The following is a 72,089-nucleotide window of genomic DNA, read 5'->3' as shown; positions in this document are numbered from 1 at the left end:
AATTGTGCAGGTGAGAGTATACACAGCAGATGGTATTATAGCTGAACTGGAGAAATCCAAATTAGAGTATTTACAAGCTGCAATAATGGTGACAAGTACAAAAAGAATTGCATTTCCAGAACTTTTGCTTAACAACATGTTTGATTTTGCCATAGACACAAACTCATTAGTAGAATGGGTTTGCCACCAATTGCCAACTTCTGGGTCTTTGAGGAAGTCAATAGTGGATTGTTTCAGAAGCCATAACAGCACCAGTGGTAAAATTACGGCCATTTCTGTTGAGAAGATACCTTATGACTTTGAGTTTCAGTATCTTTTGGCTATATAGACTTTTCCTGACCTAATTAATTCATTTCTAAAGTTATTTCTTTTTTCATATTGAATAAGGAGAGGGAAACGAGAAAAGAATCATATTGTTTCAACTAATAAATTTTCTCCAACATTTTAACTCTTTTTCCTGTATTCTTTTTCCAAATTTCTATGTCTATTTCAATGTAAATATATTTTGTGAGTGACTATAAAGGAATTGTTATTTTTGTTGAATCCTCTCATTAATTTGCAGCCACTCAATTATATTTCATTAAAAAAATTATTCAATTAAAAAACAACCATTGCTATTTTTTATTATTTGTCTCCAAAGACGAGCGGAAATTAATAAGGTTTGTAGACTGTTAAAATAGACACGGATCTAGATATCTCGTGCAAGTATAAAAAGAAAAACTACAATCATTAGTATTTTTTATTATTTATCTCACGATCCATGACCAAAATTGAAAATTTCTATTAAAATCAATCCAAAATTCAATTTTAGATAAATTGTATATCACCTAAAAGTTTAATGTGCAAATTTAACGTTATTCCAAATTTTCAAACTAAATATTCATTGTTAAGATTTCCTTTAAAAATTAAAATAAAAAAATTCAGAAAGTAAATAATTACCAAAGATGCAATTATGAAACCCCGAGGCTTGAGGATTATAGATTCTCTTCTCCTCGAGTTGGAGAATTGCTAGATGCTGATATGGGGAATGTTATTTGTCCTCCTGGGGGCTGAGTCTTTTAGGTTAAAGTCTCTCATTTCTAATAAAAAACGATACTAAAATTTTGATTAACCTTTTAAAAAATTAAAAAGATAAATTGCAGAAGCAGACTACATGAACTGATGACAATATCCAGTTACAAGCAATGCATGTGAAATATAATTTGATTCCACATAGTTTTGGTTTGTTCCTACATCATATTCAGCTGTCTGAAAGCAACTTGTCCGTACCAATTGAGTTATAAATTGACTGAGTTGACAGGAAATTTATTAATTTGATTGATTAATACAATTTGTCATTGTCAATTTGATTTTAGATTTGACAGATTGATGATTTGTGAATACTAAAATTGATAGCTTTGCTGTATCATGGGACTTCTATATCTTCTGTTTAGGGCCCAAAATAATTTATGTAGCTTTGTATTATTCATGCACTAGTCCGTTCCAATTACTTATCACACGTCAAATTTTAACGTTGTGTAAGAAAATAATTAAATTTATTTAAATTATAATAAATTATTAAATAAATTAATTATATTATCTTTAATTTAATATATTTAAATACTAAACTATTGACATATATAAAGGGTAAATTTAGAAAAAAATTTATTACTCATTAAAATCATAAATATAATAAATATTTTAAAACACGATCCTTTATTAAATGCGATAAATGTTTAGCAATGAAAGTAGTATAAAATTATGTCCAATCATTAAAGATGATTATTGAGTTTTAATAAATCAAAAATAAAAATAAAATAGTTTAAAATTATAATAATAACTAGCAAACTCGATATTTAATGATTGAAACATAATTTTTATGGAAATAAGAACTAATTTAGCTTTTGCACTTGTTTAACGAGATTAAAAATATCATATTTGACATTTTTAGTTAATTTAATTCCTGAAATTTTTTAAAATGATTAAAAATAAAATAATTTGTTAACGGTAAATTAAAAAATGTAAGATGGACAAAAATGAAATGAAAAATTTTTAACGCTAAATTCAAAAATGTAAGATGAACAAAAATGAAATGAAAAAGAGAATTGAAGGAAGAGGGACAAAAATGTAAAAATTCCAAATTCCAATTGCAGTTGTGAATTGTGATGCAGAGACAGAGAGAGAGAAACAGTTGTTAACGCCGTCACTGATTTGGACGGCGGCGAACAAAGACAAAACTATACAATCCAAACAAGGAAGTGATTGCCCAGTGAAAGTGATGAATCATCAGGTGCCCACAAACACACGCATCACATGTCATGCGTAACGGACCTCAAACTCCCCATTCAAATCTACCTTTCTATATTCCTTCTCACGTCCGCCCACAAAATAAGTTACCATTAATTGATTAATTAATTAATTTTTTTCCACTCTCTGTAACAGTCTCACTACTACTAGTCTTAAGCAAAACCGTTACATTAAACTCCTTTCTCTTCACTTTCCCTCTATTCTTTTCCCTCTGCTACCATTTTCCGTTGTTCATTTCAGCACTTTCAGCTCATTTTCGTCTCTTTGAATCTCTTTATAAGGTATTTCATTCTCCAATTGTGGCCTTTTTTTATATAATTTCAAGAACTCCAGAAATTTTTAATTGTTTTTTCTATATACCATATTTTTTTTTGAAGAAACGATTATTGGTTCTGTTTTTTGCCAAATAATTGATAGTTTCTTGATTTTTTTTTCTTGAGTTTTTTTTTGTAAATTTGTTTGATGACTATAAAATGTGTTTAGCTTTATCTTTGTGCATGCTATGCCCATTATTAGACGGGTTTTTGGCTGCTATGAACATGCAAAACAGTGAGAGGAATGAATACTAGTATTGCATCTTTTTCTGGAATTTTAAATGGGTTAATTGTATTTTACATTGTGTATAATGGGTTCTAAGTTAAAAATAGAAATTGAAATCTGGAAAAAAAAAAAAAAAGAAGTAATAAAATGTCAAAACAGAGTTGTTTTGTGGGAAATAAGGAATTCACCGTGTTGGGTTTTTATTAAATTATGCTCATTAGCTGAATGCATGTGAAATTTCGAATTTATTGTTTTTATATGGGTATTTCGCCTACTTGAGTAATATTTTTAGGAAAGAGAGAAATTTGTCTCTAAGTTATTAACATTTTAAAATAAATGGTTGTGTACGAAATGGTTTTGCCCTCCAAACAGAATATCTGCTGTTGTTACCTGATTATTAGCAAACAAAATTTCAAGAACTTTTAATCTGCACAGCTCTTAATTTCAATGCAGGAGATTGTAAAAGTTTCGCACTTTTTTTTTTCTTTATCATAAATAACCTTTTTAAATTCTTTTTAAGCTTTGTTTTTGGGGGCTATCTTACTTCCTTCATTATCCTTTTGTACTTTAGTCTTCTTTTCCATTGAATTTTACAGCAATAAAAAGCACGCACAAAAAAGTTAGCTAATCATAGTGCCCATTGAATTCCCTGGCAGTTTATTTTTTAGTTCTATGTTTCCCACTTACTGTTTATATAATTACTCATATCAATTGTACAATGCATCTCAAGTTGTTAGTATCTTTATGGATTTTAACTTTTATGACTATAGAGTGAAGTTGCAAATTTATGCCCCGTATTTGCATGTTTATAATATGGAAATAGGTGAGTTCAGTGCTGATTCAAATTGATGGACCCAGAAACAAAAATTGCTCCGGTGGATGAGAGTCCAAACATGTTCTTATATAGCCATTCCGAGGTACATATGCTAGAGGGAAGTAAACACTTTTGTGATATATAATATTATTATAAAGTAAATTGTATTCTCATCTTTCAGGTTTACTAATAACTTATCTGCATGTTGCTGAAAGTCTCAATCAGGCTAAAGTTTACTTAAAATGATAATTACTTAAAATTTATGCTGAATACAAGAAATTACTAGACTTAAAAAACATTCTCAATTCAAAAATTTAACACATATTATTCAACACTTAAAATTAAGCTTTTTAATTTTCAGTGTGTAAATTTTAGTTTTAACAAACAATACCTTCCTTAAAATTACGCGTCTTGTCCGTGAGATAGTGATTTAATGGCAATTTCATTGTAGCTAAAGGTATTTGCATGACTCTGTCACTCTATGCTATTTCAATGTTCATGATTGTGCTCTTTTTCTTAAGAATATTGATTTAATATGTGTTTTTAAAATATTTTTCTCTTGTGTGGTTAGTATGATTTAAGTAGTTTCTGTCTTGTAACTTTTACATTCTTATAGGCTATATTAATTATTAGAGATTCCTTGAATTTTATTGTTTTAGGCTTTTTTTTTTTTTTTTTAGTTCACTTAAATAAAATGGTGCTATGATGGGATTTATTATAAAGGCATTTTTTGACTAATATGAAATTTCAATTCATGAACTTAATTGTTATGATAGATTCAAAATGTACAATGGAATTGTAATTTTCAAAAAATACAGACCTGACCTGTAATTATGGGTGAAATTCAGGTGTGGAAATATAGTTTCTTCAATTATTATTTATGAGAAGAAAAGAAATAGTTACCCTGTCCCTGGTACATTTTCTGTGAGTGAAATTGGGAATTCATTGATGCGGGCTTAAGAGCTCTAGGTGGTTATGATTCCTTGACAAGGTGCCTTGTGCCAAGACAGGATTAATATTGTTTGGAAGGCAGTAATCCCTAAATAAAATTCTTTATATTTTGCTTCATGTTTTTATTGTGAAGCTTCTAATTCTAATTTAAAATCTATTACAATATACATTTTGGAAATAGTGTTGCCAAGTTTGTAAAAGTATTGGCATTATTTGAAAGTGCACCATTCACTGTCAATAATGATAAGGTGATTTAAATCTTGAAAATTGATCCAAGGTGCTGGACAAAGTCAGCAATGTTTTGAATACAAAAGTTTGAACCCCTAACAAGTTGATAGAACTCACTATGTCGCTTATCTTCTTCGTACAGTGCATGTCAAAAAGATCTTTTCTATTCTTTTATTATCTTCTGAAAACCAGGAAGTAATGATAGCACTAGCTTGTTTTTTTATGTAGTCTCTCATCTTTTTGTCTAGGTTGACCAAGATTTATCTTATTTGTCTGCCTTTGAAGATGAAGTTACAAGATTGCAACATTATTTACCTGAATGTAGCATGGACTGTTTGGATGGTACCGTTGATTTTGAAACATTCAATTCACTAAAAGGCTTCAATATTGGAAGTTTTTCATGTGCATTCAAGTATGATCAGATAAAGTTTGATGGCGGTAATTATCTTGTTAACTTATAGTTATATGCATGCTTATTTTCTTCTCTCTCTAAAAATTGTATATTTGTGTTTTGGCAGCTGTGTGTGCGTTGATGTTGACATAGTTCTTTTGTATTGATGAAATTGTTCATTAATCCAAATTAAGCATCTCATCCATTGATGGTGGATGCCAAAGTTCAATACCATTGTAGCTCATAGGCAAAAATCTTAACGTGCTGTTAAGATTCTTTATCTTACTAAACATACAGTTGTGGAAGACTATTAGGTGTTCAAGCCCTTGTTGCACCTTGACGAATGTGAATTTGGAGGAAAAGAACAACATTGCTCATCCTTTTTAACAGTCAAGATGCAATTCCTCTCACGACAGAGCGTTCAAATATTAAACTATACATGTTGATGCTTGTATCAATACAGTTTGACTTATATTGAAAGTCCTTGTGCTTTTAAAGGTCACCTTTGAAGAGAAGGGGTTTTAGCATAAGTAGAACACTTTTTGTGATTGTCAAAATGAATTCAATGGAACCTTTTCCTGTTGGGATTCAGGAACCTTTTCCTTTGTATTAATATTTCCAGTTCCTAAGCCAATTTCATTTTTCAAAAATCTTGTGAATACTTCTACAATTCTGCTTAACATCATTCTCTGAGCTTAGTTTGTGTTGATTGTTGTTTCTAAATACATGGATTATAGCCAAGAATACTAGTGTGCAATAAGTAATAGTAATAATGAAGAATAATGACAATGTGGCAGAACAAGGATAGTATGATATTCTTCGTGATGATATTTTGCTAAATTTTAATGGAACAACTAGTTCCACATAGGAATCTCTGCTTCCATGTGGGAGTCCATCCCTACAAATGGAAATAGTCAATTCTTAGGAGTAAATGAATTTCATTTTCGTATTGCATTTGAGTTTTTCTGTATATCTATGTTTGTATGTATTCTTCAATTTGTAAAGCAACTGCTTCTTGTGTGGCTAGGACATCAGCTGCTGGCTCATGGAATCTGAGAAAGTATATGAAGCTTGTGGATAAAATTTTGTTGCATATGTGAACATTTTTGTTTTTTCCATTGATAGTCTCAGATTTTTGCATGGCTGGTCATGTTTCTCTTACAAAGTACTTAGCCAATGTTTTTAGGAAGTCTAATTTTTGTCTTGTAATTTGCATAATCAAGGTACCAAAAACTGGATTAGAGTTGAGTTTATATATATATATAGTTTCTTAGATGTCATGTTTCCTCCATTTGTTTTGTTATCCACCTGTTTATTTTTTTTCCAAATTACTGGATACTTTTGTCTTTTCTTTACCCAGATGCGCTGGAATTGTATTTTGCACAAGAAGGAGAGGAAACAAAGGTAGAAGCATGTTTTGAGAGTATTGAATATATAATTGGTCTCATATCATAAATTGCACTTGCTGGAATGTTCATAAATGAAGGCTGATTTTGTCTGTCAATTGGGCTTTTCTTTCTTAGCCCAAGAAAAGGCATTTTGTTCTTCAGAATTCCCAAATGCTAATTTTAGGTCCAGTACAAAATATAAGAATTTTCCTTTTCTCATTTTACGTTTTGATAGATTTCAATATTGTACCAATTTCTGGTTGAATTATATTATTGTACTTGTCAATTATTATTATTATTATTTTTCTTCATTCATGTATATGCTGATTCAATCTTTAGTCTTCTTGAGGAAGAAATATCAGTTTCACAAAATCATTGTCTCAAAAAAATGAAGTGCTATCTGAAATTAGTTTCTGTATTTGTAGGGGAATAGCAAGAGAATGCTAGTCACTAATGAGAAGACCGTTATTGGAGACTTCAGCCTTCATTCCACATGCGAGGAAACTATATTGAGTAATTCCTTATAGAATTCTCTGACCTTGTTTGATGGATTATGTTAATGCTTCTCTTATTATTACCTTCTAAAACTTCTGTTCTCCCATGTCTAGATACTGAACCAGTTGATGAAGTTCCAAATTTGAATTACAGTTCATGGGAAAAATCCTGTCTAGGTGGTGTGGATTTAGAAAGCAACTCCCCGCATTTCAAAGAAAGAGATTGTCATGCTGAAATGTCTGATTTATCTTCTTCAAGGGTAATGCTACTTGAATCTACATATGACAAGGATCCTTTTTCGCTTGAAAAGATGACCACCCAAGATCTTTGTCAGGTTTTCAGCAGAATATTCGGGTGTGAAACCTTAGTTATGGACAAGCAATGGCTTAAACACTGTATTGTGTTTGGTTTACAGAACCAAGGTGAGTTAATAGATGGTTTGGACCATTTGGAATGTGGTACAACTTCCAAGGTCAATGAAGGAAAAGCTGTCCACTTAACATGTACAGCATTGTCTGGAATTGCTCCTGACTCTACAGAAATATTGGGTGCCCAACTCATGTCAGCAGAAAAGCATGTGAAAAGGGAGAAGCTTACTGGTTGCAACTCTTTGGAGAGTATGTCTTCTCCAGTTAGAGATGTTGGATTTTGTTCCTTAGGTGAAAGTAATCCTGTAGATGTGATTGTTACACGGCAGCAAACGCATAGGCCTACTAGGACATGCACCAAAAGACTGGAACAGCAAGACTCAAGATATCAGCACCTAAATATTGGGGCATTCTATAAGAATCGAAGAGATGAATTCCTTCATGTTAGATCTCACAAGCAGCATCATGAAAAGGGATCAGGAACTTCACAAATGATTTGTCAAGAAGAATGTCTGAGAGGATCTTCTGTTCAGGTTCCACTCGAACTTTCAGTCCAGATAGGACACTTGACAAAAAGCACATCTTTGGTAAGTAACACTAATAAATGGGGTAGCGTGAAATTTGCGATGTTCAGTTATTGAGGTTCTTTCTGTGAACCATGTTGTGTTTTGCTCTTTTAGTGTATGATTTTGTTGCTTTCCTAATCTGCCATTTACCTGAAGATGTCTCCCATATAGTTCTTATGCAAATCTGGAGATTGAATATACACATATTTCTTCTGTGCATTTATGCAGTAATGATTTGGTTTTCAATTGTTTATGAAAATATTATGATCAAACTGCTTCTACTGCATAAAGTTTTTGGCTTCTGTTTAGGTTGATGATTTTGACAATTGCAACGACGAGGAGGTTTCAGTTTCCAATGAAGATTTTGATAAGGAAACTTCTTCAGCTGACTCACAGGATAACATTTCAAAAAGTGAATGTGTGAAAAGGAGAAGGGGGCTTAGAAAGAAAAGACAGCGTCACCAGAGGTGGACAACTTGTGAGGTGATGAAATTAATTGAGGGTGTTTCTAAGTTCGGAGTCGGAAAATGGACTCACATAAAGAAGTCATTATTTTCATCATCTTCTCATCGCACATCTGTAAATCTCAAGGTAGTTCATGAATGGTTTATCTTGCATTTTTCACATTTTTTTTTTCTGATACTCTTTGTAATACTTGTGTTGCAGGACAAATGGCGAAATCTTTTAAAGGCTAGCAGCAACGAGACACAAAAAAGGAGAAAGGTCCGTGTCTGAGTGATTTTATCTTTATTGGCTTCATAAGCACAATTCCATCTCACTGGTTCAAACTTTTTGGTCATGTTTAACTGTTCTTGTCTTATAAACCGAATTATGGATGATAATTATTTTTGCAGGTAGAGCAAGAGCAAACACATGCATCACATCAACTGCCAGATTCGGTTTGGCGTCAGGTTAGGGAGCTGGCTGTTATCTATTCATATCCAAGGAAAAGCAAGTCCAAAGTCTCATGCACTAGTTTAGCCTCATCGACTCCCAGCTACTACTGTTAATTCCAAATTCCTTTATACTGTTAACAATTGCTGTTGTGAGTTAGTAACTATTAAAGCTAGAAACCACTGGAAATTTGGTACAAGTGGAAAGCTGGATAGTTATAGAAAGCTTTAGTTAGAAGTTGAGCCAGTAAGAAGAAAGAGTGAAAAAAAAAAAAGAGAAGAAAAGGCTATTTTAAGAATGCCTTTCATCTTCAAATAGATTGTTCTCCCTTCTATTCAAATGCATCATAGGTAATACCCCAGTAGGTTAAAAAGGAATGTCTATAGATAGTGGCTTTTCTTTTCTTGTCGTGAAATATTAGCCTCTGAATATGCTATGCCATAGTTAATGACATGTTCATATATATACCTCTTCCTTAGACAGCTAAGTGTGATTTTTAACTCCAAACCTTTTGGGTAAACAGAAAATTTTTTTAGCATGATTATTGTGTGAGTATTTTTAAGCATCATCGTTTCAATTTAATAGTAATAAATAGACATTTCACTTTATTCCATTTTAAATGTTCATTTAGAATTTTGAGGCAAGATTGATTTTTTTTTTTTTCCTTTCAATTTTAGCCGTTTTTATTAGGCGTTATTTATTTTCATATTTATGTTTAAATTTACTTAGGAGGGTAATTTAGATATTTTATTATTTTTTAGAAATCAATAAATTTTGATTTTTTTCTTAATTTTTGTGAAAAAAAGTAAACTGTTACTCTTAAAGTAAATTAGAAATTTGTTATGTACGTGCAGTTTTAATTTCGAACTTTGTTATCCTTGTGTCCCACCCTCCATCGTGTTTACTAAAATATAATGGGCCCCTGCAGTTTTCAACTGCTCTCCTGCTCCTGGGGTATTATTTTGACCTTTAAAGAGATGTCCTTCTCTTACCTTTTCGAAGTTGACTTTTGTAGGTTGCCTGCCTCGTTTGAGTTAGACTCAATTAGGGCTATAAATGAGCTGTGTTATTGGTGAGCACTTCGAAATTATTTTTTTTTATTAAGAGATGTGATGAATAGAAATAATATTATGAATTGTATAATAGTTGTAGACTCTTTTTTAAAATTGGAGAAACATTTTTGCAGTCAAAAGGATTTCACGCCAAGAGGATGTCAACTTTAAATTTTTTGATTTTTCACTTTTCATGTTAAACGAGAAGACCAATAGAATCGCACTTTTTAATAGCTATTCAAAGCTAGTCAAAATTAATTTAATGAGAATTTACCTTTAATTTAAAGAAAGGGTTTTTTTTTTTTTTGACTTGTGTGATAAATTAATTGATGAGTTAAGTAAAATTTCGTTCATTAAAAGATTAACTCGCTTATAATTTAAGTAATTTATATGAGACATGAATCTTTATTTATTATTTTTATAAATAAATGTTTCTTTTTAACAATTATTTGTTAATAAAATCTTCAATAAATAATTAAAATTCACATTTTATATATAACAAACATTATTAAATTTTTTTAATCAGAAATGATAAAGTTTCGGCCTTGTTTAATATATAGGTGGGTTATACATGTGATGATGCATCTGTAGACAACTCTGTATCTATGAAACTGACTCCAACTAAAATAATTTTAAGAGTTGGACGGTGTATCACCGTTTTCTTTTGTATTTTAATTTTTTAAATAAATTCATAATTAAATTTATAACAGAAATTCAAATTGACTACAAATAATTTGCACGTCAACCCCCAAGCCTATCCGGCACTATTATAATAAATATAAGCTTACGATGCATTTCATACCTTAAGGAATACATCCATATCCAACAACAAATATAGAATATTATACAACACTTAATCCACCCTTAATTCCATTTTTTAATCTGTACAAAGAGACGAACTATTTTTAGATTAGTCAATTTATTCCACTCCTGTCTTCTCAGTCTCCTCGTTACGTTAATCTTTTTAATTTGGGTTTAGCATCTAATCCTCATTACAATTTTAAGTTTAATATTCTTTTCTTAAGATATTCACTTGTGTCACAATCATAAACATATCTTAATTAAAATTTTTAAAAAACAAATAATAAAAAATTAAAGCCACCTAATTCATCTAGGTGCCAATGACACCGAAATCTGGTCGGATACAGTTTTTATACTTTCAGACCAAGTTTTTGAAGCCAAATACAATTTAGAAATCTTCCCTGCCACGCGTCCCATATCCGGCCGTTTAGCTGGATCCACGTGTGTACACTGTATTGCCAGGCGTGTCAGTTTCTGCGCCACGTCAACTGGAAACGAATCCTTCAGCCTCCTATCAATCCACCTCCTTATTCTCCCTTCTCTTCCTTCACCACCACCATCGCCCCCGTCGATCACCGCCACCGCTCTATCTATCAATGAAGTTCGTATAAAATCACCTCTACTCTTATCGTACTTGTATTTCAGTGGCTCCTCACCGGATAATAACTCTAATATCACTATACCGAAAGCGTACACATCGGATTCTTGCGTCGCGATTCCACTAGCTTGAAATTCCGGCGACATGTAGCCTCTCACTCCTTCGAATTGCATAACTCCACTGTTAGATCTCTTTAACTCCTTCGATCTATCTTCTTCTTCTTCAATTTCGTTTATGCTCTTCTTTTCTCGATTCTCGGTCTCATATGCTTCTCCGCACAATTGTGCAGTACCAAAATGACAGATTTTGGCATTGAAATGTGGCTCTGTAATGATAATTCCACTGCTTTTGATATGGTTATGTACTAGGGTTATGTTTAAGCCTGTCTTGTGATGGATATAATCAAGTCCGTCAGCTAGATCGGCGGCGACCTGCATTCGCGAATTCCAAGAGGAGAGGACCGTGAAATTCGGATTCCTAGCGTTTCTTAAACAATCGGCGAGATTAGCGCCGGTGATGAACTCGTAGACGAGGTAAATATGGTCTCCTGATATCGAAACGCCTAACAACTTGATTACGCTTGTATGGTTGCTCCGGCAAATAACTGCAAGGCGTTCTCTGAGTTGTGGCATTTCCATTTTCCGGCGAAACTTGCGCTGGAAGACGATTGTCTCGGTGTTCCGAAGATTGCAGCGCCAGCATGCAGTGGAGGAAGTGGAGTAGCGTTTGGCGAGGAAGTTATTGGTGGCGGCCCGAATTTCAGATATGTCATAGATGTTAGGGCTCTTAGAAATCGATTCACGGAGACTAGAGAGGGAGGTTCGACTGTACGCTGACGATGAAGTAGATGTGTAATGCGCACTGGACGTATTGGAGGTTGAGGGACCTAAAGCGGCGCTGGAGGAGGAGGAGGAGGTGGAGCTGGTGGGGAAAGTTGGTAATCTCGGCGTTGATGGAGTGCGCGGAGACTGACTGGGGCGAGTTCTGGCGGGTCGGACTGGGTCAGGGGCTGACGCGTTGACAGCCATTTTGGTTCTGCACATATACAATTTATTTATTTAAATGGGCTGAAAATTAGGAATTTGAGGGACTAGACAGAGAAGAAAGAAATCTTAAAAATGGGGGAGAAGCGAAGTATTTAAAAACGCGAGCTATTGACGCGGTGTGATCTGAGACTGAGTACGGGGACCAAGGATTGGTTTGTCGTGCTAAAGTGCGCACGTGGGGACAGTAGCGCACAGTGGCATTCTTCTAAATTATTGACAAGAGCTGACCTCAAAAGGGTAAATGGTGGCCGTTGTTGCCTTTTTCCTTCTCCTGATTCGTCCAATGAAGTCGGCCAACGAAGTCGGCGATGGTTAGTAAATTATGTCCTTTTGTCACAATCATCCAAAATATTTCAAAATTATTATCACAAAAATGAAAAATATTTTGGATACATTTTAATTATGAAATTTAAATATTTTTTAAATTTATTATATTCTTCTACTTGGTTTGATTAATAAATAATGAATTCTACTTAGTGGAATTGATAAATTTATTATGATTTTAATTTTACTATTTTTGAGACACCATAGAATGTGAAATTACAATTTATAGAGTTCAATTTCATGAATTTCATATTTTTATTAATCTAAACATGACATTGGATTAAATCAAAATCAGAATTAAATCAGAATTGAACCGGTCAAAATTGGATTCAAACCATATTCAATTGTTCAAGATTTCAAAGTGTATTCGAAATTAGATATTTAAAGTTCGGTTACTTTTCTTTATATTTAAAAATTGGAACCAATAGTTTTTATTTGAAACAGATAGTTTCGGTTTAAAATAAAAAGGAAAAAAGAAAAGAAAATATCACACATGAAAGTTAAAATTAATTTTAATATTCACCATTAAAAGTGGTAATTGTACCATATCATCTTAAAATTTATTAATATAAATATAATTTGTAAATTGCAAGTATTTTTCCATGAAAAAATAAAAAAAGCTTATCTTTTAAACATATATTTTTAATTTAGATCCTTTTCACTATATAATATATATTTTTTTACATATAAATTATATAATATTTATTTAAAATTTATTTTTAAAACTCAAATAAAATAAAAAGACATTTTTCTCCCTAGTAAAAAAACAACATGAGGACTACTTTTTGAAATTAAAAAAAAATATATATTATTGTACCCTTTTTAACTCTTAATTTTAATTTCAAACTGAAATCGATAATTTTAAAACCGTTTTATTTCAAATTTATTTTTTAAACTAAAATTCGTGATTTTAAAATTGAAATTAGCAATTTTAAATGGTGGTTATGACTATCTAAATCACCATTGTCATAATTTCAATTCTTTACCGAGACGGACAATTGTACCACGGTATTTTACAAGAATTAATTAAAAATTAGTTAGTGCATGACTCGTGAATATATAGATAGAAATATAAATATATAATTACTTTATATTTATTTGCTTTCTGTTAAAGTATCATTTGAATCGATTCAATGGTGAATATTTTGTTTAAATTATGATTCAATGAATCAATATGAAAGTTGATTTTTGGAATTCAAAGTTTCAATTCGATGTTTCATACGTTATTTTATCATAGAGAGGTTGAACTTTGAAAATAATATTTATATATTTATAAAGAATAAATTGAAAATTAATAATAACTCCATTTTGTTTAATTTAAAACCTTTTTTATAATATTTTATTTTTCTAATCAATATATATATATATATATATATATATATATATATATATTATTTTCTCAAAAGTTGACATGTGGCATTTCTTAAATGAATGCTCTTTTTTTGCTCTTGCTACGTAAGATTCTTGGTAATGACACATAGGATTATAGTGCCACATGAGACTCTTAAATTTTAATAGTGCCACATAGAATTTAATTATTAGTTATAGTGTTATATAAATATTAATATTAATTATCATTCAATTATCATAATTAATACATATTAATAAATAATTATAATTATTATAATATTGTAATCTATCTTTTCAATTAAAATTACATAATATTGGTCTTAATTGTCATTCAATTATCATATTAATTTATATTAAATAATTGAAATTATTATAATATTATAACCTATTTTTAATTAAAAATTATCATAATTTTGATGTTGATTATTATATGAATATGTATTATAATTTCTCTTTTAAATTAATATTATCATAATATTGATATTGAATATCATTATAATCAATTATAATTATCATTTATTATTATGAATAAAAATTTTATGTTTAAAAGAATGATAGAGATAGTTAACGGTGAAAATATTTATTAATAATTTTAATAACGATGAATTGCTGAACGTTTCAATGTTTATTTGTCATAAAATTGTAATATATAGTTATCCTTATTAGCTTTAATGATAATATATTGAATTGTCATTAATTACTTATTGCTAGACTACAAATAGAGAGAGCTCTTTGAAGTTTAATAAAATCATTTTTTTTGTAATTTCAATAATTCTTATACAATTTCTTTTCTGACATTAATATTTTTTTTTTCTCTTCTAATTTCTATTACTCTATCAAATTAGGAAAAGTTTGATATATCATATCAGAAACCGGTTTATATGAAATTATTATTAAGAATGATATATATATATGTCTATGATTGAATTTTCATCGTCTATTTTATTTTTATTTATTTTATTATTTTTAATATCACCTAAGAAAATTTATTAATTCAAAAATAAATTAAAATCAATGATTTTTAATATATATTTTATTTTCTTTCAATTTTATTATAGACATTATTTTTTATATAATTAGTTTAATATTTTGAATTTGAAATAGATGTTTTTTAATTTAAATAATTTTCAAAAAAATTAATAAATATGAAATTATAAATAATTTAAATTATAAATTTTTTCTTAATTAAATTATATATTTTAAAATATTATCACAATATTTTTAAAATTAAAGATAAAGTATCTATTGTGCATAGCAGTAGCACAGTGATGCTGCTAATCTAAATATACAGTGAAAAATAATTAAAGAAAATGAACAGTGGAATAACTCCGCTGTTTGCTCCCTCGTCTTCTTCTCACATCCAAACAAAGTGTAGAAATGATCTGACCTGGGGCCCATCTCAGTAATGACATGGGTTGTGCCAGACCATACAAGAACAGTTCTGTCTATAATTAAAATGACCTAAATGCCCTTCGTCAGCATCTGATCACTTTACAGTTCATAATACACGACAAGTTTTTGACACTCTCTCTGGTCTTTGTCCAGTCCAGGGATTAGAATAGAAGAAAACAACCATCATAGTCTTGTTGTACTTATCTAGTGCTACCAAATCTACTCTCTGTTTCTGCAATTGTCGTCTCATTGCTCATTGCTAGGAAGTTTCTTGTCTCCATCACTCTTTTCCTTTTTCCTTTTTCCATTTCTTTTCATAAAAAGTAGCTAAACTCAAACAAAATTAGACTAAACAAAAACGAGGATATATGTTGATCATACTCTTTTTTTTTTTTTTTTTTTAAATCACATGGTATTTCAGTAGACACAAATCTATTTCAGTTTAACTGTTCATAGATCCTTCAATCACCCAATTAGTCCATTTCGATTCGAAAACACTAGAGTTAAAAAACCGTCATCGAATCTTAATCTAATTTTCAGGTGTCTTAGTCGCTTACCATTAAATCTAACTTCATGCGTTGATCATGCTCTTATTTTAATTTCAAGACAATCAATTGCGTTGGAAGTGATAAAATTTGTTTTTAATGTGGAAAAAGTAATCTAATAAAAAAATAAAACACATAAAACAAAATACATATGAAAAAGTAGAATGCGGAATTCTAAAAATTGGAAAAGGCTTGGACGAAATCTTTAGCTTTATGATTCTCTTTGCGTGAAAGAATCGGCAAGTTCACCCTTTCTAGTATCTAATCAAAAGGTGTTATTCATATTACTACTTACCTTACCTACTAAGAAATGAAAATTGCAAGTTCCAAACAATGACGTGAACTTAAACCTTGGATAGATATGATATATAACAATTCGGAGCTCCGATTAGACATTATGGATATATGGGTATTGCAACATCCATCTTTACTACTTCTTCAGGGAATTTTTATTTTTTTCATTATAATTTTGGTTTATGGTGTTGTTTACAAAGCAAGCCAGGAAGGTTTTTTTTTTTTATTTTTTTTGGATAATTTGAGGGGTTGATTATTGAAATCTTCCATTTTTCAAATCAGAACATTTGAGTGATGGGAAGGATTAAAAGTTTGGTTTCTTATATTGTCTATGTTTATGTTTTAACCTGAAAATTATTGTCTTCGAATTTCTCTTTTTTCTTCTTCTTTCTCTTACTTCATATTTTAGGAAATTAATTTAATATCCATAAATTAACATTTCATTTTAAAAGCATAATTATAGTAGTTGTTATATAAAATTTACTGGTAGAGATGTTGTTAAAATTACCGGTAAAGTCTCTCATACGATTCAAAAATGTATCCAAATTATGGCCGTTGATTATTACCGACCCACATTTTGTTAAATTGCGACCCAAAACGGTTAGATTATTCTTCGGTGTACCTTCAATAGTTCTATAGACTTTCAAGAGCTTGTGGATAGTTTTTCTTATGTTGATCCACCAGAATTAGCAATGGAGAAACTCAGAAATTCCATGGAATTATCTTTCTTTAATATATATATATATATATATATATATATATATATATATTAATTTTCTGTTTTTCCTTTTTTTTTTGGTTACAAAGTTTCTATTTTTCTTAGTATTTGGTCTGTTGTTTGCTCTATAGAATGTGTAGTAGTAATACAGATTATACATTTATGTACGGGTACTACACTACTCTTAAAAATTTTAAGAGTAAAGAGGTAATTGTAATCTTAAATTTTATTGTTGTATTACTTTTTTATTGTAATTATGAATCTTGAAGAATTTATGCATTTTGTGTGAAATTTTATTTTTAAACATGATTGGAGTTAAATAGCTTCAAATTTAAAAAATACTATAAACAGATTAAGTGGATCGTATATAGGAAAATACTACAAGTAGGTTAATATTTAAAAATTCACGACCAACTTAACTTGTAGAATAAATAAGAGATAAGTATACAAAAACATATTCAGAAATTTTAATTTTTGAATGCGCAAATAAATAAATATTAAATATTATTGAAACTTTATTTAAAACATTTTCAATTATTTTTATCTATAAATAAAAAAGACTTTTAAAAATAATTGCATATTTCACAATAATATTTATTTAAAACTTATAATAACGACTAGTCGAGGAGGATTCAAATTCAAGATCTCTCATTTCTCGTGTTTATGAGAAGACTTGATTGGAAAAGAAAACTTTATTTTACCATACTTTATTTTCTTAATAAACCTTCGGTCAAACATCTAAACCAAGCCCTCATGTTTAGGTTGCACTAAAATTATAACCCTATGTCTAAAAATATAAGTCCTTTTTTTTTTCAAATATAAGTCATTTTGAGAATATGAAAAAGTAATTAATAATAATTTTTCAAATTTACCCTTAATTTATATTAAATGCAATAATTATCTCTATAATTTTATAAAGTAATTTAATCAAATTAATTAAAATTTTATTTTATTTAGAATAATTAATTATTTTCTTAATCACCATGTAACAATATTAAACGACTTATATTTTTGGACAGAGAGAGTTTTGATTTATCAATTATCATTTATGTTTGTTTATCAGAAAAGAGTTAATAGATAATTGTAATGAGCTAGATAATAGTTTGCTTTTTCTTAAAAGAATGGAGAGCAATGTACAAAATATTAAATTTATTTTTATGATTGGTTGATAATTTCATTACATTTATTTTATTTTAAATGTAGTTTATTTACCATGTATTTTTGGTGTATCACTGAAAATTTTAAAATTGTGTGTGATGAAATTAGAATTTTACTTTCATTGTTTGATTGAAAAATAAAATTCATTTTATTGAAAATTAAATAGAATTTATAGATTTGAAAGATATTTTTGAAATAAAATCAAGAGGTTAAATTCAACTATTAATTTTAAAAAAACAATAAATCATAAAAAATTTATTTCTGATATAAGGTATCTTTTTTTCCTTTTCAAAGTGGTGAAACTGAGGCAATGATATAATTTATCAATTTTATTAATTATAATTTAATTTTTTTGAACCAAACAAAGAAATCTAGAAATTTGCATACCGTTTAAATTTCACCATTGAAATTTTATTAATCCATCAATCATATGCATTTTTAATATAAATGGAATTCCTTAGTCAAAGAGAAAGAAGTCTGATTTTATATTTTGCATAGTGGGATTTTGACACAACAGAGAAATGACATAAAATTTGTTAGTATATGTAAATATGTGTAACTGTGAGGTTATTCATGTAAAATAGCAATGTGACAGCTAAGCCTGCAGTTAGTTAAAATGTAAAAGGCTCAGTATTAATTCTCTATTATTCACAATGTATTTTTACTTTTCAGAGTTCAATACGAAATATTTTTCTTCTCTCTGTATTAATAATAATACAATAAAACATCTTTTGGTGATCCTTTCTTTCTTTCTTTCCAAAATTTCCAAATAATAATACAATAAAAGAAAAGAAGAATATTTCAACCTCCCAATACAGACTCAACATCTTTTGGTGATCCTTTCTTTTCTTAATCCAACCAAACAATAATCTGTATTAATAATATTAAATTTTAGGCAAGTCTTATCCTCTTGATAAAATATTCGTGAAATAATTAAAAATACCGAAAAGGTGTATCCTATTATTCTTGGGCTTTATGATTCGGATTTGACCACGATGAGTTGTCCTGTCCAAATTACGATAGACTAAGAGATAGTAGAGCAACTGATAATATGACGAGGCCAAGTTTGAAAATTGGAGGGTGAAAAAAGAATTTTTAAAAAAGCTAGGGGTTGAAAAGACTAAACCATATTTTCTACTAAAATTTTAGCACCTTGTAAGAGTAATTCTTATCCGTAATTGGTTTAATATAATATTGCACTAACATTTATTAGAATGGTACTTACATGGCTCTTGCCCGCAAAAAAAAAAAAAAAAAAAAAAAAAAAAAAGTTTGAGCATTTTCCATGCCGTAATTGTGCAAAAGAGATTGGTTCATCATAAATTAATATTGCATTCAAGGGGGTTACAAAATTAAAAAAAGAAAAATATTTTCAAATGTGCAATTATTATTAATAAAACATTAGTTTTAATAATAATTATGCTATTAGTCAGGAGGAGGCAAATAATAGTGTTGAACAAAAATAATTATATAGCGGAAATTAATAGATATAATTGATTATATCACTAAATTTGTTGACACATTTCATAATTTTAAATCTAGAAAAAAATATATTTTCTGCATGCAATTCACTTTTGTTGAAAATATAAATTTTAAATTTTAAATAAATATGATAATATTAAAGAGAAAAGTAAACGACCAACAATGTGTTAATTGGAGTGGTAAACAACTTCATCCTTGTGAGGATGAGAATACAAATCCAATCTTCAAAAGACGTACTTTGTTAGAAGGATAAAAAACCTTCTACAATTATGTGATTCCAAAAGAAACTTTTGAAACAGAGTGACCATAAAATAAAAGAAAAAAAATACACTATTACGTACCTATATTTTATTCCCTTGCACTTTTACTATTAATTTTCTGTAAGAAGTCGAAAATGCCCTCTAAATTTAGAGGTAATTACCACCCTTCTTTACAAGCCCATTTCTCTTAGTATTTCAGGCCTAATAAGACATTGCTTTGGGCTCAGCTTATACTTTTGTTCATAGCCATAGTTAGAGTCTCATCTCTAAGCCCAAAACATGTCTTTACATTACTAGGATGGCAAGCTCATAACCCCTTCAGACAATACAAGGTATCTTCCATTTTAGGCCGAGCATCTTACTCTAGGCTATCGCGGCTTTAAATGCACCTTATTAATTTAAGGCTTAGAAATTCTTATGTACATTACTTCCACCTTAAACTTAGGTGATATGGGATTCGTCTAAAGTGTGCTAACATCTGAAGTTAGCATCTCATCTAATGCTGATATTACACTTCACCCCCTTACAGGACTCAGCATCCTCGATGAGGTTTGCCCCTCCACCAGCAATGGGGATAAGGCTTGTGAAATATTACTCACACCTATAATTACTTGTTTTTTTAAATCTTTCTCTTTATATGCTCCTCACTTAATCTACTCTTTTTTAAATGAGAAATATTTCTCACACTTGTAATTACTTATTTTTTAGGGAATACTTCCTCCAAAATTTTGGAATAAAAAAATTCATTCATAAAAAAAAAAAAAAAAATACTATCGTTGAAACTTTATTCAAAATTTAAAATACTTCCCTTCGTTCCTCCAAAATGTTTGTCATGTTGACTTTTACATAAAGTTGGAGGAACAAAATAATGATAATATCACATTATACAAAATATACATGTTTTTTCAAAATTGTCTTCTATAGAATAAAATGGTTATTTCTAGAGTTTAAAACTAGTTAATATGAAAGGCATAAAATGAAAAATAAATATCTCTTAAATTAATTAAATAAATATTTTGAAATATCTAAAAATGAAAATATGGAAGATGGAGTGAGTACTATTCTATTTGTTCCTCAAAGTAGACATGGCCATATTACGGTTCCCAGAACCGGAACCGGTGGGAACCGAAATTGGTCCGAACTGAAATCAGAACCGAAGGCTTATGGTTTGGTTCTGGTTCCAACATTTTTGGAACCGCGAACCAGCAGTTCCAAGAACCGATCAAAACCGAATGGAACCGCCAGTATTCTAGCCGGTTTGAACCATCGGTTCGAACCAATATTTGAATTATTTTTGTAACAGCTAGAACTGCCGGTTCGACTGGTTTGAACTGCCTTGGTTCCAATAGGCAGCAACTTTTTTTTAAAATTTTTTGTGAAAATCTCCAAATTACCCCTCTATAAACAACTATATAACGACTAGTTTCAAGGGTATTTGTGGAAAAATGATTTTTTGGATTTATTATAAATACCTCACTCCATTTATAATTTCCTCACACAAAATTATCTTTACTCTCTCTACTTCATATTATTCTTCTCTACCCTACAGTCTCTCTAATTTTCATTCACAATTTATTGTCCAATATATTGCAAGATAATTTCTTCAAAGTCAAATCTCCAATCATTTATCCAAATTATTGTCAATTAATTTCTTCAAATTCCAATCTCTAATTATTCTCTCTAATTTTTTTTATTCAATTTTCCAAATTACATATTATTTTCATATAATGGAAAGTGGAGGAAACTCAAGATCCGCTAAAGGCAAGGAAAAGATTGGAGAAACACAATATTCATCTATCTCTACAAATAAGATCTTCGATTTCACTCCCGACCAATATAATCTAGAGGGATATCCAAATGAAAATATTTGGAAAATTCCAACTCAAGAATCTGAATTTAATGATAATCAATTACAACAAGAGGAAGAGCAAGAGCAAGAGCAAGGCACACAACTTCTTCGAAGAGCAAGACAAAGTTCCGATATATTCATTATTCATTTCACAAAGAAATTCAAAGGTGACAAAATGTTCGATGTAATTTGCAATTATTGTGGAAAGTTCCGACATATTCATTATTCATTTTAGAAGCATTTGGAGACAAAATATCCAATAAAAATAGGAGTTGATCGGCCTCAAATATAAATTTTCGGATACGCATCTTCTAACATTTCTTTATTTAAATATTCTGAAAACAACAAAAAGATGAATTACAAAAAATGATTTCTATGGAACATTTATCTTTTAGTTTTGGTGAAAAAGTAGGCTTCAATCAATATTGCCAAAAAACTTTAAATCCTTCTGCTAAAAGAGTGCCAAGAAATATTGTAAAACGAACTATTATTTCTTTATATAAAAAAGGAAAAAATGTAACATCCCTTCCCGGTCCACCCGTAAACCCGAATAAACCGAGTCGAGATGCTACAAACTGGTTGACTGTATGGCCTGATATGCTGAAGTCATAATGTATATTGAATATAATAGCATGCTGATGTAGTATACAAAAATAATGTAATTTATATTTACAAAACATGATACTAGTGTCAAAATGAAATGGGCCCAACTGTGTGCCCTGTACATGCCATGAAAAGGATAGACAAAAGATACACATCCAAATGAGTAGCTACCCCGAAGACTGAGTCTTCTACAGATGAACTGCAGCAGTTGTAAGCTGACTCTCTATGGTCCAATCTCAAAACCTGCGAGTTAAACAGGTAACTCGCTGAGCAAATAAAGCTCAGTGGATATCTCAACAGATAAAGAAACAATTAAACACATACATGTATAGAAAGAACCATGTAAACACATATGGCACATATAAGCACACACATCATGATACTTTCATGATACCTTTATTATCTTTTGTACTGTTTATAATACTGTATAATTCATGAAATGTTATGTCAAGATATCTGTATGGCTCCATAAGGTTATAGTGAAACCGAAGTGATAAGAAAAACTGTATGAAACTGGATGAATACTGTATGCTTGGCTGCTATGGCCCATATATAATCATATCCACTCAACGGCCTGTAGCCGGAGTATCAAACTGTATGAGGTGTAGATCTGCTATCCTATGTCGCGACATAGCCTTATCTACATGGTTTCTACCTAACCTCAATGGAGCATAATGTTGGTATGTCAATAATATAACACAACATCATATTAATAGTTCATAACTTCATAATTCATAATGTATATTTGATTTCACATCATTTGCATGCTTGCATGTTGTTTTGATACATGTTCTAATGTTGTATTTTGGTGTTAAAATGATTGGAGGCATATAAGTGAAGCAAAGGAATACAATTGCATTGAAAAAGAAGTCCAAAAGTGCATGAAAACACAAGTCGCGAGCGCGTACTTGAAAGTCGCAAGCGCGTAAAGCACCAGATGAGAGACAGTGAGTTATCGGGCACAAGTCGCGAGCGCGAGAAGTGCCAAATGAGAGACAGTGAGTTCCCAGGCCAACTTCGCGAGCGCGCGATGAAGGTCGCGAGCGCTTACAGGCCAAGGGCCAAGTACGCGAGCGCGCACTTGAAAGTCGCGAGCGCGAGAAGTGCCAAATGAGAGTCTGAGAGTTTGTGAGCACAAGTCGCGAGCGCGCACTTGAAAGTCGCGAGCGCGAGATGTGCCAAATAAGAGTCAGAGAGTTTCAGGTGAAAGTCGCGAGCGCGCATTTGAAAGTCGCGAGCGCAAGAAGGCAACGCGAGCTCGTCATGCGATTCGCGCGCGCGCTTCGCGTTTTCCAGCCTGCATAGTCTGTACTCTTTTGGTCATATCTCTCAATATAAAACTCTGATTTGGATGATTCAAAAACCCATGTAAAGCTAACACATAGAGGAACAAATAACTCTTCTATGACACTTCCTAATTCCATCATTAAATGGGGTCAAAATCAAGATGAAGTTACTGGTAAAATTTCCAGCAAAACCTGTTTCAACATAAACTCAATATTCACTTCATTTAGTCACTTCCTCCCCTGTTCTCCCCTGTTTCTCACCATTACCAATCCTCCCACTCAACATGAAGCAATATGTTGTCTCACTAGCAACACACCACACAATTCTCATGCAAAGAAAATGGAAAATAACAAGAGATATCAAACCTTTACTCCAAAAAGCTTGAGCTCTTCTTTAACTTCTTTTTTTTCTACACTCTTTGAACTCACTTCACCTATAAATAAGAATTCTTATAAATTCTAAAATAATAGCACCAAATGATTCAATTATGAACTTCAAGAAGGTTTACTTACTTGGATAGAAGAGAAGTTGAAGTTAAGGCTTAACTACCATGAAAATTGAAAGGAAGGTGGAAGAGGAAAGGAAGAAAATGAAGAAGATGAAGATAAAGATGAAAAATGGGAAAGTGAAGTGATAATCACGGGTAGGCCATCAAAAATCAAGGGATTTTATGTAAAACTTCCTAAATGGTACCTCAATTAGCAAAAGGCTATCACTTAATACCCAAGCTTGATCTTTTAATGCAAATAAATCCTCACCCATATGCTTTGATCTTTTCTCTCACTCAAGTAAGTCCACTTATAATCCCATTCTACCCCAACCGGGTTTGGTTCAACTCGACTCAACTCGACTACTCAACTCTATGCTAAGACTCGACTCGGTAGGATGTCACAATTCTCCCCTCCTAAATAAAAACTTCGTCCCGAAGTTTACCTGTGGTGAACAACTGCGGATACTGTTGTCGCATGGTGTCTTCAGATTCCCAAGTTGCTTCTTCTGTCTTATGATTCCTCCAAAGAACTTTTACCAATGCTATTTTCTTATTCCGTAATTCTTTAATTTCTCTGGCTAAGATCTGAACTGGTTCTTCTTCATAAGTGAGATCCGGCTGAATTTCAATCTCTTCTGCTGATAACACGTGTGATGGGTCTGATCTGTATCTCCTTAACATGGATACGTGAAAGACATTATGAATTCGATCTAAGGTTGAAGGTAACGCTAGGCGATAGGCTAATGGTCCTACACGTTCAACAATCTCGTATGGACCAATGAACCTAGGGCTAAGCTTACCCTTTCGTCCAAACCTTAGGATCTTTTTCCATGGTGAAACTTTCAAAAATACCTTATCACCCACCGAGTACTCAATATCCTTTCTCTTTAAATCAGCATAAGACTTCTGTCGATCACTTGTTTCTTTCAGCCGTTTTCTGATGATTTCCACTTTCTCTTCTGTTTCTCTAACCAAATCTGGACCCAAAATCTTCTTCTCACTCAGTTCTGTCCAACACACAGGTGTCCTACATGGTCTACCATACAATGCTTCATATGGTGCCATCTTAATGCTTGATTGGTAGCTGTTGTTGTAGGCAAACTCCATGAGAGGTACATATCTGTCCCAACTGCCTTCAAATTCTATAACACATGATCTCATCATGTCTTCTAGAATTTGAATGACTCTCTCTGATTGGCCATCTGTTTGAGGATGAAATGCAGTGCTGAAATGCAATTTCGTTCCTAATGCTTCCTGCAGTTTACCCCAAAATTTCGATGTAAACCTTGGATCACGATCAGATATAATGGATGATGGAACTCCATGTAGTCGAACTATTTCGCTAATATAAATGTCTGCTAACTTGTCCAGAGAATAGTCCATCCGAACTGGTAGAAAGTGTGCGGACTTAGTTAATCTGTCCACGATCACCCATACTGCATCATGCTTCCGCTGCGTCTGAGGTAATCCAGTAACAAAATCCATCGTGATCTGATCCCACTTCCATGTTGGCACTGTTATTGGATGAAGTAACCCAGCTGGCAGTTGATGTTCTGCTTTTACTTGTTGACATGTTAAACATCTTGTTACAACATTTCCGATATCTTTCTTCATGCCCGGCCACCAATAACCTTTCTTCAAATCTTGATACATCTTGGTACTACCTGGATGCATTGTATATGGACTGTTATGAGCTTCATGCAGAATCTTTTGTCTAAGCTCCCCTATCTGTGGTTAAACAACTCTGTCTTCATAGAATAAGACTCCACTGTTATCCAATCTAAATTTCCCACCATGATCTTCTTGTACTTGTTTCATCCATAGTGCTGTTTGTGCATCTTTCTTCTGTGCCTCTGCAACTTCTTGAACCCAAGATGGCTGTACTTGCATCTGTGCTAGAATAACTCACTGCTGTTGCAACTCCATGCTAATTCTCATTGCTCTCAAAGCAAAAAATGATTTTCGGCTAAGGGCATCAGCTACCATGTTAGCTTTGCCCGGATGGTAATTAATGACATAATCATAATTAGCCAGAATCTGCATCCACTTCCGTTGTCTTGAATTCAAATCTTTCTGTGTCGGTAAATACTTTAAACTCTGATGATCTGTGTAAATGTAACACTTTTCACCGTACAGATAATGCCGCCATACCTTGAATGCTAGAACAATGGCTGCCAGTTCTAAATCATGGGTTGGATAATTCAATTCATGTGGCTTCAATTGTCTGGAGACATAAGCTACCACTTCTCTGTCTTGCATGAGTACACATCCTAACCCAATATGAGAGGCATCACTGTAAATCTCAAAGTCTTTACCTGACACTGGCTGAGTCAACACTGGTGCTTCAGTCAACTTTTTCTTCAAAGTGTCAAAACTGTGCTGACATCTATCATCCCATTGGAATACAACTGCTTTCTTCAATAATCTTGTTAAAGGTAATGCAATGATGGAGAATCCCTTTACGAACCTTCTGTAATAACCGGCTAAACCCAGAAAACTTCGAACTTCTGTGACATTTCTAGGTGGTCTCCAATCAACAATAGCTTCAATCTTATGAGGATCCACTCTGATACCCTCCGATGACACCACATGTCCTAAAAAAGAAACTTCTTCCAGCCAAAACTCACACTTACTGAGCTTGGCATACAGCTGTTTATCCCTCAGTGTCTGAAGTACAACCCGCAAATGTTTATCATGTTCAACCCTGTCTCTGGAGTAGACCAAAATGTCATCTATAAACACCACCACAAACTGATCCAGATATGAATGAAACACGCGGTTCATGAGATCCATGAAAACCGCTGGTGCATTTGTGAGACCGAATGGCATGACTAAAAATTCATAGTGACCATATCGGGTCCTGAATGCAGTCTTAGCGATATCTTCTTCCTTTATCTGCAACTGATGGTATCCCGACCTAAGGTCGATCTTAGAAAACATACCTGCACCTTTTAACTGATCAAACAAATCATCGATTCGAGGCAATGGATACTTATTCTTGATTGTCAGTTTGTTCAGTTGTTTGTAGTCAATGCACAGTTTGAATGATCCATCTTTCTTCTTTACAAATAATACCGGTGCTCCCCAAGGTGATACATTGGGTCTGATAAAGCCTTTATCCAATAACTCATGCAGCTGAATCTTTAACTCTTTTAGCTCGGCTGGTGCCATTCTGTAAGGTGCAATTGATATTGGTGCTGCTCCAGGATAGACATCTATGGTAAACTCCACTTCTCTCCTTGGTGGTAACCCTGGTAACTGTTCTGGAAATACATCTGGATAATCACACACTGTTGGTATATCTTGCACTTTTGACTGTTCTTTCTCTGCTTGTAATGCACATACCAAGTATGCTTCACAACCCTTCTGAATTAATCTCTTTGCTGCCATGGCTGATATCACATTACCCAGAAACTCTCGTCGCTTTCCGACTACTGTAATCTCTTCCCCTGCTGTTGTATATAATGTCACCCTTTTCTTTGCACAATCAACTATAGCCTGATGTCTGGATAGCCAATCCATACCCAGAATAACATCAAATTCTCTAAATGGCAACTCCATCAGATCTCCTGGAAACTCTTTTCCATGAATAACAATTGGACATCCTTCGACCACTGTATGAGTTTTTACTACATCTCCTAATGGATTAGTAACTACCATACCCTGACTCACATATGCAACTTCTAACCCTTTAACCCAAGGTTTAGGTACACTAATGTATGAATGAGATGAGCCAGGATCAATTAAAGCATAAACTGTATGATCACATAAGGAAAACTCACCAACTATTACATCTGGAGCTTCCTCATCTTCCCTGGTTCGCATAGCATAAACCCTGGCTGGACCTCTTGTATCGGGTCTGTCCACAGTCTCTGACTGCTGTCTCTGCCCTCCGGAGCTCTCACCTCTACCTCTGTCTGCTATGAACTGTGTAGGAACTTTTGCCCTCTTCGGACAATCCTTCTTCTGATGGTCTGCTGCTCCGCATATCCAACATTTACCAGTCACCAACCAACAATCTCCACCATGCCGTCTGCCACATTGCTCACAAGGTGGAAAAATATAACCGGCTGACTCTGCACCTCTACTGGTGCCTCTACCAGTTCCTCTGCCTGAACCTCGACTACCACCGGCAGAACTAGCCACAACTGATACCGCTGGCGCGTTAGCACCCCTAGCTGCGCCTTGGCTAAAGGAAGGTCTAGCACTAGCTGAACTACTAGCACCTCTGATTCTCTTGCTTTCTGACTGATGTGCACTGGGTGTACTCTGAGTCTGGTCTCTCCTCTGCTGAGACCGTTGGCGTCTGGTACGCTGACTGGCCTGAATGCGCTCTATCTCCTGAGCTACCTCTACCAAAGCTGAGAACTCTCTGAATCTGGAAGCTACCACTCCCATCTGAATCTCATCGTTCAGGCCTTCCTGAAACTTTTTACACCTTTCAGCCTCTGTAGTCACTATCCCCTTACCATACCTGCTGAGTCTGGTGAATTCTCTTTCGTATTCTGAAACTGACATTCTGTTCTGCCTCAGGTATAAGAATTCTTTCCTTCTCGCATTTAGGTAAGCCTCTGTGATGAACTTTTTCTTGAATTCATCCAAGAAGAATTGCCATGTACGCTACTCTGTTGATACCCGCTGCTGAACAGTAGTCCACCATGTATATGCCTCGTCTATGAGCAATGATGTGGCACAAACCAACTTGTCCTCTGGTGTACATTGTAATTGTTCCAGAACTCTCGATGTCCCATCTAACCAATACTCAGCTCTTTTTGGATTATCATCCTTGTTAGCACTGAATTCTTTCGCCCCATATTTCCGAAGCTTCTCTAGTGGGGGCTTTCTTTCTCTTTCTACTACTATTGGTGCTTGAGGTATCACCCCTGCAATCTGTCTAAAAGTATCTGCAAGTTGCTTTAACAACACCTCTTGACCTGGTGCTATTGGAGCCTCACCCTCCACTGCTCTGGAGGCGTGTGACTCGCTCTCACCTTCCTGTGACATCCACCTAAAAGAACAACAACTGCTTAGTTCATCAGGGTAGTCATGGCATGTACACTATACTGATTTATGAATGCAAGCCCGGGGAAACTAAACCTAGGGCTCTGATACCAAAATTTGTAACATCCCTTCCCGGTCCACCCGTAAACCCGAATAAACCGAGTCGAGATGCTACAAACTGGTTGACTGTATGGCCTGACATGCTGAAGTCATAATGTATATTGAATATAATAGCATGCTGATGTAGTATACAAAAATAATGTAATTTATATTTACAAAACATGATACTAGTGTCAAAATGAAATGGGCCCAACTGTGTGCCCTGTACATGCCATGAAAAGGATAGACAAAAGATACACATCCAAATGAGTAGCTACCCTGAAGACTGAGTCTTCTACAGATGAACTGCAGCAGTTGTAAGCTGACTCTCTATGGTCCAATCTCAAAACCTGCGAGTTAAACAGGTAACTCGCTGAGCAAATAAAGCTCAGTGGATATCTCAACAGATAAAGAAACAATTAAACACATACATGTATAGAAAGAACCATGTAAACACATATGGCACATATAAGCACACACATCATGATACTTTCATGATACCTTGATTATCTTTTGTACTGTTTATAATACTGTATAATTCATGAAATGTTATGTCAAGATATCTGTATGGCTCCATAAGGTTATAGTGAAACCGAAGTGATAAGAAAAACTGTATGAAACTGAATGAATACTGTATGCTTGGCTGCTATGGCCCATATATAATCATATCCACTCAACGGCCTGTAGCCGGAGTATCAAACTGTATGAGGTGCAGATCTGCTATCCTATGTCGCGACATAGCCTTATCTACATGGTTTCTACCTAACCTCAATGGAGCATAATGTTGGTATGTCAATAATATAACACAACATCATATTAATAGTTCATAACTTCATAATTCATAATGTATATTTGATTTCACATCATTTGCATGCTTGCATGTTGTTTTGATACATGTTCTAATGTTGTATTTTGGTGTTAAAATGATTGGAGGCATATAAGTGAAGCAAAGGAATACAATTGCATTGAAAAAGAAGTCCAAAAGTGCATGAAAACACAAGTCGCGAGCGCGTACTTGAAAGTCGCGAGCGCGTAAAGCACCAGATGAGAGACAGTGAGTTATCGGGCACAAGTCGCGAGCGCGAGAAGTGCCAAATGAGAGACAGTGAGTTCCCAGGCCAACTTCGCGAGCGCGCGATGAAGGTCACGAGCGCTTACAGGCCAAGGGCCAAGTACGGAAGCGCGCACTTGAAAGTCGCGAACGCGAGAAGTGCCAAATGAGAGTCAGAGAGTTTGCGAGCACAAGTCGCGAGCGCGCACTTGAAAGTCGTGAGCGCGAGATGTTCCAAATAAGAGTCAGAGAGTTTCAGGTGAAAGTCGCGAGCGCGCATTTGAAAGTCGCGAGCGCGAGAAGGCAACGCGAGCTCGTCATGCGATTCGCGCGCGCGCTTCGCGTTTTCCAGCCTGCACAGTCTGTACTCTTTTGGTCATATCTCTCAATATACAACTCCGATTTGGATGATTCAAAAACCCATGTAAAGCTAACACATAGAGGAACAAATAACTCTTCTATGACACTTCCTAATTCCATCATTAAATGGGGTCAAAATCAAGATGAAGTTATTGGTAAAATTTCCAGCAAAACCTGTTTCAACATAAACTCAATATTCACTTCATTTAGTCACTTCCTCCCCTGTTCTCCCCTGTTTCTCACCATTACCAATCCTCCCACTCAACATGAAGCAATATATTTTCTCACTAGCAACACACCACACAATTCTCATGCAAAGAAAATGGAAAATAACAAGAGATATCAAACCTTTACTCCAAAAAGCTTGAGCTCTTCTTTAACTTCTTTTTTTTCTACACTCTTTGAACTCACTTCACCTATAAATAAGAATTCTTATAAATTCTAAAATAATAGCACCAAATGATTCAATTATGAACTTCAAGAAGGTTTACTTACTTGGACAGAAGAGAAGTTGAAGTTAAGGCTTAACTACCATGAAAATTGAGAGGAAGGTGGAAGAGGAAAGGAAGAAAATGAAGAAGATGAAGATAAAGATGAAAAATGGGAAAGTGAAGTGATAATCACGGGTAGGCCATCAAAAATCAAGGGATTTTATGTAAAACTTCCTAAATGGTACCTCAATTAGCAAAAGGCTATCACTTAATACCCAAGCTTGATCTTTTAATGCAAATAAATCCTCACCCATATGCTTTGATCTTTTCTCTCACTCAAGTAAGTCCACTTATAATCCCATTCTACCCCAACCGGGTTTGGTTCAACTCGACTCAACTCGACTACTCAACTCTATGCTAAGACTCGACTCGGTAGGATGTCACAAAAAAAGAGTTAGAGCTTTTATTTTCTGAAATGAAAATTCGTGTTTCAATTTGTTGTGATATTTAAAGCGATCATAGGCAAATGCATTCTTATATGGCATTACATGTCATTGGATTGATGATGATTGGAAAATTCAAAAAAAAAAAAAATATTGCATTTCGTGCTTTTGATGATAAACATACTGCAAATAATATTTATAGAATAATTTTTTCGATTTTAGTTGAATATAAGTAAAAAATTTTTTCAATTTCATTCGATAATGCTTCTGCTAACACTAAATCAATTATTTAACTTAAAAATATTTGTAAACCAAATATTGGTGGAAAATTTTTTCATATAAGATGTGCTTGCCATGTTTTAAATTTATGTGTACAAGATGGTTTAAAAATTCTTCAATCTTATATTTCTCCAATTAAAAAAACTATTTCATATTTATGGGGGCATCTCTAAGTGATGAAAAATTAGGCTAAATTTTATAAGAAAAATAATAAAAGGCCAAAACGTTTTTCAAGGGATGTCCTAACTCGTTGGAATTCAACATATGAATTATTAAACGAGTCTTTTTCGTATAAAGAATTATTGTGCATTTTTGTTACTAATAATATTGAAGAAATTAATTTACATCCACAAAATTGAGATATTTGTGCAAAAATTTTAGATATTTTAAAAATTTTTAATGATGCTACTTATAAATTTAGTGGGTTTATTATCTCACATCTCATTTATTTGTGCCTATATGCATTAATATTGTTAGTGCATTCCAAGAATTTCAAATTGATTTTATATTACAAAATTGTGTTTTTTTCAATGAAAAAAATGGTTACTTTATTTTAAAAATAGACTATCCATTTATCTCGTTGCTTGTGTATTTGATCCTAGATGTAAAATTGAAGTTTTATCTGAATATCTGACTATTTATTATAAATTATTAAATCTTGATATAGAAGATAGTGTTAATATAAATATAGTATTGTATGAAATTAGACAAAATATTGTAGAATTATTTAGTGAATTTGTTCAATTTTCTAGTTCATCTACTTCTAATTCTTCTCAATTCAATAATCAATAATTTCCAACTCAAAGGGTAAGTGTTCGTGTTGCTGAACGCATTTTACTACAAAGACAAAAAAGACTAAGGAAATACGGTTCTATTTTTGAATTTGATAATTATCTAACCGCTTCTTTCGAGTTTGGTAATGAAATGATTTTTCAATTTTAGATTGATAGAGTCATCATACCAATACATTTCCAATATATTCTTTAATTGCAAAACAAGTTTTAGCAGCTCCGGTCTTCACTGTTGCTTCACTGTTGCAGTTGAACAAGCTTTTAGTTAAGGAGGAAACATACTTAATGAAACACGATCTCGTATGACACCCAATTCACTAGAAGCACAATCATGCGTGAATGATTGGAGTAAAGCCGAAATAAGAGCACAAGAAAATCTCAAAAAAATGAAGATTTATATGATCTTTACAATGAGTCCTCAACAGGAACATCAACCGATGGTGGAAATAGCGAATAAGATAAAAGGGGTGAAATTGATACAAGGTAAGTAAGAATCACGTAGACTTTGATTCCTCTGCACCTCTAAAGGATATGTAGGCAACTTAATTTTTTTAAAAAAAATTAAGTTCAAGCCCTTTTAAAAAAAAAAAAAATTAAGTTCCAACTTTTTAAACAAAAATAAATTTAACTGAAGACTTTTTTTTACAAAAAAAAAATTAAGTTCAAGTCTTTTTTTAAAAAAATAAATTTAATTAAAGCATTTTTTATTTTTTAAGTGTAATTTAAAAAAAAATTATTTCACAAATTTTTAAATTTTAAATTTTGAAAACCGTTTTTCAAAATTTAAAATTTAAAATTTAAAATTATGCAATTCACCGAAAAATCGATTGAAGAACCGATCGGAACTGTCAGTTTTGAAACCGTTAAAGAACTGAAATTGAAACCGAAATCGTTAAGTTTCAAATCAAAACTTGAACAAAAAATTTTCGATTCAGGTCTGATTTTAAATTTTTTGAAACTAAAATTAGCGGTTTTAAAACTGTGGCCATGTCTATTCAAAGTCTTATTTAGAATAGTTCGGCACCTCGCCGCCTCCTAAAATTCCAATTTAGATAGATATCATTTTGCTTTGCGGCTGCGATATTCATGGTGGGCGCTACCATCAATTTGCTATCCATTAATTATGTCTTTTGACTCTCCAGAATGTCGTCTAGTTACGAGACAATTTCGCAGTCAAGATTTCTTATTTACCCTTTTTCTGTCAAAGAAACAAAAAATTAAAAAACGAAAGAGCAATTCATTTAAAAAATTCTAATCTATACATTTTGTATTAATTACACCGCATTTTGAAAGATCAATAATAATTCAACCTCAATTTAAAATCAGAATAAAAAAACAATAAACTTTATTTATGGGACCAGAGACTGACAAAATTAACCAAACCCATTAATCCCCTTCTCAAAACCACACCGTTTCCACTTAAGAAAAGAAAACCCTAAAACCCAAAATAATTGAAGATTCCATATCCATTCAATCTCTTTCTGAATAACTTCTATAAGCCCCATAAATGATTATAACCTCCATAAGCTGTTGTTTAAACAATTCCTAAGTACTAAAAGTTTAAGTAAAAAAGATAAAAATCTTACTAGCATCAATGTCTCTAAGCTTCCATCTATTCCCAAGCGACTGACTTACAACCTTAAACCTCAACCTGCGGTCAGAAGAATTGAATGGAGAGCAACCAAACTTGCAAAAGTCCTTTTGGAACAAAATCATAGAAGTGGGTGTTGCTGGTACAGATTCTTTCAACTGGATAACTTGGAATTTCGAAAACATGATTCTTTCTAATATTCTCTCTTTTGGGATATTCAAAATTCAAGCTTTGGGCTCATACTACAAGAGAAGGTTGAAGAAAGCAAGAAAGAATAGAATACAACCATTAGAGTAGCGATAAGCGAGAGAAGAGAAAGTCAAAACGCAAAGTCCAGCAGCCAATTTCAAAATAACAACACCATCTTATTCTCTAACATAAGATTTCAAAAACCCTAAAAAGTCTCCGGTCTGCGTGAAAATAAGCAATGAAACGGATCCTTGAAATGCTGCAGTTAGTGAAGTAGGCACCATGTGAGCCGAATACCATTTGCTTGATCCAGTTGTAACGACGGAGCAAACGGGGACGACGCCGATGATGGTGAAGAAAGAAGCCGCTGAGAGATGCGAATAGGGATTTTGATTGAACGAAGGTTCAAGGGAAGGGGAGGGCAGGGTTTTCAAAACGGGGCGTTTTCGGATGGGTTAAGGGTTGGATTATTTTAACCCTTGTGTCAACACGTGGGGCTCATATTTATATTATTTATTATTTTTTTAGAACCTCATTTTAAATTAGTGTTGAATTATTACTCACTTTTCAAATTAAGTGTCACAGAGAGTTAAATTCAAAATAGAATGCGATACAAAACGCATAGGTAAGGCATTCTAAATGAATTACTGAAGAAGAAAAGTCCACGCTCTCTTTATCCGAAAATGACAACAATGCTCAATCCACCTCAGGGCCCCATCTACCAAGGCTTGGAATACCGTTCATTATCTGTAAATTATACTCTATCTGTCCGAAAAAAAGTATTCCATCTGTTTTTTTTTTTTTCAAAATATAATTCTCTTTTCTTTTTTTCATTCTAGTTAATCTTTAAATTGTCTATATTATTAAATTTTACTTTATTTTTAATAACTCTCATTAATTTTTAATTATTATTTTAATATAATAATTACTTATGTATTATTTAATATGGACATAATAGAAAAATTATATTATATGAATAAAATTATCCTTTAATCATATTTCTTAATCTTTACGAAAATAAACAATAGACTATTTATTTGATACGGAGGGAATAAGATATAAATACTGCACTTTCAGAAAACTTTGTATCAAAAGGAATCTACATTAACTAGTGTTATACCATAATAAGGGTTTAAAACCTCCGTTAGGGATGCTACGTGGGACAACACTCTTGAGAGAAGAAAAGGGTAAATCATATAAATTATGCACTTATTTTATTAAGATACATACTTTTAATTTGACAGTTTCCAATTATTGGAATTTGATTTTTATTCCAATAGAAGCTCACCTGTTGGAGGTTTCGGGGAAGACCTATGTGGGAAACCTTTTGGGCGCAGGATGCTCGTTTAAACTTCTACATTCATCTGATTCCTTATTTACCTTGGGTGCAATGCGTTTTCAAAAGCATCCTGTCCGAAATTCGATATAACCAGAATGAACTATGACATTAGAAATAAAATATTCAATGAAGAAAGTATGATGTAGATGAATATAGAAGAGAGAAAAAGAAGGTCACACGATACAAACAACAAAGTTTAAAAAAAAAATTTACCTTTTTTTTTAAAAAAAATAACTTATTTAATTTGGATGGACATCATTTGCTAACTAAATTAATGAGTATATTACATATCAGTTTATTAAAAGAAAATAAGAAATTTTTTTTGAATAAACTATTTTATTTTTAGTATTGTGCTAGTAATTCCGACCACCAGATCTGATAGCTGATTTTCCATTCAAAGAAAAATCAAAGTTCAATGAATTCAAAATGATAAATTAAAATTATTGCTGATTTGGATGAATATATATAAAAAAAAAAAAAAAAAAAAAAAAAAAAAAAGAAAAAGAAAAAGGAAGAGAAACGAAGCTTGGAAAGATTGGAAGTAAAATGATATACCAAGAGTTCGAACTTAAGATCAAGATTAACAAGTCAACTTGATAATAAAAAGGACCGAAACAGTAAATGTTTTGGGAAGCGTTTTAATTTTTAAGAATCAACATAAAATACAACAATCGTAGTTTAAGTGCCAAAATCAGTTAACACAGACTCATTTCTTCTCATTTAACACTGAGTATCACTTAAAAATGTTTGCAATTCGTCTAAAATAGTGAAATAATTTAATAATCCTAAAACTATATTCTCTACCTTACCTTAAAATGGTTTTATTTTCTTCTACCAAGTACTTCCACTGTGTTATTGTCAGAGCTGATCCAACGGCATTTATCTAGTTCAGCGTCTCAAAAAGCTACCAACCTTGAGCAAAGACAGTTCGTTACTAACCCAGAACTGTGAACAAATTCCAGACCGCATCCCTGATAAGAGAAGGGGAAAAAAAAAAGACTGTCAGAGGAAGAAAGCAAGAATAGTACTACTAACAATAACGTATAAACTAAGAATTTTTAGAAGAATATGCTTGCATATGTGAATAAATACACTCCAAATAAGAGATACTTGCTTTGTACATAAAACTATTTAACTTCGTTTCACAGCAAACATTTTGTTTGCAAACAACAACAGAATATTGCATGTATTCAAAATGAAATTTGGAAGTGGAAAAGAAATAATAATCAATGGGATGTCAAACATATATACCGACAAGTTTAGTGACGAGATGAATAAATTATCATCAAATATATAAGAATCAGAAAGGAAATTCATATACAAGAGGGTTTTATTTAGGCCAAAAGTGATACATTTCATTGAGAACAACGATGGATATTAAAACAACAAAATAAAAAGCTAGAGGTGAATAGGGAAAAATATTTTGATATGATCATAAGCATAAGCATAAGCAGTTCCGTTTTCAACATGTAAGTGGCAATAGGAAGTTGTGAGAAGTATAATGATTAAACCTCACATACTGGTGTTCAAGTCCATCGACTCAGCTTTGTTATCATTTAAAATTAACATCAACATCTGGGTACCCAATTGAGCAACTCTAGATAGTATAAAACTAGCTGGGAGAAGAGTACTTGTTTGTTATTATGCAACTCAAATTGATAGTCATTGCATGCATTTGGTTCTTCTCTATTTTATCATTGGAAATCAAAGGAAATTTCAATCATCTTAAGCATTTAAAAGACAGAAAAAAATTAAGACCACAAATTTATGATATATGCAAGCTGCCTTCAACATAAATTTGCATCATGAGAAGCAGACTGTGACATGCATGACACGCATAAAACAAGCACACATTACTTTAAAGCGACTGGCATAGACATGGAAATTTACGGACGGATAAGAAACTATCTAGGAAATATAATACACTTGTTTCTTTTGTTTTGGTTTTTTTCCGAGAAAAAATGGCATGTCCTGCCAAGCTCATGTGACTTTATTGTCAGATTGCACCCATTTATTAACATTAGTCCATTACTAAGCCTCTCATTATCACAACGTTTATCTGCACATTAGTCCTATAAAGGAATTTTTAATTTCTAATTTCAACTGGTCCACCATCTCAGAATATCAAACAATAAAGCAAGCAGTTAGAGAAGAGAACGCTCTTTTAAATATTAAGTTTATAGTGTATACAAGCTTTTACATCAAAAACTTCCACATGATTCAACAGTCAAAAATTTGTGGTCATTGAATCATTCCCATAATATTCATATTAAGAAGTCCTCTCATCATAACAGAACTAACAGTCATTCTTATCATAAATGCAGAAAAATTTCAACGCAACAAATCATCTTACCTACCAGCAAACAAAAATTTAATGCATATACCAGCCACTTGAAAGTTATTACTTAAACTAACAAGTAACAACCTTCAATTTTAGGTATTCTAACATGAATTATGAGTCTTTAAACAGAAGAATATGCATTCAATATTTGTCAAGAGCTCAGATTTCGATTTGCTTATCATTCAATAAATTATGGATGTAAAACTGCAGCCAATGTAGGGTCAAATATAAAACATAAACCAGGCCAGAATTCTTTCAAAATAAACATGCCTGTAGCTAAAGCCTTAATCGCAAATCGGCTATGCAGTAAATGGAGTATAACTTGATGTTGACTCAGCCAACAATTCTTGAGTTCTGTCTTGAAATTAATACTCCTGCATTTTGAAACACAAGCATATTAAGACATGATAGACATATAAATAAAAACACTTGCCTAAGTTGCATTCACAATCAAAAGAATTAGAACAGCGTCAAACTTACAAACTTTGCCTTGAGTTCTAGCGTCGTCCAGCCCTTCTTTTTCTACTATATGTGCATGTAGAGAACATATTCCTGCCACCATGGAGTGAATACTCGACTGTCAATTGGAAAGTTCAGCTTCTTTTCCCGCATGAAGGCAAGAAGAATTCCTCCAATGTGAATGTGTTTCTTCTTCAAGAGTCAAGAATTGTTAACATAAAGGAAAGGGCAACCGAGCCGGACTATCTCCTAACAAAAAAAGAAGTATATATATACAGACTGATAGACACAAATTAATAAGCCAAGAGAGGTGGTAAGTACCAGGAAAGTATTTTATTGTCCAACAAAACACAAAGTATCAATTCATGGCTCTGTCAGTTGCCTCTATCTTCACAATCTATGTATATTTTGTGTTTGGTACAATGGTAATTGTAATATTTGTAAAGCGAAATGTAAGGTTTTATGCAACTATGATCTGAAAAAAGTTTATTCTTATCTTGCTACGATGAATTGAAAGAGAAAAAAGAAAGATCTAAAACCTAAAAGAGAAGCTCCTGAATATTTCGAGTATATGGACTATGTCTGGGAGGAAATTCTTGCAAGCAATAACTACTCTTGGCGAAACTCAGCAAATACAGGTAACCTCTTCCTTGTTCTTGGACCATGAAGAACGCTATGCATATATGCATCAACATCTTTACTGGCTGTTGAGCATTTGTCAATATCAGCTGGCAAAGCAATCTTAATTCCATCATCCAAGGGCGACCAGTCTTGAGATTTGATGTTGGCGATGTGGCTTTTGCTGGAGAGTTCGGATTTGGTAACAGCAGGAAGTCTACACAAATGCAAAGGCATAGCGATTGAGCTGGTGTTCGTGCCTAAATATTCAGAATTCACAGTGATTACAGGTCTCCTGTTCTTGTATTCAGGTCTGGAAGCAGAGGCCGTTTGGCTTGCTGCCACTGCCACTTCTGTCATGACTGGAGCACGAAGGAAACGGGACCTCTGGCCGTAAGGAAGTGATCCAGGGCAATTTGACTTGAAAGAATGGGTCTACATAAACAAAAACAGATAAGCAAAATATCATCTTCAAATCTTTGATTTCAGCACAAAATTAGAATATGTTTTGTACTTGATTTTTGTTCTTCATGGGGAAACAAGTCGGACGAAGCTCTTCTTTAGATTGCGCAAACTGCAAAATTAGGCACAAGTTCTATTATTCACCATATAAATATACTCAAGAGTGGCAGTTTTTAGATCTTTATCAAACTCTGTTGCTTGGAGATTCGAGAAAAAGACAAACAAACCAACCGCAATAGTAACTGACTATTTTCTACCGATTTCAATGGCTAGTTACCTCAATTTCGCTGGCTTCTTCTATTAAGGCACATAGACGAGAACCCGGCATATAGCGTTATTTTGCACCGCCTAAGAAATAAAGCCTAATCGATTTAGGAAAATTAATTGATCTAGGCTCATTGTAAATCAAACTGGAGATTGATTTTCCTTAATCAGCTTAATCAATACTTTACTAATTATACAAAATTCAGCCTTGCTAGTTTTGATTCACATTGACAACATTTGGCCGTATGATTAGCATGCATCATTATCGTACGTCAAATCAAAAAATCTAACGGTGCTAAATTGATCATAGAGAGACGAAGACCTGGAAGTTGGAGCCAAAGCGGCAATGTCCAAAGTCCTCACTAGACCGGCAAAGCTCCATATTATAGGCGCGAATTCCAGCGGAAGAAGAAAAATTGGAAGGTGAACCGCTAGAATACGACGACAGAGTCCTGGAAACCCTACCTCCAGACGTGGACTCAACCAAAATTCCATCCATAACCAGCACATCTTCATCAACTACCTTTATCGGCGTCCCAAACACCGGCGGAGACATCACATTTTCCATTGACGACAGCGGTGACAAGGACCTGCCGAAATTTCTGCTGTTGCTGCAGCTGCCTAAAGAGGACCTCGCGCTGACCGTCGGAGAAAAGAAGCCGTCGTCGCCGATGCCGTTTCCACTAAGTGATGTCATCGGAGGTGCACCGCGAAGGTATCTCATGAGCACAGAGTCGGCGTTGAGCCGTGTGTTGATAGGAGAAGCGCCATCATTTAGGGACTTGAATGTGGTGGTTCTTTTAGAGCTGAGCAGAGAATCCATCAGAGTCTGTGATTTGGAGATTACTCATTTGTTTTGCTTTCTCGTCAATTCTATAAATAGTTACGCGGACAAAGAAGAGCAAGCAAGCTATGGTGATATTTTTAGGTTTTTTAATTTTGTTTACCAATTTAAAATTCCCGCCTAACTATCTGTTTGGTTTCTGTAACTGTAAAAGAGCATTTTTACTTTTTGTGTTTTTTATAGCAATACAACAGAGCTCTAGTAGTTGGGTGTAAAACGAGCGGGGTTCGCAAGCTGTTGAAACTCAGCTTGAGAAAAGTTTAAAAAATTCAGGTCGAACTCGTTAGCAAATGAGGTTAGTTTAAATTTAATGATATTTAACTCGAAAGTCAGTCGAATCTTATCAAGTTCTATTAAATTTATATATATAATATTTATTTTAAATTTATTCAAGTATTGACTATCGAATCTCGAGTTTAAATTTTTTTCAAATTGATTTTGATCTTCAAGTCGAACTCGAGCCTGAAATTTTTAGACTCGTTGAACTTTAAGTTTGACGGGTTTAAACTTAAATCGGCAGGTTTATATCTATAGTAGTTAAGTACTTATAATAGAGAGAGTGAATTTCTCAGACTGATTATAAAAGCCCAAGTAATCTTTAGGCCCACAAATATTCACTCAGCTTCGGGCTCTCTATTAGCCCATAGAAAATGGGTTTTGTATAGAGATCAGAGCATCGGAAAAGAATAAGCATTTTGTGGTTCAATTGATGATTGTATAGAAATATTTTACATGAATTTAATTTATAATATTCATAAAATATACAATATTTAGCTAAAGAAGAAAGAAGAATACTCTCACCTCCATTTTCTTTATCATTTTCCTGTTAATTCCAAAGATAAGAAAGGAAAAATAAGCGACTTCTAAAATCTACTTACTTAGAATTTCTAGTTTTGCCAAATACAAAATTTAAACTCTCAACATCTAAACTGTATTCATGGAAATTTAGAATAACTGTCATAAAAGCTTAAATGGGTGGAGAAATCAAAGTAAAAAGTGACATCCAAGTCACAAGTGGTAACTTTATTGTTACTCCAAAATCACTATATAGAGATGAGATTAAAAAGTAAAATTAAAAAATATTCAACAAAAATATAGTACAAAATACATACAATTATAGTAGAGAGAGAAAAAAAAGATGAAAATTTCAAGGGTTATGAGGATAAATGAAGGTAAATGAACCAAAAGTTAAATTCGAAATATTGAGTAATAAAACTCTAATGAGGAAGAATAGAATGCTAAATAAAGAAACACCCGCTTTCTTTTTGTTTCAGTTTGATAAATATATTTTATATGTTAATACAAAGCAACATTAATATTATTATTTTAATTTTTTTCCATTCACAACGATCAAAACTTGACAATTGATTTAAGTAATTTAAGTTTTTTTCCACTCAAATCAACAAGTGGATAGTAATCCCTAATATTGTTAATAGAACAAAATGTGCAATAAATAAGGATAAGTATTAGGAGGTATAAATGAGTCGAGCCAGCTCGCGAGTTGTTCGAGCTTGGCTTGAAGAAAGTTCGAAAAAGTTTGACTCGAATCAAACTTGAGCTTGAACCTAAGGATGTTCAGCTCAAAAGCTCGTCGAATCTTATTGAGCCTTGTCGAACTTTTATATATACATATATATAATATTTATTTTAGACTTATTCGAGCCTCGAACCTCGAGTTTAAAATTTTTCGAATTGAACTCGAACCTCAAGTCAAGTTTAAACTTAAAATTTTCTTGCTCATTGATTTTCATGCCGAGTTTCGAGTGTGGCAGGTTTGAACTCGGCTCAATTTGTTAACACCCTTGCAATTATATTCCCTCGTGAAGGAATCAAACAAAGGCAACGTACAACAAGGATAACAGGATAAGATGAGAGAAAAGACAAGCTAACCCTACCCAAATTAAGTATTTTCTATTCTACTTTAGCAGGTAGGATCAAAATCTAAGCTGAGCAATGCCTCAATAAGATAGATTTCACTAGCAACAATTTGTGATTCTGCAACTTTGGATGTTCCTCCTAATTAATCAAAATTTTTTATCTTTTCACTCGCGAATATGCGCAAACTTAGTCATTTTGACACAGACACAAATACAAAATATTTTGTTTTTTTTTAAAAGAAAAATAGTACATCGTTGTTTTATTTTGCATAATATTGTCAAATTGAAAGAAAACATTAATGAAATACAACATTACTTCATTGCTAATTATCTGCTTTATGTCTACTAAGATGTTGAAATTAATTGGCAAACTGATTATTAGCATTTGTAAATTATTGAAAAGTTATAGGATCAACTCATTTATACACCATGCTAATAAAATTTGGACTCTTCTTTTTCATTTTTTATTCAAATATAAAAATAAAAATTTGATTAGTTTGAAATCTCTTACAATATATTTTGCAAAGGCTTTTTAAATAGTTTTTTTACATTTTGATAACCCTAATTGATATTTTTTTTTCTAGTATTTTATAATATAGTATTTAAATTATTTTTTATCGTGTTCAGTAATATATGCATTATGTCCCTTACTCTTAATTATGTTAATGTAACTCCACATGCATGCATGTGAATAAGGTGCAAAAACTTGTTTTTATTTCGTTGAATTGGCCGGTCTGGTATGGTAAGTAGGGTAGATGACCGTGAGATTTAGCAGAGAGACAGATAAACAAAGCCAAAATTTTGGGCCTCCAAAAGTGAAAGCAACTTAATTTAAAATCTACAAAATATTCTTTTTTTTTTTTTTTGAAAGGTTTAAAATTATTCTTTATTCTCAGTTTATGCTCAGTTTAAATCTCTAGTTTTATTCATTATGGCTTCATTTTATTTTTAAGATGAACAGATTTTTTTTATTTTAATATTTATATAAATGAACATAAATATTTATTTATAAGCAATGGTGGTGGAGAAGGAGTCTAATTTGGGGGAAAAAGTTAAACTAGGTCCCACAAAAATGATATTTTATTTATTAAAATTTGGTATAATTTGACATTAGGATACTATTATAATTAAAATTAAAATTTAGAGAACTAGAAAAAGAAAGTTAGATTTAGCCGTTATATTGAACCTCTTTTGTATAAGTGTAAATGCAATTGCTTGCATGGATAAGACTTGCACTTTGTTTGGTTATGGAAAAATATGAGAGGATTCAATTTTTCCTTTGTGGAAAGAGAGAAGAAAATAAAGAAAGAATGAAAGTAATTTTTATTTTTCCCCGTTTCTATTTGTCCAATTTAAAAGGAAAACGAGAAAGAAATAATAATTGAGAAAAATAAATTTATTTTACTTTTTGCTTCTCTTTTATCCAAACAGAGAAGGAAAGAACCTTATATTTTAAAATTTTTTCTTTCTTCCTTATTTTCCTTCTTTCTTTCCTTTCCCTTTTATTATTCAAATAGTATAATGTTAAATTCTGTTGATGTTAGTATTCGTAATCCCAACTACTTAATGTGCTAGTAAATAAAATTTCGACCGAAATCAGATCGATTGGCTACCCTAATCACCATATATCTAAGTGAACCACAACCACTAAATCCAAACAAGCGTAATAGTAAATGACAAAAGCCTCTACTATATATATAGATGATTCACTTACACGTTTCTCATGCACTCAAATTGGAGAAAAATATTGACCACACTAGCAATTCCTCTCAGACATGGCAAATACAACGTTATTTACCTTTCTTTATTTTCTTATTATGATCATCTCCTTCCCAAAGCTTTCCAATTCCATTTCTTCCTGCAACGGCCCCTGTAAAACCGAAAATGACTGTGATGGCCAACTCATTTGCATTAACGGCCGATGTAACGATGATCCTGATGTTGGAACCCATATTTGCACCGGAGGTGGAGGCAACCCTTCACCCCCTTCACCGCCCTCAAATGACAATTGCAAACCTTATGGAACCCTCACATGCAAAGGAAAATCCTATCCTAAATACTCATGTTCTCCACCAGTAACATCCTCTACAAGAGCGAAACTAACATTAAACGACTTTAGCGAAGGCGGAGATGGAGGAGATAAATCTGAGTGTGATGAGAAGTACCACGAGAAGACAGAGCGCGTGGTTGCACTTTCTACAGGTTGGTATGCTGGAGGAACCAGGTGTTTGAAGATGATAAAGATTACGGCTAGTAATGGAAGAAGTGTAGAAGCTAAGGTGGTTGACGAGTGTGATTCAAGAAACGGGTGTGATACTGAACATGCAGGACAACCACCCTGTAAGAATAATATTGTTGATGGTTCTGATGCTGTTTGGGAAGCTTTAGGTTTGAATAAGGATGTGGGTGTTGTCGATGTTACTTGGTCAATGGCATAGTTTTTCTTTTCTTCACATGTATCTCCATGCTCAAGTCAAATGGGATTACAAGTATTCTCGTGACTTTATAGATAATGTAATATGGCTCTTTTATACTTAATAAAAGCCATAAAATTAAATTATGCAAGAATAAAATATTATGCTCTGTTACTAAAATAAAAATTTTCATTTGTTACTGAAAATTAGTGAGTTTTTGTTAATTTAATGAGAATTATTAAAAAGTGTTGGGTTATTCCACATCGGTTGTGGAAGGAACTGGTGATTAAGTTATAAGTGTGAGGAAAAACCTTACCTCTTGAGCTAGCTTTTGAGATTGAAAATGCCCAAAATCACCTATCAAAAAGGTTACAGTTTCTCCTGTTATAAACATAATTCATACTACTCCAATGCGATTGACCTGTCCTTGAAGAAACTAGTTCTTGGTGAGCTCGAAAGTTCAAATACCAAGGATTTGAGTGTTTGTTTTTTTTATTCTCAACAATATTATATTCTATACAAATGAATCATGCCTCCTCAAGTACTTCTCTTTTCATTTTTTTTTTTTTTTAATCCTTTTCTCCCTTATGTCACCCACTTTTCTTTCAAAAGAAAATTAATGTCAGTATGAAAAAATGAATGTGGTCAATAGATTCAACTAACTAGTAAAGGACGAATTAGCTACGACAGCAAAAGAGCCTTTGGTCCGATTGCTTTGGGTATTAAAAATGAGCTCTGCAGTTATTGTTAAGAATTAATCTCAAATAATTCAATAATAACCTAGATCGTGCAAACCACTAGATTCAACAAAATAGATTGAATAAGAAAAGGTTACGTACCTGACATCGTTGTTCGTCGATCTTGATGTATAGAATTAGGTTTGCAGCCTTCCAGAGAATTGAAGAATCGATTTAGCGGAAGCAATACGAAAGGAACGTAAAACTGAATCGTATTCAACTCCTTTGGGGACCACGACCTTTATATACCTGTAGGGTTAGTACAATTCCTATTTCGGTCCTTTAACGAAATAGGAATTATATAATGGTCTCTACACTTAATATCTATAATTAGTTGATACCTCAATAGTCAATTATTCACAATCAAGACCACATTTGAAATTGACTTTACAATTGGACTGCTGTACATATTTAATTTTACATATTAAGCCCACAATAGAAAATTAAATCCAACAATCTCCCACTTGGGCGAACATATGTTAAATAAAATACATACACCAAAATGAGCTCAACAAACGCAGTCATACAAGGTATCCAAAAACAATCTCGTCCATTAGTTATATTGATAAAGAGCTGAAGAAACATCCGCCATAGATCTCATGACTAAGTTCATCATCAACTACATTACCAATATCCCTAAATGACATAGATTCATTATAGAAGTGTAGCATGAAAACTACATGCAATGTGATCATCATGTCTGTTTCCAACTGGTCACCAACAAAAGTGAGATCAAGCAAAACAATAATAATAATACAGAGTGTAACCATCAACCAAAATGAGTACTCAACAAAATTTCATAATAAAACATATCCAAAACAAAATAGAGCATTCAAAAACATAATGCAAACATAAAGAGCAAACTCCCACTAAAACTAGACAGTCTCAAACAAAACGATACCCATATGAGCGGTGTGCTCATGGAAAACTTTCGGTATCACTGCCTTTGTAAGCGGATCCGCAATCATAGAGTTTGTTCCAATATGCTCTAAGGATATCTGTCCACTCTGTACCCTCTCCTTCACAGCCAAGAACTTAATCTCAATGTGTTTTGATCGAGAAGAGCTCATGTTGTTGTTGGAGAATAAAACGGCTGACCTGCTGTCACAATACAACTTCATTGGTCTTTCTATTCCACCTACTACACGCAGCCCAGTGACAAGGTTTCTCAGCCAAATAGCTTGATTGGATGCCTCATAAGATGCTACAAATTCAGCTTCCATGGTGGAGGTTGCTACTAGAGTTTGTTTCACACTCTTCCAAGAAATAGCACCACCAGCCAATAGAAAAACGTAGCCAGATGTGGATTTTCTACTGTCTTGGCATCCAGCAAAATCAGAATCAGTATACCCAATGATCTCAAGCTGATCTGATCTCCTATATGTGAGCATATGTCCCTTAGTCCTCTGAAGATATCTCATGACTCTTTTGGCTGCTTTCCAATGATCCATTCCTGGATTGCTAAGATATCTACCTAACATGCCAACTATAAAAGAAATGTCTGGACGAGTACAAACTTGAACATACATAAGACTTCCTACAGCTGACGCATAAGGAACCTTTTGCATTTCCTGAATTTCAAGTTCACTCTTTGGACATTGTTGATTACTAAATTTATCACCTTTTGCAATAGGGGTATCCAATGGTCTAGAATTCTGCATACCAAATCTCTTGAGCACTTTATCAATATATCTCTTTTGTGATAATCCAAGAATACCTCGAGAACGGTCTCGATGTATCTGAATCCCTAAAACAAAAGAAGCTTCACCTAAATCTTTCATCTCAAAATGCTTTGAAAGAAAAACTTTGGTTTCATGCAACAAGACTTTACAATTAGTAGCAAGAAGTATGTCATCCACATATAAGACCAAAAAGATAAACCTACTCCCACTGAACTTATGGTACACACAATTTTCAACAGCATTTGCCTCAAAGCCAAACGAGACAATTACTTGGTTGAACTTAAAGTACCATTGACGAGAAGCTTGCTTGAGTCCATAAATGGATTTCTTTAATTTGCATACCAGATGTTTTGGATCTCCAATTACAAAATTTTCTGGTTGCACCATATATATTGTTTCATCAATGTCGCCATTGAGAAACGCAGTCTTAACATCCATTTGATGAAGCTCAAGATCAAGATTTGCAACTAAGGCCATGATTGTCCTAAAAGAATCCTTCGAAGAAACTGGAGAGAAGGTTTCTTTATAGTCAATCCCTTCCTTTTGAGTAAAGCCTTTTGCTACAAGACGTGCTTTATATCTTTCCACATTACCTTGAGAATCCCTTTTGGTTTTAAATATCCATTTGCAACCAATGGGTTTCTTTCCTTCAGGTAATTGAACAAGATCCCAAACTTGATTGTCTTGCATAGACTTATACTCTTCGTTCATTGCTTCAATCCACTTATGAGAGTCAGAACTCTGCATGGCATGATAGAAACTAACTGGATCATCATCTATCATGTCTACAGTATCCTCATGTTCCTGAAGAAACACTATATAATCATCTGGAATAGCACTTCTTCTCTCCCTAGTAGATCTCCTCAAAGGCATTTGAACAGGCTCTAATTCTTGAGGTTGTTGAATTTGTTCTTGAGGAAGAATAGCATTGTCTTGAATTGGATCTTGAATAGTTACAGGAGCAACTGGAGTCTGTACGCTATCAGAAACAACAAAAGGAATGAGAACCGAATCATCCTTACTTGGTTCCTCTTCAAAGACAATGTTTCTTTCTTTATTTCTCCCTCCAAAATCAACATCCTCAAAAAATGTTGCAATTCTCGTTTCAAAAAAAGTTCTGGAAGTAGGATTATAAAACTTGTAACCCCTAGACCGCTCAGAATATCCAACAAAGTAGCTGCTGATAGTTTTGGAGTCCAGTTTTGTTTCATTCGGCTTGTAAGGCCTTGCTTCAGCTGGACATCCCCAAACATGAAGATGCTTTAGACTAGGCTTACATCCAGTCCAAAGTTCATAAGGTGTTTTAGCAACTGCTTTAGATGGAATCCTATTGAGAAGATAAGCTGCTGTCTTTAACGCTTCACCCCACAGAGACTCTGGTAAAGTAGAATGACTAATCATACTCCTTACCATATCCATAAGAGTCCTATTACGTCTCTCAGATACACCATTCATGCTGGGAGTATCAGGCATTGTATATTGAGGGACAATTCCACATTCCTGTAGGAAGAGCGCAAAAGGTCCTGGACGTTGTTCGCCTGAACCGTCATATTTACCATAATATTCACCACCACGGTCAGATCGAACAGATTTAATCTTCTTTCCTAGTTGATTTTCAACTTCGGCTTTATAAGATTTGAACACGTCCAAAGACTCAGATTTTTCATGAATGAGATATAAGTAACCATAACGAGAATAGTCATCAATGAATGATATAAAATATCTTTAGCCATTTCTAGCTGCAATATGGAATGGACCGCAAATATCTGTATGAATCAGTTCTAAAACATTGGATGACCGAATGGCACCTAGTCTCTTTTGTTTAGTCTGTTTTCCTTTAATACACTCAATACAAGAATCCAAACCTGTGTAATCAAGTGTATCTAAGATACCATCAGAAACAAGACGCTCAATTCTCGATTTGGATACATGACCCAAACGTCTATGCCAAAGTACAGCTGAGTTATCAATATTCAACTTTCTTTTGGTACCTCTTGTAGTAACATGCAGGGATTCATGATAACTAGTATCAACGTCTAACATATAGATTATCACATTCATTCAAGCAACCAGTACCCAAAACTTTTGAATTCATAGATAAAGTGAATACACTGTCTCCAAAAGAACAATGAAAACCAGATTTGTCCAAAAAGGAAACAGAAATCAAATTCCTTCTAAAAGAGGGAATAACAAAAGTATCTATAAGATCCAAAAAATAACCAGTACTTAAACATAATCTAAAATGTCCAATTGCCTCTACTTCAACCGGATCGTCATTTCCTACATAGACGTATCTTTCACCGTCAGTTGGCTTTCTGTAGTTGAGGCAGCCCTGCAATGAAACACTTATATGAGCGGTAGCACCAGAATCCATCCAATAAGTGTTTTTAGGAGCTGAAGTTAAATTAACTTCACAACAGACTAAAACAAGGTACTTACCCTTCTTTGCAAGCCAAATAGCAAATTTAGGACAGTCCTTTCTCAAGTGATCCGTCTTTCCACAAAAGAAGCATTTTGGCACATAAGGCTTCTTTTGTACTGGATCTACAGCAGTAGCAGCAGCAGGTTTCTCAATAGCCTTTTCAACAGGCTTTGCAGAAGGCCTCTTTCTTTTCTTGTTCTTACCCTTCCCAGCTGAAGAAACAAAATGTGCACTCTCTCTTTTGTTAGAATTCATCTTTTCCTCCTCATCAACACAATGAGAAATGAGCTCATTAAGAGTCCATTTATTCGGCTGACAATTATAGGAAGTCCTAATTTGTCCATACTGAGAAGGAAGAGAATTCATAACCAAATGGACTAAAAGGTCATCTGGTAAAGCCATACCCAGCGCCTTCAGTCTCTTTGCAATCTGAGACATGCTAAGAATATGCTCCCGAACACCACCATTGCCAGCAAACTTCATGGAGGTTAATTTTCCTAAAAGTGTTCCCACTTCGGCTTTGTCATTCTTGACATAAGCCCTCTCCAGCTCGGCAAGATAGTTTTGAGCATTGTTCTTTTCAGCTGAGACAGAGTCTCGAACATGTTCTGGGACTCCTTTCTGCATGATCATTAGACCTAAGCGATTAGAACGCTCCCACTTCTCATACTGAACCCTTTGAACATCACTGCTCGTATCAGTAAGAGGAGCAGGTTCGTCCATCCTGAATGCAAGATCCAAATCCATACAGCCTAGAAAGATCATAATATCTGATTTCCAAGACTCAAAATTTGATCCCTCAAGTTTAGGGACACAATCAGGATTAAATGACATGTTAGCTGACATCAGAGAAAATAAACAAATAGATAAGTATAAGCTCACAATCCACAAATGAAACAATTCACATAAGTAGAGATTAAAAAATGGAAATAAGATACAGACACAACATTAATATTCTCATCTTTGGATGTAAAACATTAACTTGTAATTAGTATCTCAATGCAGCAATCAAATATTGATAACATAGTCCTGACAAATAATAAATCTTCCTTTGGGCCGATATATCATTGTCATGGAAAATAATCAAACAATTATCACATATTTATTGCCAAACATGTATTCAAAACTCAGCCAGATAGCAACCTTCCTTTGGGCCGATTAACTATCCGCAACGGATTCTAATACACCTGTCTAATATTCTAAAATAAATCAATTCAAGCAATAGAGGTCACTTTGGTGACTTATTGATCAAATTAATTTATTTTAACAAATATCAAACACAATAGGGACTTAATCACTCCAAAATTTAATCTCAAGTCGACAAATTAATTCATTTAATTGTAATTAAAACAAAACAATTGCAATTAAATGAATTGATTGTCTAAATATTTAATAATCTAAAATTATTTAGCCCTAAAAAAAAATTATAATCTAGTCTTTAAGTCACTAAATTAGAGACTAAGTTATAAAATTGGACTAAATAAATTTGAATAAATAAAGTTCGGGATCTAATTTAATTAAATATATATCCATGGGTCTAGACGAAAGAAAACAGGAAATTAGGGGCCTAATCTGAAGTTACAGAAAATTAAGGGGCCTAATCTGAAGTTACAGAAACTTAGGGGCCTAATCCGAAATTACAGAAACTTAAGGGCCTAAACCGAAATTTTCCAAGGACCTAACTGTAATTTGCCATCCCTAACCTTAAAAAACAAAAACGATAACAGGTCCGCTGCCAACCAAAAAACGATCTGAATTTTTTTTTTTTTTTTTTTAAACAAAATCCGGCTAGAAGAAAAAAAAAAAATATATATATATATATATATATATATATATATATATATATATATAAAATATCAAACGAACAATTAATCGTCAATGGCGTTTGTTCAAAACCTCTTACCTGTTCTTGGGGAATCCGAAGAACAGTGAGAAAAAAAAAATTTTTTTTATTAAACAAAACCCTCAATCCGTAAACAGTAGGGTAAACAAATAAAAAACATACGAAAATCAATCTAAAATCTAGCAATTATGCACAAGGCTCTGATACCACTTGTTAATAATTAATCTCAAATAATTCAATAATAACCTAGATCGTGCAAACCACTAGATTCAACAAAATAGATTGAATAAGAAAAGGTTGCGTACCTGACATCGTTGTTCGTCGATCTTGATGTATAGAATTAGGTTTGCAGCCTTCCAGAGAATTGAAGAATCGATTTAGCGGAAGCAATACGAAAGGAACGTAAAACTGAATCGTATTCAACTCCTCTGGGGACCACGACCTTTATATACCTGTAGGGTTAGTACAATTCCTATTTCGGTCCTTTAACGAAATAGGAATTATATAATGGTCTCTACACTTAATATCTATAATTAGTTGATACCTCAATAGTCAATTATTCACAATCAAGACCACATTTGAAATTGACTTTACAATTGGACTGCTGTACATATTTAATTTTACATATTAAGCCCACAATAGAAAATTAAATCCAACAGTTATGAGCATAGCAACCTAATTTAGACCCAATCAATAAGGCCTGGTCCTGGTGTGTATTTTACTAGAGGAAAATTCGCATAAATTGCCACATAACAAAAATTTAATGAATTAATTATACAGGTCTTTGTGAAACTAAGGGTAATTAAGTCAGCTTGGTGTTATAAAAATATTCTTGCTCTATATTTAACAAACCTTGCTCCGGAGATAACACTACCCTAAATATAATTTTATAAATTAAAATATTTAATATAGATATAATTTTATAAATCGAAATATTAGATTGGTTAATTAATGTAAAAATTAAGAGGATGTAGTCAAATTTTTTTTTTATAAAATTTAAATGTCAATTTATATACTGTCTCTGTTTCATTTTAAGATTTGATCTTTTCATAAAAATTAAGAAAATAATTGGAACATATCAATTTTTTATTAATAATAGTAGAATGTTTAAATTGCCTTTCTTAAATTAAAAATTTTCTATTTAATTTTGCTACAAAACACCTAATAAATATGAATAAAATTGAAAAAAAATAATTAATATATTTAAAAAAAATGAAATAAAATACTTATTTATTGAAAGTGAAATGAAAAAAAGTAGTTAACGAGATTTTTTTTTTTTTTTCCCCGGGAATCGGGGTGCAAAGCTGGGAATACGTAAGAGAAACTGCCATGCCATGCCTGACCGGCGGCCTCCTTATTGGACCAAGGACCAAAGGTAAGGTGTTATTGAAAGAAAACTTGAACTCTACTTTCTTAACACAATTACCAATTTACCATGTCCAAAAAAAATAAATTACCATTTCAATTTCATAGTTTAAATTATTTTTAGCCGGGTATCATATTAGGATTAAATTATTCAATCCCTTTCTCATATATTTTGCAAAATCACATAAGAAATTCACCTGAAATTATAAAAATAAATTCCATACACTATATAATAATAAGTTGCATCATAAACTAAATGTACTAAATATTTTCTTCAAGGGAATTTGAGTTTAATATTCAGAAGAGAAATGAACGTGACCTTTTTTTTTGTTCTTTTTAATAACAAGGTAATAGGCTCTATTATATAGGAATTAAGATATGCTAAATGATAATAAAATGTACAACGGTTGAATATTGAATTGTAATATATGGCTTAAGAGCTCTAATGAGTGTTCTCGAATTATTATTTTTTATTTTAGTATATAAAAAATGAAATGAATTACATAATAAATATTTATATAATTTTCAATTTCAGTAAATTTTGACTTGGAATCTGATCTTTATTGTGTGTGTTATATTTCAAATAATAAAAAATAATGAAAATAAAAACTGTTGACTCAATTAAGGTTTTGTGACATACATAAATTTTATTTTCAAGTGGAGAAAATTCAATGATCAAAGTGAAGGATATCTAGTTTAACATAATTTTTTTCATTTATTAAATTTCAATTGGGGTTTAATGAGTTGAATACCCGTACAGCTTTAGACAAAGTTATGGAAGAAATTAACTGCCGCAAATTCTTGCGGTGATTGAATTATGTGACCCAAAAACAGAACAGTAAGTCGTTGTCTGTGCAAGACAATTCCAGTTGCAAGACCTAGGTTATGGATAGCTCGCAATTTGGGGAAGACAAGACCGACGCATGGTGTTAAAGGGATTAGAAGGAGCGGGAGAAAGACAGATGTGTTGAGAAAGCCCCATTGCAGTCAACTTTTGATAGGACCGCGCGTACCCTTCAACCCCGAATTAATATGATATTGTCCGCTTTGGGCCAAGCCCTCACGGATTTATTTTTGGGCACCTCCCAAAAGGCCTCATGCTAATGGGTTGGGTTTGAACCATTATATTTTGGTTCCATTTCTCCTCTTTATCCGATGTGGGACTTGAGAGGATAGCTCGCAATTTGGGGAAGACAAGACCGACGCATGGTGTTAAAGGGATTAGAAGGAGCGGGAGAAAGACAGATGTGTTGAGAAAGCCCCATTGCAGTCAACTTTTGATAGGACCGCGCGTACCCTTCAACCCCGAATTAATATGATATTGTCCGCTTTGGGCCAAGCCCTCACGGATTTATTTTTGGGCACCTCCCAAAAGGCCTCATGCTAATGGGTTGGGTTTGAACCATTATATTTTGGTTCCATTTCTCCTCTTTATCCGATGTGGGACTTGAGAGGATATCCCAACAAACCTCCCCTCCAACCAAGGACCACACAAATCATGACCTCCCCTCCAGGGATAATCTGCCCACCATCTTGTACCGCCGCTACAACTTTGCGGGACACGCCTCTTGTACCGCCCGACCTCCTCTTGTCGGGAAGACTTTCGACACAAGACACCACTTGCAGATCTTCTTCTGGTCTTGGTCCTGTTGTTACAACGTCACGCCGAGATTTTCTCACACTGCGCAGTTCACACCCGCTCCAAACCAGGGCTCTGATACCACTTGATAGGACCGCGCGTACCATCCAACCCCGAATTAGTATGATATTGTCCGCTTTGGGCCAAGCCCTCACGGATTTATTTTTGGGCACCTCCCAGAAGGCCTCATACTAATGGGTTGGGTTTGAACCATTATATTTTGGTTCCATTTCTCCTCTTTATCCGATGTGGGACTTGGGAGGATATCCCAACAACTTTCAGGTAAACCGATGAAATTCTAGGCAACTTCATTACAACTGACAAGAAAATTGAGAACTTAAAATTAACGGATAAATTTTCCATGTACTAAATCAGAAAATTTTGATTGTTTTAATACATGAACGGACCCATAAACTGGGTCTTTATTCAAATTAGCAGGAGGGTAGGTAAGTCGTTACGTGATGATAAAATTTAAGATGACTTTACCAAGTCAATACACGCAATTGCCAAGTTATTCCAATCCTTATTTTCCATACACAATCATTCCTAACTCAAATTACTATATATAATCACACACTTCCTCCATCTCAAACCACATAAAAATACCCAAAACGTTTTCTTCTATAGCGGAAATGGAAAATACTCTTCTTTTCCTTTCCCTTCTTTTCAATATCCTCCTTTTTGCCTCAACTTCAAATGCTATTTCCTCCTGCAATGGGCCATGTCAAACAGAAAATGACTGTGATGGTCAACTTATTTGCATACACGGATCATGCAACGATGACCCAGATATTGGAACAAACACATGCAGTGGCGGCAGTGGTGGCGGAGGTGGCGGTCCTTCTCCTTCAGACGACTCATGTCAACCCTCTGGCTCCCTTACATGTCAAGGGCAATCATATCCTACATACACATGCTCACCAACAGTTACATCTTCGACAAATGCCAAATTAACGTTAAATGATTTCAGTGAAGGCGGCGACGGAGGTGCACAATCGGAGTGCGACGGGAACTACCATGACAAGACAGAGCTGGTGGTTGCTCTTTCTACTGGTTGGTATGCTGGAGGGACAAGGTGTGGGAAGATGATAAGGATTAGTGCAAGTAATGGAAAGAGTGTAGAAGCTAAGGTGGTTGATGAGTGTGATTCAAGAAACGGGTGTGATAGTGAACATGCAGGCCAACCACCCTGTAGGAATAATATTGTTGATGGTTCTGATGCTGTCTGGGAAGCTCTAGGTTTGAACAAGGATGACGGTGTCGTTGATGTTACTTGGTCAATGGCATAGTTGACCAAGTGACATGAAATTATGGCTCTTTTTATACCTAATAAAACCCATAAATGGAATCTCTTTGTAGTATGCTATCTGGATTTTAATTTTTACTGATTTAATAAGGATTATTAAAAAAGAGTGAGTAAGGTATAACTTATGTTGTTGTCCCCAATAATTTAATATATATATTTTTTTAAGTAAAGGCTGACTTACTTTCCTTAATGCGAAGCACAATGAATACCCATTATAGTTTGCAGCTGACGATGGGCCCAAAAATTATATGGGCTTGATCCTAAGTTTCGCATTATTGGATCCAAATAAGGGACATTGGTGTTGTAAGCTTAGACATAGTCCATCACCCAGATAAATTATAAACAAGGACTTTTGGGCTTTATGGATTTGCTTGGTTGATGGGCTTTTCCTTCCAACCCAGCAAGTTTGGAGTGAGGACCCCCCCTCTCTCTCTATGTATCAAAACATGATTTAACCATCCACTCCAAACTCCAAATGTTGTTAAATTTTTAATTCAAAATGTGCTAAAATTAGACAAATAGAAAAAAATTTTTAATTCGTAATTGGAGAAAAACTACAAAGGTTTCATTTACTTTCTAATTAATCTAACACTTACAATGTTAAAATACTTCTATATAAAAATATTATATCAGAAGGAGTTGGATTAGCAAAAATAAACTATGAGTGAAGTTTATACGTAAAATTGAATAAAAAAAAACTTAGAATTGTTAATTTTTACATTTTACATTTACTTTCTAATTAATCTAACACTTATAATATTGAAATACTTCTAAGAAAATATATATTTGAAATATATCAAAGACAGTTAGATTAGCAAAAATAAACTCAAAAGTAAAGTTAATTAAGTGGCTATTTTTACATTTTAACATTCGAAGTGGACTAGCTTTGATTAAGTTCATGAAACAGAAAAAACATAGGTTTAACAACAAAAGATTAATCTATAAAATTCACAAAATAAGAATTAAAATATTTGTCAATGTAACAGATTTTAAATAATCAACACGATGGTAATTTTAATATTTTTTAACTTATTTTCCTGAAAATTTATTTTTCTATAAAAGTAATTGTCCTTAAAATGTTTAATTTGGGTAATCAAAGGTGTCAAAGAAATATATAAATATCAAAATCTGACGGGCAAAAATAAACAAAAACATAAAAGTAAGTGGTTCCCATTGAACTATTCCATGTCCTTTCAGCAATAAATACAAAATGGGGGGACCTGGTCCTAGAATGAATGACCTTCATGAAGGCCATTACCATAAAGAAATAAAAGTTGAGGAACAAACGAAAAAGAAACACGTCTATATGAAGTACATATATGCAGTACATCTATTTTTCTTCAAGAATGAGGGCCAAGCCAAGAAAATTTCCGAAGGTGGACATGTTTCAATATTCACTTGCAATTGCCAGCAGATTATAATTATTATAATTTCTTTTTCTTTCTTCTTTTCTTTAAGTTGATGTGATACACTGCAATGATAAGAGTGACATTTCCATTTTCTTGATCTTGTGTGGCTGTCTATCACCAATAAGTCACATGACAATATATAAGTATGATGATGAGAAGATATATATATATATATTCTGTTCTTGTTCGAAAAAGGGAGGCCTCTATATGCTTTCTTTTCATATAAGCCCATGAATGGTCAAGGTAAACCCCAACTATCACCTTGTCAATTTCTATCTTGTTTCTCCTTCAAGTACAGCACTTATCCTAACCCCTACGAAAAACCTAGAAAATGCTAAGCTGATTTTTATTTTTCTTTTTATTTTTTCACTTCTGTACATATAGGCTTGGCCAAATTACGGTTCCGGGAACCGGAACCGTCGGTTCGAACCGGCCCGAAACCGTAACCGGAATCGGTGAGAACCGGAATCGGAACGAACCGGAACCGAAACCGGAAAAATCCGGTTCGGTTCCGGTTCCAGAAAATGAGGAATCAGAACCGGCGGTTCCAGAGAACCGGTCGGAACCGGACTGGAACCGTCGGTTCTCCGGCCGGTTAGAACCGCCGGTTTGAACCGTCGGTTCTCCGGCCGGTTAGAACCGCCGGTTCGAACCGGCGGTTCTAGCCGTTGTAACTGTCAGATTTTTGTTTTTTTTTTTTTTTTGGTGAAATGTCTTAATTACCCCTCCCAACAGCCATAAACGGCTATATAACGGCTAGTTTTAAGGGTATTTTTAGAAAAATGAATTTTTAGATTTATTATAAATTGCTCATTTTATTTACAAATTCATTACAAAAAAATCTCAACTCTCTCTACTTACTCTCTCTACAATATACTACACTCTACTCTATATTATTCATTTATTCTTCTCTACTCTACAATATCTCTTATTTAAGTAATTATTCTCTCTAATTTTTTTTATTCAATTTTCCAAATTATATTTTATTATCATATAATGGCAAGTGGAGGAAACTCAAATTTGGGTAAGGGCAAGGGAAAAATTGGAGAATCATCTATCCCTACAAACGACATTTATGATATGATTTCCGACCAATTTAATTTTGAAGGTTTTCCAAATGAAAATTTGGATATTCCAACTCAAGAATCCGAATTTAATGAGCAATTTCAAGAAGATGAAGAGCAAGAGCAAGAGCAACGAGCAAAAATTGTTAGAAGAGCAAGACAAAGTTCCGACATATTCTCCATTCATTTCACAAAAAAATTTAAAGGTGAGAAAATGTACGATGTAATTTGCAATTATTGTGGAAAATCTTATAAATTTAAACAAGCGGGCGGGTATGGATCATTTTGGAAGCATTTGGAGGCAAAACATCCAACAAAAATAGGAGTTGATCGGTCTCAACAACAAATTTCCGGGTACGCTTCTAACCTTTCTTTATTTAAATATTCTGAAAAAATACAAAAAGAAGAATTAGCAAAAATGATTTCTATGGAACATTTATCTTTTAGTTTTGGTGAAAAATTAGGTTTTAATAATTATTGTCAAAAAACTTTAAATCCTTGTGCTAAAAGAGTACCATGAAATACTGTAAAACGAACTATTATTTCTTTATATAACAAAGGAAAAAAAGAGTTAGAACTTCTATTTTCTCAATTGAAAATTCGTGTTTCAATTTGTTGTGATGTTTGGAGTGATCATTGACAAATGCATTCTTATATGGGTATTACATGTCATTGGATTGATGATGATTGGAAAATTCAAAAAAGAATTATTGGTTTTCGTGTTTTTGATGATAAACATACTGCAAATAATATTTATAGAGTAATTGTTTCAATTTTAGATGAATATAGGTTGACAAAAAAATTTTTTTCTATTTCATTTGATAATGCTTCTGCAAATACTAGATCAATTAGAAGCACAAGCGTGCGTGGATGATTGGACCAAAGCCGAACTAAGAGCCCAAGAAAATCCAAAAGAAAATGAAGATTTATTTGATTTATACGATGGATCCTCAACGGGAACATCAACCGGTGGTGCAAATAGCGATTAAGGTAAAAGGGGTGAAATTGATATAAGGTAAGTAAGAACTACGTGGGTTTTGATTCCTCTAAACCCCAAGAGGATACGTAGGCAACTTAATTTTTTTTTTTAAACAAAAAAAAAAAAAGTTCAAGCCCATTTTTTTTTTAATTTTGTTCAAACTTAAAAAAAAAATTCAGTTCAAATTTTTTTTAAAAAAAATCATTATGTTCAACACTCAACAATTCAAGTCTTTAAAAAAATAAATTTAATTGAAGTATTTTTTAATTTTTTAGGTGTATTTTTTAATTTTTTATGTTCAAATAATTTTTTTTAAACCGATCTTCAAAATTTAAAATTTTTTAGGTATATTTTTTAATTTTTTATGTTCAAATAATTTTTTTTTAACCGGTCTTCATATTTTAAAATTTTTTAACTGTATTTTTTAATTTTTTATGTTCACATAAAATTTTTTTTTAAACCGGTATCCAAAATTTAAAATTTAAAATTATGCGATTCGCCGGAAAACCAATCGGAACCGTCGGTTTTGTAATCGGATCGGAACCGGAACCGGAACCGGACGGTTCGGAACCGGAACCGGAACCGGAACCGGACCATTTCAGTTCGGTTCCGGTTCCAGCTTTTCTGGAACCGGAACCGCCGGTTCCGGAACCATGGCCATGTCTATGTACATATTTGTGAAATCCAGATTAAGTAATCCCTTCATATTCCTTTTCCTCTCGAGCAGGAAAATTTGTGGAAGAGAAAAAACTAAGAAAATTTTTATGGTTTTTTATTACTAAATCATTAAAAATAAAAAAAACTTAAACTATGACGTTTTCAATAGTCGATAATTTGCCAATTACTATCTTAAACTTATTTTTCCTCATCAGTTACAATCTTCATCTAGAGTCTGTTAATTTATTTTTTATTCGATTGTTAATTATCCGCATAGCTATTTTTTGATCATTCATCTTTTATTTTTAAATTTCTAAATTAGAAGATTGCATGTTGATACAATCTTATTTTTATCTCACCACAAACTTGAAAAAAATATACAATTAACCGATCCTTGATGGATCCTCCGCCAACAACTCGTACTACCATCAATTTCAAGATCTGCTAAGTAGGTTTCTTCATCTTTAGAACTGCATCATTCAATTGCATCCAATCAAAATTTGAATGGAACCATAATTGACAATAAAAAATAAATACAACGTATTAATTAACAAAATTAAAAATATTAGCCAAATTTGGAAAAAAAAACCATAAAAAATTAGAGCTTTTTTTTTTTTTTTGTGACTAAGCCTTTTTTATTTTGTCTATGTTGACATTGAATATTGCTCAAACCATTATATTACATATGATTAAAGAGCATGCTATTTTCCAACAAGTGTTGGATAAGTTGTTCGGGCGTTCTTCTCCCTTAAAGTTTGATTCTCATGGGGAGTAAAACATAAACTGTTAAGATTTAATTTGATATTTGATAATTTAATTAAAAATCTTTTAGGTTGGATTGACTACAGTTGGATAATTCTAAGAGAAAAATATAGTGATTAAAAGAAAAATTTTCATGTTCTGTTATTTTGAGTATGAAATTTATAAATATTAAATATCATTAATAGAATTATTGAACCAATTCCAGAAAAAAATAACTAATACACCCATTAGGAAATTAAATAATTTCAGAGTTCATTTAAATGAACAATCATACAAAACTAATAATGTCTATTTCTTTCATCCTTGCATTAAAAAAAAAAAAAAAAAAAGTTGAGAAATTTTATAATGGTGTAAAAAATAAAACAGTAGTGATGGAAAGGATAAAACATTAATCGAACACAAATTTTCTTTCTATAATCAATCATAATGGAAGTTATTCATCAATGCACGAGATTTGCATACAAAAATAAAGCTATAATAATCTTTTAACTTGATATATCAATTATATCCGCTTAAATGGCGCTCTTAGGTGTACATAACGATACATATGTGTCGTCGTACGTGTATTAATTTTAGCTGAACTTTGAACTTTAACATTCTAAATTTTATAAATAATTTATCATTGCATTTAAATTTTTAAATTTTAATAATTGCATACCTTTTCACATTAATAATAATAGTTTTTAGAGTTTTTGATTTTTATTTATAAAATATTGACTCGATATATAGTTAGTATAAGTATTAGAACAATTATTTTCATTATTTAATAGTATTTTGTTGATATAATTTTGCGAGTCGGAGTATTCAATAAAAAATTTTGCGAATTAAATGTTTAATAGGTATAATGTTATAAGTTTACATATTTGATGGGTGAAAATAAAAGTTAAAAATGTCATAAAGGATAACATAATAAAGTTTAGAAATGAAATTATACTTTTGACCTATTAAATTTAGATATAAAAATCTCTGCTCAACGCACACCAAAATATAGTCAAGTGGTAAATGCATATACAATCCGACAATCGATTTAGGTTCGAATCCCCTTTCTAATATTAAAAAAAAAAAAAATCTCCACCCAACCAAATGCTAAAAGAATTTGATATAGCTAACTATATATTCTAGCACCTTAGATGTCACGGATGACTTACTATATCTTTAAAATTACGAAATTGTCTTCGCATTATTAATCAAATGAATATATTCCAATAGCTGTTGTTTATTTGTATTTTAAATGTATGGTTAATTTGTAGTTAGTAAATAATAAATTTTACATTTTATTATTATTTAATAAGTTTTTATGTTTTTACTTAGTCTAATATTAATTTTAAAAGTTGAAGCAAGTGATAAAATAATTTTTCTAAGTTAAAATATTTAGAAGATGAATTTTTAAAAGTTCGAGCAGACAATAAAATAATTTTTTTGAAATTAAAATATTTAAAAACTGTAATTTAAAAAAAAGTAATTCAATAATTTGAAATATAAATTAAGAATACCATATAAGTTAATAAAAAAAATACAGAAAAGCATTTATACGTGTAAGCAACATCGATATATTTCTCAAACTGAAGTAACAGTAATCCATAAGAGGCAAGTTATAGAGGTATAATTATTGGGCAGTGGCAAAAACGTTATTTGTGGAAGAAGTAGGTGTAGAAGTATAAAAGACATGACCCGTATGGAAAATGAAGTGCAGTGGACATAAATGGAGAGAAATATATTATTAGAAAGAGAAGAGAGCCTAGTTAGGGTTTCTGTGGGATAGGAGGGATGACATCACTTTGTAAGCGCTAACGTCAGGCTGCAATTGTTCCTTTTGCAGTAGTTATGGTGTTTTTCTTAATTACTGCATATTATTTAATATTATATTTTACTTTTTGAGTAGGCAAAAGAAATGACCCACAATAAAGTACTACTCAACTACTAGTTCATCTTCTTTATTAATTATTATTTAATATTATGTTGGCAAATTGGTTTGAAGCGGTTGCCAAAATATATAAAAAATAACAATATTTTATTGAAATAAATCTTATAAGATTTTGAAAAGATTACGTGAAGTAAATCTTATTGAAAATTTGTATTATAGGAGCTGGAATATTAGATTTCCAATTGGTAGAAAGAAGACTCCTAAAATAGGCTTTTACTATGAAATCAATAGTTTTATTTATATCTTTACAACAAGAACGAGCTGATAGTGATAAAAGAAAAGTATTGAAGTAGTGATGGCGACACTGTCACTGCCCTCAATAGGAGGATATCAGAAGAGTGGCCTTGAAGGGGAGGGTATGTAGGGTGCTGGTGAAGGACAAATTTTACTGTTCTGTGAATTGAAATGGTGAACTGTGTTAGTATTGCTAAGTTGATGAACGGTGGGTAAATTGATTTGGAAAGGTTAAAAGAAGAAAAAAACAAAACATAGGCATGGCTTAGGACAGCTTTCTGCTAAAAAGTTAAAAAGATATGAAAACCCTACTTTAAATTATAATCATGATTATGGTAGTTAAGAATCTTTCCACGTACAATTTTCACTTTTCCTCTCCCATTCCATGTCTTAAACAAAGTCATGTGCTCTATCTACAACATCTGCAATTTTAATAATTGTTAATTGTTCATGTTGTACCAAGTCATCTACAAAATTTACAAGTGTAAATTTTATTGAAAATTTAATTAATTGACAACAAGAAAAAAATGTCTATCATCGAGCTACTCTCAGATATCCAAAAATCAACAGATCAATCACCAAATTATAATCTACGTAGCAAACACAGTTGAATTTTTGAAAATACTAAATTTTGGTGGGAAGGTCATAACTGCATTCGTAAACAGTTTTTTTTATTAGTTTTTAATCAAAATACTAAAACGTCTGTTTTATTATTAACAACGCGTCTTAGCTTATCCTGATTTATGTTGGCTATCAGCATACGTATACTTGGCAATAAATAAGTTAAGTCCCTTCCATTTTATTAGCCACCAATGAGCAATTGCTGTCTTTGATGGCCTAACATTAACGATCGATCATCCAAAACCCTAAAACCGAAAAGAAAAATGGAGATAACATATCCTCAGAGAGGAATCACAGAATAAATGGACCACGTGGGTCATACAGCAACCTGCAAAAGAGTGAGTGACAGAACCCAGAAGTAGCAGCTCAGCAGCCAGCCAGTCTATTTTGATTGGACTGTTATCAGTTTTACCCTTTTGCACCCAAATTTATGTCACCTTTCACAACCCTCCCTTGAATTCTGATCCTAATCCAACGGCTCTTATTTCCTCTTTAGTACCACCACACGAAGGAATAATATCTTTTTGTCTTTAACATTCTACAGAACAATTTTACACATGGATCCGACGGTCCTCATTTTCATTTCACCTGCAATTGTCTTTTTAATTTAACCATTTTTTTTATTCCTCTTTGCGAGTATTTTGGATAAGCTAAACTTTCCTTCCAAGGTTCCACAGCCTCTTTTATGTATTTATTTTTAAATCTAGTATTCAAAAGCGAGGCATCAATTCTTAAATTAAAAAATTTTTTAAAATGGACGGACTAAATTGAATCAAATTCCAATGAGTAAATTAGTTATTGAATAGTAAGAAGTAGTGTAACTGAGAGTGAGAGTTGTTTCTGGTGTTCTCTCTGATGAGTGTCCGTACAGTGTCTAGCAGTAGGGTGACTGGCTTTTTTATCGGTTATCGGTCACAAACATCTGTGTCCAAGCAAAAGATCTGGCGGACGACATTCAAGGAGGGACAGATACGTGACAGAGTTCGGGTCACCCCAGGTAGACTACCCGCAGGTGACGTAATCTCCAGTTGCCCGTACATGTTCTTTCAGTCTCATTAAAGAGTCTTGTCCACTCGGTCTCCTGCTACTGCAGAGATTTTAGTTTATCATTTTTTTTAATTTCTTTTTTCTAATTTCTTTATTAATATGAAACATCTTTCTTTTCTTTTTTTATCATTTCTAAGATTTTCTTTAAATGGACCAGTAGATGTGGGTAATTGACTTTTCTATACTTTTTTTTTCTTTCAATTACATTTTATTTTTTGCTAAATATTTTATAAATATAATTGATCATATGAAGTATATATTCAGGAAAACATAAATATATATTCGAATTGGCCCGGAACTATCAGTCCGAAGTGACAGTGAGGTCCGGAAAAATTTTTTAAAAATAAATTAGCTGGACTTTTTATTAATTATTTAATTTTAATTGAAAATTCAATTTTGATTAATTATAGAAAATTTAGAAAAAATAAAATTTCAAAATTCTTATAAATGTAGCTAGATTCATTAAGTTGCTTCTTGAAAAATTGTTATGACTGTTACTTATGGCTCGCTCGTGTGATTTCTAAAGATTATGTTAATTCAAGTGCAAAGGTAGGCTTAATAATGGAAAATAAAGAAGTAAAAGTACAAAAAACACACACTGACCATGGAACTATTAATGGTTGAATATAAATTCATTTCAGCTGTCTCCTAAAAAATTTTATAGCATCTTTAACTTTTATTTTAATTAATTAAATACTTTAATTTATAAAATTAGACTTATTAAATATTTTATTTAATTCATTGAGCACATCAATTTATAAAATTAAATCGATTAAAAATTTATTGAATAGGTGAAAAATATAAAATTATTATTTCAAAAGTTATATTAACTATATACCAAATCAATATTTTATATATAAAAGTAAAAAGTTTTTAAAATTGTTGGTTTTAGTGTAAGTGGGTAGGGGTGAGCAGAATTACCGATTGAACCAAAGAAAAAATTGAATCGACTGATCTCGGTTCAGTCCAATGACCAAGAGAGATTCGATTGGTAGGTTCATTCGGTTTGAACCGAATTTATTGCTCGGTTCAATTCAGTTATACAAATATTCAGTGGTTGTGCTTTGAGTCAAACCAAAATGGTAAAAACCGACAAAAATAGACCGAACTAATTGGTTCAATTTGGTTAGTATGCCTCATATACGAACTTCGGTCCGATTCGATTTATTGTAAAGAAACTTCTATTTGTATTTTGTGACTTCAGTTCAATTTGATTTGAATTAAACCGACCATTTGCTCAGCTTAGTATGTGGGTGTTATTACAAAATATGAAATTGAGAGTGTTATAAGTTCGATTTAAAATTCACAGTGCCACGGGAATTTTTTTCTTATAAAAATTCAAGTGTTAAAGTATGTCATGGGTCAATTTTAATTGCATTATATATGATGATATTTACATTTAAGTACATTTAATTGGAAATTAGTTAATATAAACTAAAAATCGACCCAAACCGAATGATTCAATTCAATTTAATCTAACCTCACAAATTTAAAGATATTATGGATTGAATTAGTCAATTATTTTTATTATTTACAGGTTGAATCGACTCATTAATTTACCAAATAAATCTCATACACCCAACCACCACGCGCGTGTATATATATCCTAGCTTCCTGTTTGCACTCGATTTATTACTGATATATTATTATGTATCTTATTTTTTTCGTTGGTGCAATACATCAATCGCGACTATTTAATTGTTAAAAGTTCAATAATAATAATAATAAATAAATAAATAAATAAAGATAATCATTATATAGTGGTGATGTTAAAAGAAAATACAATAAGAGAAAGATAGAGAAGAGATGAGGAGAAATCGTGTAATCTTAATTTGTAGAAATTGGCCTCTATAAAGCCTTACATAGCAACCTAAACTGGAAATCAGTAGGAAATCAAACAAATCAGAATCAAAAAAACAAATATCCCTTGAAGATAGATATTTATTTGACTGAAACAAATTCAAATCCTAACGATTCCTCCCTTAAACTGAATGCTTAAAGCTATCAATTTATAACTGACTTAGAACATACTCCTAAGAGTTCTCGTAACTGCATGAAAACATCCAGCTTGAGTGGTTAATTTAGTCATTACATCAGCCAATTGTTCCTGTGTAACACAATGAACCAGCTCTACTGCACCTTCTTTAGTGAGCTCACGCAAGAAATGAAAACGCACATCTATATGTTTACTACGTCCATGCATTACTAGGTTCTTTGAAAGCTTGATTATTGAATTGTTATCACAACGAACAACAACAGTTATGTCTTGATTTGATTCTAGCTTTTCTAAAACTCTTTTCAACCAAACAGCTTGGCAAGCACAAGAAGCAGCTGCAATAAATTCAGCTTCTATAGATGATAGACTGACCACAAGTTGCTTTTTTGAGGACCAAGACACAGCTCCTAAACTCAATAGAAACACATAACCAAAAGTGCTTTTCCTATCTTCCAAATCTCCTGCATAATCCCTGTCACTATAATCAATAAGTTTCTCACATCCTCCCTTCTTATAGAAAATTCCAAAATCAATTATTCCCTTCAAATATCTCAGCATCCTTTTTGTCGCCTGTAGATGAAGCTGAATGGGATTCACCATATACCTGCTAATCAAACTTACCATAAACATCATATGCCGAGTTGCTGTAAGATACATAAGACTACCAACAATTTGTTTATAGTAAGTCTTATCCACTTTGACACCACCCTCATCTTTCACACGCTTAGAATCGAGAACAATAGGATTATGAACAGAGTTGCTGTTATCCATTCCAAATTTTTGCAAAATGTGCAAAGCATACTTTCTAATGAAAATTCCACTTGATGTTTTTGAAATTTCCAAATAAAGAAAATAGCTCATCTTCCCAAGATCTGTCATATCAAACTCCTGCTTCATGGAATTTTTTAAATCTACAAACATCGACTCATTATTTTCGGTAAAAATGAGATCATCAACATACAAGCTAACAATTAAAACTTTACCACCTGCTTCTCTTTTGATGAACAAGGTATGCTCATAATCATACTTAGCAAAGCCTTCTTTCATGAAGTAGGCTTCTATACGACTGTACCAGGCACACGGAGCTTGTTTAAGCCCGTAAACAGCCTTTTTAAGCTCATAAACCTTTTGCTTTTCTCCTTTCTGCACATACCCGCAAAGTTGCTCCACAAAAACATTCTCATTCAACTCACCATGTAAAAATGCGGATTTCACGTCCAACTGGAAAATAGGCCAACCTTTTTGAGCTGCAAGAGTTATTACCACACGAATTGTCTCCATTCGTGCCACAGGTGCAAACACTTCATTGTAGTTTGCCCCTTGTTGTTGGGCATATCCTTTCACAACGAGTTTGGCTTTGTATTTGTTCATTGCTCCATTTTCATCAAAATTTGGTCTTGTAAACCCATTTGATGCCAATTGTTTTTGCTCCTTTTGGTAAATCCATCAATTCCCACGTGCCATTCTTCTTTATTGCTGCCATTTCTACATCCATAGCTTGTTTCCAATTGTCATTTTTTATGGCTTCTTCAAAATGACTAGGATCAGCACTAGCATTTGCAAACATAACTGCTTCTTCATCTTCAGAAAGCCCTTCACTTGTTTTATAATTTCTCATCCAAGTTAGTGGGACCCTTGTTCTTCCTTGACTAGAGCCAGAAGGTTGATCATTCACCTCTATATCACTAGGATCAGACTTACTTTCCTCTACAACAGCTGCAATGGTATGAGTTTCTGCATCATCAATGAACTCTTCTTCATTATCATTCCACTCCAAATCAGGCTCGCCAACTTCTTCATGTTTTTTATCCCATTCCCAACTCTTGTCTTCTTCAAACACTACATCATGGCTTATAATGATCCGTTTTGAATTGGATCATAAAGACGATAAGCCTTTGATTCTTCACTTACTCCTAATAAAACACAACACAAGCTCTTGTCATCCAGCTTAGTTCTTTTATTATCTGCAGTATGGATATGAGAAATACAACCAAAAACTCTGAAGTACTCAATAGAGGGTTTGACTTCACTCCATACCACTTCTGGTGTTTGATTCTTTACTGCCAAAGTTAGACTTCGATTCAAAACATGTGCTTTCCAATTGACAGCTTCTGGCTAGAAGGTTTTTAGAACTTTCTTTTCTGAAATCATACTGCGAACCATGTTCATGATGGTTCTATTCTTTCGCTTTGCGACTCCATTTTGTTGCGGCAAATATGCAACTATTAGTTGTCTCTTGATAACATTTTCATCACAAAAATTAGCAAATTCTTGTGGTGTAAATTCCCCTCCTCTATCTGTGCATAAGACTTTAAGAAACTAATTTGTTTCTTTTTCAACATTAGCCTTAAATCTTTTGAAAATGGCAAGAGTTTCTGAGTTCTCATTTAAACAAATAAACCCATAATTTTCTGCTGAAATCATCAGTAAAAGTGAGCACATACCTCTTGTTGCGGTTAGAAATTGGCTTGATCAGCCCACAAATATCAGCATGGACTAGTTCCAAAATTTGTGCAGCTCTCCAATTGCTCCTTTTAAGAAATGGATCTCTGTGTTGTTTACCCAGACAATCTTTGCATAGCTTCAAGGGAGTATTGAGCTGTGTTAAACCATACACCATATCCTTTTATTGAAGAAGTTGTAAGCATTGAAAGCTTAGGTGTCCATATCGACAATGCCAAAGTTGTGTAGTATCCTCAGTAATTGTGTTGAAACAAGCAGATGCTATAGGTTTGGATATAGCATCCAGTTTAAACATTCGATTATAGGACATCGTTGTGTCCATAATTAAGCCTTTATTTGAATGATACACCTTGCACTTGTTACATTGAAACAGAATGGCTAAGCCTTCTTCTTGCATCTACCCAATACTTAGCAAGTTATTCTTCAATTAAGGAACATAGAAGACATTTGTGATGGTCTGTGCTAATCCATGTATTAACAACCTTATATTTCCTTTGCCTTTGACGATCAAGCTGAAATTATTGCCCAACTTCACATAATCTCTGAACTTGTCATCAAAGTTAAAGAAATATTCCTTCTTTCCACACATATGGTTGCTGCAACCAAAATCAAGAAACCATTCTTCGTTGGCCATATGTGTACCTGTATATGCCATTAACAACATCTCCTCTTGTACCTCATCAAAATTAGCCTCCTTCTGTGAACACTCCCATTGAAAACGTCCAAGCTTGTAACAACGAAAGCATTCTACTATTGTTTTATCAAACTGTTGTCTTCCTCATCCTCTTCCGCTGCCACCTCGTCCATTACCACGATCTCTTCCTCCATATTGATCTCCATGAGATGTTTTTAAGGCATGCTCTTCAATGGTTTGCGAGCTCATACGTTGTTCATGCACAAGCAAGCTACTCTACAGCTCATCAATGATTAGCAAGCTTATGTCCTTGGATTCTTTAATGGAACAAAAAAACATAATTAAACTTAGAAGTCATGGATTGTAAAATTTTCTCAACAACAACAACATCTCCCTTGTATTCACCATTTGCTTTCATTTTATTAGCAATGGAAAGAGTTCGAGTGATGTATTCATTCACGGTTTCTCTATTTGTCATATGGAGAATTTCAAACTCTTTAGGAAGGGCTTGCAGCTGTGCTCGTTTAACTCGAGTTGTACCTTGATATTTCTGCTTCAATGAATCCCATGTATTCTTTGCTGTGTCCTTTCGAAGAATTGTCTCCAGAACAGAACGATCTAGTGCTTGAAATAGAAAATTCTTCGCCTTCAAGTCTTTCAATTTTTGTTCTTCAAAGGTCTTCTTTTGTAGATCTGTTAGAGTCACACCTTCTGCTGCAGCAGAATCTCCATTCTCCACCATACTCCAATACTCCTTTGAGCACATAAAGTTTTCCATGAGCATTGACCAATGATCATAATGCCCATCAAATTTTGGAATGGCTAGTTGAACAAAAGAAGAGGATTCAGATGTCATGCTGAAAGACATAAAATCTCAGAAGATTGCTACTTCTAACCTCGTGAGGAGGCTCTGATACCCAATCTTAAAAGAAAATATAATATGAGAAAGATAGAGAAGAGATGAGGAGAAATCGTGTAATCTTGATTTGCAGAAACTGGCCTTTATAAAGGCTTACATAACAACCTAAACTGGAAATCAGTAGGAAATCAAACAAATCAAAATAAACAAAACAAATATCCCTTGAAGATAGGGATTTATTTGACTAAAACAAATTCAAATCCTAACAGGTGATGCCAAAGCCAAAAGTTGCATAAATAAAGTTTATTTTGATATTTTAATTGGTTAATAATTGTGGTTCATTGCTTGTCATTATTATTTTTTGCAATATGATATTTATTATTTTATTATTTTGCTACGTACCACTCAGTTAATATTGATTGCTAGTGCTAGACGTGCAAGTCAAATTTTTTGAACCCTAAAAGTCAGTTAATTTCTTGATATTGTTTAAAATATGATTTGCCCTTTATCGTTTTTATTTTTGTTTTATTTTCCAAAAAAAAATTATTTTGGTTTTGAACTCTTTGGGTTAGTAGAAGTTGGGACTTGGGTCATGAATGACCCATTCAAGATTGGAACAAATGAGTCCTAGGCATAGAGCAAAGTATTAAGCACCTTTAAATTACTAAACTTATTTATATGACTTTTAAGTGCTGCTTTTATTAATATACTAGCTACACACAAATAATTTAATAAATATTATTTTTTAATATTTAATTTTTTTGAGAAAATTTAATTTAAAATTTTATACTCATCTTTATTAAAATATTTTTTAATTTTTGGATAATTGATTTGTAGATAAAAATTTTTGAAAATTGCAATGTTGAACAAATATAGTTAAAATATTTTGTAAATTGTAATATAATATTAAACTATTTTAAAAATATATGTGACAAAATGTTACAAAATAAAATATTCTATTTAATTCTATTTATTTACATAGTCAAATAAAAATTTATGAGTTTGAACTAAACATTTCATTTAGTGGAGAAAATTTTATTGTGCTAATTATTTATTTAATAATTCATTTATTCAAATGATTATTATTTCTTGTATTTTTTATCATTATGTCTTGACATTTATGTTTTGTATTTATTCATAAATTAGTTCCAATCAATAGGAAACTAAAACAAAACAAAACAATTAATATACCATGATTACAAAATTTTAAAAGTATTTTTTAAGGCAAAACCTAACTGTTCTAATCCTACATCATACTATCAAATTTTAGCAATTATACTTGGAACTCTTCCGGCAAAACATGTTTGATATATATATATATATATATATATATATATATATATATATATATATATATATTGTAATTTAGAATATAAATATTAAATTATTTATATATTTAGTAGACCTTACCCATTAAAGTTAG

General features: G+C 32.7%; 7 protein-coding genes and 1 pseudogene across 11 annotated transcripts in view; 4 read left to right on the top strand and 4 right to left on the bottom strand.

The window, feature by feature from the left end:
- The window catches only part of LOC105628059 (electron transporter, putative (Protein of unknown function, DUF547)), a 4,860-nt gene extending 4,317 nt beyond the window's left edge, over positions 1-543 (top strand). For both annotated transcript variants that reach the window (XM_089725984.1, XM_020676853.3), the window contains one exon: positions 11-543. In XM_089725984.1, coding sequence (XP_089582110.1) covers positions 11-328 — 318 coding nt within the window. In that variant the 3' untranslated portion in view covers positions 329-543. The remainder of the gene's footprint in view (positions 1-10) is intronic.
- Positions 544-2,398: 1,855 nt separating this feature from the next.
- Positions 2,399-9,403, top strand: LOC105628060 (uncharacterized). Of its 4 annotated transcripts, XM_012209378.4 has the most exons (10): positions 2,399-2,567; positions 3,650-3,743; positions 5,068-5,257; positions 6,571-6,614; positions 7,024-7,111; positions 7,207-7,352; positions 7,428-8,048; positions 8,337-8,618; positions 8,694-8,750; positions 8,882-9,403. In XM_012209378.4, exons 2-10 carry the CDS (start codon positions 3,675-3,677, stop codon positions 9,035-9,037), a joined length of 1,653 nt encoding a protein of 550 aa, XP_012064768.1. In that variant the 5' UTR covers positions 2,399-2,567; positions 3,650-3,674; the 3' UTR covers positions 9,038-9,403. The 4 variants fall into 4 exon arrangements, with proteins under 4 accessions (XP_012064768.1, XP_012064767.1, XP_037495179.1 ...); XM_012209377.4 differs by having other exon boundaries at positions 7,207-8,048; XM_037639251.2 differs by lacking the exon at positions 2,399-2,567 and having other exon boundaries at positions 5,105-5,257; positions 7,207-8,048.
- Positions 9,404-11,006: 1,603 nt separating this feature from the next.
- On the bottom strand, positions 11,007-12,636 carry LOC105628062 (Protein kinase superfamily protein). Its single transcript, XM_012209380.4, has one exon. The coding sequence runs from the start codon at positions 12,413-12,415 to the stop codon at positions 11,081-11,083; it is 1,335 nt and encodes a 444-aa protein (XP_012064770.1). The 5' UTR covers positions 12,416-12,636; the 3' UTR covers positions 11,007-11,080.
- Positions 12,637-39,077: 26,441 nt separating this feature from the next.
- LOC149498853 (uncharacterized) lies at positions 39,078-40,815 on the bottom strand. The gene is made up of 3 exons (XM_089717871.1): positions 40,211-40,815; positions 39,677-39,736; positions 39,078-39,597 (listed from the first exon to the last, which is right to left on the bottom strand). The coding sequence occupies exons 1-3, from the start codon at positions 40,709-40,711 to the stop codon at positions 39,154-39,156; spliced, it is 1,005 nt and encodes a 334-aa protein (XP_089573997.1). The 5' UTR covers positions 40,712-40,815; the 3' UTR covers positions 39,078-39,153.
- A 3,529-nt stretch (positions 40,816-44,344) lies between these two features.
- On the top strand, positions 44,345-45,177 carry LOC149498852 (kiwellin-like). The gene has a single exon (XM_089725321.1). The coding sequence runs from the start codon at positions 44,385-44,387 to the stop codon at positions 45,045-45,047; it is 663 nt and encodes a 220-aa protein (XP_089581447.1). The 5' UTR covers positions 44,345-44,384; the 3' UTR covers positions 45,048-45,177.
- Positions 45,178-49,697: 4,520 nt separating this feature from the next.
- Positions 49,698-54,818, bottom strand: LOC149498851 (uncharacterized). The gene is made up of 3 exons (XM_089718621.1): positions 54,542-54,818; positions 49,882-50,616; positions 49,698-49,774 (listed from the first exon to the last, which is right to left on the bottom strand). Exons 1-3 carry the CDS (start codon positions 54,816-54,818, stop codon positions 49,746-49,748), a joined length of 1,041 nt encoding a protein of 346 aa, XP_089574747.1. The 3' UTR covers positions 49,698-49,745.
- Positions 54,819-55,288: 470 nt separating this feature from the next.
- Positions 55,289-56,187, top strand: LOC105628064 (kiwellin). The gene has a single exon (XM_012209383.4). The coding sequence runs from the start codon at positions 55,344-55,346 to the stop codon at positions 55,998-56,000; it is 657 nt and encodes a 218-aa protein (XP_012064773.4). The 5' UTR covers positions 55,289-55,343; the 3' UTR covers positions 56,001-56,187.
- Positions 56,188-69,600: 13,413 nt separating this feature from the next.
- On the bottom strand, positions 69,601-70,663 carry LOC105628318 (uncharacterized; annotated as a pseudogene).
- Positions 70,664-72,089: the final 1,426 nt, after the last annotated feature.

Source organism: Jatropha curcas, chromosome 1, assembly GCF_041381405.1.
Source record: "Jatropha curcas cultivar XTBG-Jc1 chromosome 1, XTBG_Jcur_1.0, whole genome shotgun sequence".
Lineage (NCBI taxonomy): Eukaryota > Viridiplantae > Streptophyta > Magnoliopsida > Malpighiales > Euphorbiaceae > Jatropha > Jatropha curcas.
This window is presented reverse-complemented; position numbering and strand designations above follow the sequence as displayed.

Excerpts from the sequence above, each read along its gene's own strand:
- LOC149498852 (XM_089725321.1), top strand. The coding sequence starts at position 44,385 with ATGGCAAATACAACGTTATTTACCTTTCTTTATTTTCTTATTATGATC.
- LOC105628060 (XM_012209377.4), top strand. The coding sequence starts at position 3,675 with ATGGACCCAGAAACAAAAATTGCTCCGGTGGATGAGAGTCCAAACATG. Across the intron at positions 6,615-7,023 it reads AAGAAGGAGAGGAAACAAAG|GGGAATAGCAAGAGAATGCT; the intron begins GTAGAAGCATGT and ends CTGTATTTGTAG. Across the intron at positions 8,619-8,693 it reads GCACATCTGTAAATCTCAAG|GACAAATGGCGAAATCTTTT; the intron begins GTAGTTCATGAA and ends CTTGTGTTGCAG.
- LOC149498851 (XM_089718621.1), bottom strand. The coding sequence starts at position 54,818 with ATGGTACGCGCGGTCCTATCAAGTGGTATCAGAGCCCTGGTTTGGAGC. Across the intron at positions 50,617-54,541 it reads GGTCCTTGGTTGGAGGGGAG|GCTGTATGGATTTGGATCTT; the intron begins GTTTGTTGGGAT and ends TGATCTTTCTAG. Across the intron at positions 49,775-49,881 it reads TATTTGGCTTGCAAAGAAGG|GGCTGCCTCAACTACAGAAA; the intron begins GTAAGTACCTTG and ends GTTTCATTGCAG.
- LOC105628062 (XM_012209380.4), bottom strand. The coding sequence starts at position 12,415 with ATGTGCAGAACCAAAATGGCTGTCAACGCGTCAGCCCCTGACCCAGTC.
- LOC149498853 (XM_089717871.1), bottom strand. The coding sequence starts at position 40,711 with ATGGATTCTCTGCTCAGCTCTAAAAGAACCACCACATTCAAGTCCCTA. Across the intron at positions 39,737-40,210 it reads GCTTTGGCTCCAACTTCCAG|TTTGCGCAATCTAAAGAAGA; the intron begins GTCTTCGTCTCT and ends CTAATTTTGCAG. Across the intron at positions 39,598-39,676 it reads CCATGAAGAACAAAAATCAA|ACCCATTCTTTCAAGTCAAA; the intron begins GTACAAAACATA and ends TTGTTTATGTAG.
- LOC105628064 (XM_012209383.4), top strand. The coding sequence starts at position 55,344 with ATGGAAAATACTCTTCTTTTCCTTTCCCTTCTTTTCAATATCCTCCTT.